Raw genomic sequence first — 72,089 nt, 5'->3', positions numbered from 1 at the left:
GCGTCTTGATTGAATAACTGAAATAACTCCACAAATAGAATAGGCAGCACCTCAACTCCAATGAGGTCATGCTCATCTTTAATTCTCGGCAACAGACTATCGGTCCCAGACTTCCTGCGGGTATCCATGTACCATTCATGCAATCTTCGCACCATCGTTGTTAGAGGAGGATGATCAGGTTTTCTGAGAGGCTTCCCGTGCTTGTATTTGAAGATCTCTACTACCTCTAATGTTTCAAACTCTACATCATTGCCCAGGTAATCACCAAGATTGGTATCGGGCAGTAGCCCCGGATGATTAGCGACGATATCGCTGGACACCTTAAGCAGGGGGCATGATTGCTTCTCCTGTTCGCCAAGCTGGGGAATTGTTTTCCCACTTTTTTGTTTTGCTTCTAATCTTGCAGCAATGGAAGTACTTCCTGACCGCCGCGCATCATCATATGTCCTTTGAATACATCAGTCATAGTTGGATTGTAGCGGAGGCGGTGGTGGTCGCTTCAGGGCATCCAGAGTGCGATTTGCTTTCACTGGATCTACTGTTTCCTTCGGAGGTGGAGGTTTCGTCTGTTCAAAATGGGCCTGCACTTTGGCTGCCATGATTTCATTGATTTCCCCCTCAGTCCTCTCATATGGTAACTTTGGAAGAGGCTTCGGGCTTGGACCAAATCCGTATTTCTTCCCGCCTCTTGTACTGCTAGCCGCCAGAGCGGCGGCATCTTTCTTATGTCGTTGCTGACGCGGCGGAGTCCGTTGGCACGTAGGAGGAGGCGGAGGAGAAGGCGGAGTGCCCTCACGCGCCGAAGGAGCTGGAGGAGGAGGTGAAGTGCCCTCACGCGCCGGAGGAGGCGGAGTGCCCTGACTCACTGTAGGAGGAGGAGGAGGAAGAGGCGGAGTACCATCACGCACCGGAGGAGCCAGAGGAGGAGGTGTCCGGTTTGGAAGCTTGATGTACTCCTTTGTCCATAGACAAGTATTCCTTAAGCATTTGCCAAATGACTCTCCCCTTCACCTATAGGGAAGTCAATCTCCAGCTCCTCAAATCCCTCCATTATTTCATCCACTATCACAACAGCATAGCCATATGGAATCGGACAACAATGAAAAGTTCCCTCAGCTCGAGGAGGTATAACAGAGCTGACGGCCGCCTTCAAGGTTAGGTTCTGGCATTACGTCATTAGCTCGCAATGTTCAGCCTCCGTGATACTATCCATGGGGTAGCGAGGAGCCGTGAAATCAGGCTAAACGAGTGATACGTCTCCAACGTATCTATAATTTTTTATTGTTCCATGATATTATATTACCTATTTTGGATGTTTATGGGCTTTACTATACACTTTTATATCATTTTTGGGACTAACGTACTAACCAGAGGCCCAACCCGAATTGTTGTTTTTTTGCCTATTTCAGTGTTTTACAGAAAAGGAATATCAAACGGGGTCCAAACGGAATGAAACCTTCGGGAGCAATCTTTTTGGAACAAATGGAATCCAGGAAACTTGGAGTGGACGGCAAGCAGGAAACGAGGCGACCATGAGGGTGCCTGGCGTGCCCCAAGGGGGGCGCACCCCCCTGCCTAGTGGCCCCCTCGTGGCTCCACCGACCTACTTCTTCCTCCTATATATCTACGTATCCCGAGAACATCTAGGAGCACCACGAAAAACTATTTCAACCGCCGCAACCTTCTGTATCCACGAGATCCCATCTTGGAGCCTTCACCGGCGCTCCGCCGGAGGGGGAATCAACCATGGAGGGCCTCTCCATCATCACCAAGGCCTCTCCGATGAGTTGTGAGTAGTTTACCACAGACCTTCGGGTCCATAATTATTAGCTAGATGGCTTCTTCTCTCTCTTTGAATCTCAATACAAAGTTCTCCTCGATCTTCTTGGAGATCTATTCGATGTAACTCTTTTTGTGGTGTGTTTGTCGAGATCCGATGAATTGTGGGTTTATGATCAAGTTTATCTATGAGAAATATTCGAATCTCCTCTGAATTCTTTTATGTATGATTGGTTATCTTTGCAAGTCTCTTCGAATTATTAGTTTGGTTTGGCCTACTAGATTGATCTTTCTTGCAATGGGAGAAGTGCTTAGCTTTGGGTTCAATCTTGCGGTGTCCTTTCCCAATGACAGCAGGGACAGCAAGGCACGTATTGTATTGTTGCCATCGAGGATAAAAAGATGGGGTTTATATCATATTGCTTGAGTTTATCCCTCCACATCATGTCATCTTGCTTAATGCGTTACTCTATTCTTATGAACTTAACTCTAGATGCAGGCAGGAGTCGGTCGATGTGTGGAGTAATAGTAGTAGATGCAGAATTGTTCCGATCTACTTGTTGCGTACATGATGCCTATACACATGATCATGCCTAGATATTCTCATAACTATGCACTTTTCTATCAATTGCTCGACAGTAATTTGTTCACCCACCGTAATATTTATGCTATCTTGAGAGAAGCCACTAGTGAAACCTATGGCCCCGGGGTCTATTCTTTATCATATAAGTTTCCAATCTACTTTATTTTGCAATCTTTACTTTTCAATCTATATCATAAAAATACCAAAAATATTTATCTTATCATATTATCTCTATCAGATCTCACTTTCACAAGTGGTCGTGAAGGAATGGACAACCCCTTTATCGCGTTGGTTGCGAGGTTCTTGTTTGTTTGTGTAGGCACGTGGGACTTGTGAGGAGTCTCCTACTGGATTGATACCTTGGTTCTCAAAAACTGAGGGAAATACTGACGCTACTTTGTTGCATCACCCTTTCCTCTTTAAGGGAAAAACCAACGCATGCTCAAGAGGTAGCAAGAAGGATTTTTGGCGCTGTTTCCGGGGAGATCTTCACTCAAGTCAAGACATACCAAGTATCCATCACAAACTCATCTCCCTCGCATTACATTATTTGCCATTTGCCTCTCATTTTCCTCTCCCCCACTTCACCCTTGCCGTTTTATTCGCCCTCTCTTTTTCGTTTGCCTTTTTTTGTTTCTCTCTCGTGTGCTTGTGTGTTGGATTGCTTGTCACGATGGCTCAAGATAATACTAAATTGTGTGATTTTTCCAATACCAATAATAATTATTTCCTTAGCACTTTGATTGCTCCTCTTAATGATGTTGAATCTTGTGAAATCAATGCTGCTTTGTTGAATCTTGTTATGAAAGATCAATTCTCCGGCCTTCCTAGTGAAGATGCCGCTACTCATCTAAACAACTTTGTTGATTTGTGCGATATGGAAAAGAAGAAAGACATGGATAATGATATTGTTAAATTGAAGTTATTTCAGTTTTCACTTAGAGATCGTGCTAAAACTTGGTTTTTGTCTTTGCCTAAAAATAGTATTGATTCATGGAATAAGTGTAAAGATGCTTTTATCTCTAAGTATTTTCCTCCCGCTAAGATCATCTCTCTTAGAAATGATATTATGAATTTTAAGCAACTTGAGCATGAGCATGTTGCACAATCTTGGGAGAGGATGAAATTAATGATACGTAATTGTCCTACACATGGTTTGAATTTATGGATGATCATACAAAAAAATTATGCCGAGTTGAATTTTGCTTCTAGAAATCTTTTAGATTCGGCCGCGGGGGGCACTTTTATGGAAATCACTTTAGGAGAAGCTACTAAACTCCTAGATAATATTATGGTTAATTATTCTCAATGGCACACTGAAAGACCTACTAGTAAAAAGGTTCATGCTATAGAAGAAATTAATGTTTTGAGTGGAAAGATGGATGAATTTATGAAATTGTTTGCTACTAAAAGTGCCCCTATTGATCCTAATGATATGACTTTGTCTACTTTGATTGAGAATAATAATGAATCTATGGATGTGAATTTTGTTGGTAGGAATAATTTTGGTAACAACGCATATAGAGAAAATTTCTAATAATTATGGTAATTCCTACAACAACTCTTATGGAAATTTTAATAAGATGCCCTCCGATTTTGAGATTAGTGTTAAAGAATTTATGAGTTCTCAAAAGAATTTCAATGCTTTGCTTGAAGAAAAATTGCTTAAAGTTGATGAATTGGCTAGGAACGTGGATAGAATTTCTCTTGATGTTGATTCTTTGAAACATATATCTATTCCACCTAAGCATGATATCAATGAGTCTCTCAAAGCCATGAGAATTTTCATTGATGAGTGCAAAGAAAGAACCGCTAGAATGCGTGCTAAGAAAGATTGCTTTGTAAGAGCGTGTTCTTCTAATTTTCATGATAATAATGATGAAGATATAAAAGTTATTGATGTCTATCCTATTAAATCCTTGTTTTGCAATATGAATCTTAATAATGATGGGACTAGAGATGAGTCAACTTTAGTTAAAAAGCGTCCCAATGATTTGGAGTATTTTGATCTTGATGCTAAAATTGGTAAAAGTGGGATTGGAGAGATTAAAACTTTGCATAGCAATGAACTTACTACTTTGGATTTCAAGGAATTTAATTATTATAATTGTTCTTTAATAGATTTTATTTCCTTGTTGCAATCTGTGTTGAATTCTCCTCATGCTTATAGCCAAAATAAAGCTTTTACTAAACATATCATTGATGCTTTGATGCAATTTTATGAAGAAAAACTCGAATTAGAAGTTTCTATCCCTAGAAAACTTTATGATGAGTGGGAACCTACTATAAAAATTAAAATAAAAGAACATGAATGCTATTCTTTGTGTGATTTGGGTGCTAGTGTTTCTACGATTCCAAAAACTTTATGTGATGTGCTAGGTTTCCGTGAATTTGATGACTGCTCTTTAAACTTGCACCTTGCTGATTCCACCATTAAGAAACATATGGAAGGATAAATGATGTTCTTATTGTTGCAAATAGGAATTATGTGTCCGTAGATTTTATTGTTCTTGATATAGATTGCAATCTTTCATGTCCTATTATTCTTGGTAGACCTTTCCTTAGAACGATTGGTGCAATTATTGATATGAAGGAAGGAAATATTAGATTCCAATTTCCATTAAGGAAAGGCATGGAACACTTTCCTAGAAAGAAAATTAAATTACCTTATGAATATATTATGAGAGCCACTTATGAATTGAATGCCAAAGATGGCAATACTTAGATCTATCCTCGCTTTTATGCCTAGCTAGGGGCGTTAAACGATAGCGCTTGTTGGGAGGCAACCCAATTTTATTTTTGTTCCTTGCTTTTTGATCTTGTTTAGTAATAAATAATTCATCTAGCCTCTGGTTAGATGTGGTTTTATGTTTTAATTAGTGTATGTGCCAAGTAGAACCTATAGGATCATCTTGGGTGAAAGTTAATTTGATTCTGCTGAAAAACAGAAACTTTTGCACTCACGAGAAAAAATCTAATAAATCACAGAAACGTGCTTTTGAGTTGATTATTTTGGCAGTAGATCAATAGACAAATTACCTAGGACTTCCTATTTTTGTAGGATTTTTCGGGTTCCAGAAGTATTCGGAAGTTACAGATTGCTACAGATTGTTCTGGTTTTGACAGATTCTGTTTTTCGTGTGTTGTTTGCTTATTTTGATGCATCTATGGCTAGTATCGGGGGGGTATGAACCATAGAGAAGTTGTAATACAGTAGTTTTAACACCAATATAAATAAATAATGATCTCATTACAGTACCTTAAGTGGTGGTTTTTCTTTCTTGCACTAACGGAGCTCATGAGATTTCCTGTTGAGTTTTGTGTTGTGAAGTTTTCAAGTTTTGGGTAAAGATTTGATGGGCTATGGAATAAGGAGTTGCAAGAACCTAAGCTTGGGGATGCCCATGGCACCCCAAGATAACTCAAGGATAACCAAAGGCCTAAGCTTGGGGATGCCCCGGAAGGCATCCCTTCTTTCGTCTTCGTGTACCGGTAACTTTACTTGGAGCTATATTTTTATTTACCACATGATATGTGTTTTGCTTGGAGCGTCTTGTATGATATGAGTGTTTGATTTTTAGTTTACCACAATCATCCTTTCTGTACACACCTTTTGGGAGAGACACACATGATTCGGAATTTATTAGAATACTCTATGTGCTTCACTTATATCTTTTGAGCTATGCAGTTTTGCTATAGTACTTCACTTATATCTTTTTAGAGCACGGTGGTGGTTTTATTTTGTAGAAATTATTGATCTCTCATGCTTCACTTATATTATTTTTGAGAGTCTTTTAGAACAGCATGGTATTTTCTATGGTTATAAAATTGGTCCTAGAATGGTGGGCATCCAAGTTGGGTATAATAAAAACTATCATAGGAAGTGAATTTGATGCTATGATCAACTTGATGTTTGATAATTGTTTTGAGATATAAAGGTGGTAATATTAGAGTCATCCTGATTGGGTAATTATGAAATTGAAGAATACTTGTGTTGAAGTTGGCAAGTCCCATAGCATGCACGTATGGTAAAAGTTGTGTAACAAATTTATTACATGGGGTGCTCTTTTGATTGCCTTCCTTATGTGTGGAGGTCGGGGACGCGCGATGGTTAACTCCTACCAACCTCCCTCCTAGGAGCATGCGTAGTAGTACTTTGCTTCGAGGTATAATAAAACTTTTGCAATAAGTATATGAGTTCTTTATGACTAATGTGAGTCCATGGACTATACGCACTCTTACCCTTCCATCATTGCTAGCCTCTTCAGTACCGTGCATTGCCCTTTCTCACCTTGAGAGTTGGTGCAAACTTCGCCGATGCATCCAAACCCCGTGATATGATATGCTCTATCACACATAAACCTCCTTATATCTTCCTCAAAACAGCCACCATACCTACCTATTATGGCATTTCCATAGTCATTCCGGGATATATTGCCATGCAACTTTCCACTGTTTCGTTTATCATGACACATATCGTCATTGTCATATTGCCTTGCATGATCATGTGGTTGACATCGTATTTGTGGCAAAGCCACCATGCATAATTTTTCATACATGTCACTCTTGAGTCATTTCCCATCTGGTACACCGCCGGAGGCATTCATATAGAGTCATATCTTGTTCTAGTTTCGAGTTGTAATTCATGAGTTGTAAATAAAAAGAAGTGTGATGATCATCATTATTAGAATATTGTCCCCAATAAAAAAGGCCAAATAAAAAAATGAAAGGCCAATAATAATAAAAGGCAAAATAAAAAAAGAAAGGCCCAAAAAAAGGGGGACAATGTTACTATCCTTTTCCACGCTTGTGCTTCAAAGTAGTACCATATTCTTCATATAGAGAGTCTCTTATGTTGTCACTTTCATATACTAGTGGGAATTTTTCATTATAGAACTTGGCTTGTATATTCCAACGATGGGCTTCCTCAAAATGCCCTAGGTCTTCGTGAGCAAGCACGTTGGATGCACACCCACTTAGTTTCTTTTGTTGAGCTTTCATACATTTATAGCTCTAGTGCATTCGTTGCATGGCAATCCCTACTCCTCATGTTGACATCAATTGTTGGGCATCTCCATAGCCCGTTGATTAGCCTCGTCAATGTGAGACTTTCTCCTTTTTTATCTTCTCCACACAACCTCCATCATCATATTCTATTCCACCCACAGTGCTATATCCATGTCTCACACTCATGTATTGCATGAGAGTTGAAAAAGGCTGAAGCACATTAAAAAGTATGAACCAATTGCTTGGCTGAAACCGGGGTTGTTCTTGATGGGAGTGTGATGAAAATGAAGCATAGCCCAACTATATGATTTTGTAGGGATAAACTTTATTTAGCCGTGTTATTTTGAGAAGACATGATTACTTAGTTAGTATGCTTGAACTATTACTATTTCTTATGTCAACATGAACTTTTATTTTGAATCATTTGGATCTGAACATTCATGCCACAATAAAGAAAATTACATTAAGGAATATGCTAGGTAGCATTCCACATCAAAAATTCTGTTTTTATCATTTACCTACTCCAGTACGAGTAGGAATTAAGCTTGGGGATGCTTGATACGTCTCCAACATATCTATAATTTTTTATTGTTCCATGCTATTATATTACCTATTTTGGATGTTTATGGGCTTTACTATACACTTCTATATCATTTTTGGGACTAATCTACTAACCGGAGGCCCGGCCCGAATTACTATTTTTTTCTATTTTAGTGTTTCGCAGAAAAGGAATATCAAACGGAGTCCAAACGGAATGAAACCTTCGGGAGCGATCTTTTTGAAACAAACGGAATCCAGGAAACTTTGAGTGGACGTCAAGCAGCAAACGAGGCGGCCACGAGGGTGCCCGGCGCACCCCAGGGGGGCGCCCCCCTGCCTCGTGGCCCCTCGTGGCTCCACCGACCTACTTATTCCTCCTATATATATCTACGTATCCCGAGAACATCCAGGAGCACCACGAAAAACTATTTCCACCGCCGCAACCTTCTGTATCCGCGAGATCCCATCTTGGAGCCTTTGTCGGCGCTCCGCCGAAGGGGGAATCAACCACGGAGGGCCTCTCCATCATCACCAAGGCCTCTCCGATGAGTTGTGAGTAGTTTACCACAATCCTTCGGGTCCATAGTTATTAGCTAGATGGCTTCTTCTCTCTCTTTGAATCTCAATACAAAGTTCTCCTCGATCTTCTTGGAGATCTATTCGATGTAACTCTTTTTACGGTGTGTTTGTCGAGATCCGATGAATTGTGGGTTTATGATCAAGTTTATCTATGAGAAATATTTGAATCTCCTCTGAATTCTTTTATGTATGATTGGTTATCTTTGCATGTCTCTTCGAATTATCAGTTTGGTTTGGCCTACTAGATTGATCTTTCTTGCAATGGGAGAAGTGCTTAGCTTTGGGTTCAATCTTGCGGTGTCCTTTCCCAATGACAGCAGGGCAGCAAGGCACGTATTGTATCGTTGCCATCGAGGATAAAAATATGGGGTTTATATCATATTGCTTGAGTTTATCCCTGTACATCATGTCATCTTGCTTAATGCGTTACTCTGTTCTTATGAACTTAATACTCTAGATGCAGGCAGGAGTCGGACGATGTGTGGAGTAATAGTAGTAGATGCAGAATCGTTTCGATCTACTTGTTGCGTACGTGATGCCTATATACATGATCATGCCTATATATTCTCATAACTATGCACTTTGCTATCAATTGCTCGACAGTAATTTGTTCACCCACCGTAATATTTATGCTATCTTGAGAGAAGCCACTAGTGAAACCTATGGCCCCCGGGTCTATTCTTTATCATATAAGTTTCCAATCTACTTTATTTTGCAATCTTTACTTTTCAATCTATATCATAAAAATACCAAAAATATTTATCTTATCATGTTATCTCTATCAGATCTCACTTTCGCAAGTGGCCGTGAAGGGATTGACAACCCCTTTATAGCGTTGGTTGCGAGGTTCTTGTTTGTTTGTGTAGGCGCGTGGGACTTGTGAGGAGTCTCCTACTGGATTGATACCTTGGTTCTCAAAAACTGAGGGAAATACTTATGCTACTTTGCTGCATCACCCTTTCCTCTTCAAGGGAAAAACCAATGCATGCTCAAGAGGTAGCAACGAGCTAAATGGAAGCCACACTGCTTCTCCGCTAAGATGGTGGGGTAGCTTCTGGGGCAGCATCGAAGCAAGGATCTTCGTGCTGTTAAGATGGTTGGCTGGTAGCTCGCTGGCTCTCAAGTTCCTCTAGTTTTGCTAATCTTGCACTAAGACTGTGCATTTCGGTTGCTTCCACTTTCCTCTTTCTCTCTCGGTTTCTATAACCACCACTGTCAGGAAACTCATGCACCTACGAAACGGAGCCTGATGTCCCTAGTGTTCATCCAGGGTGCTCAGGATTCTCGAGGGCCTCTGTCAGCTCGTCCTTCTCTTTGTCGGGAATGAACATCCCTTCCTGCACTGCCTTGATTGATGCCTGAAGATTCCAGATGGGTATGCAAGTTGCTCGTCCGTCCAAACACACTCCCCTGTTTCTGGGTCCAAAGTTCCCCCAACCCCGAAGAACCAAGTGCTTGAACGATCTGGCCAGTGCAATGTCGCTGGTTGGACCCCTTTAGCAAGCAGGTCTTGCTCAGCTTTGTCCCACAATGATCGGGCTTTGTAATAGCCACCCGACCCCGTGTGATGGTGATACTTCTTCTTTGTAGCATTTAGCTTGTTTGTAAGTGACATTTCTTACCCTTCTCCAATTTCTTGTAGACCACAAATGCGGGCCAGTGATCTCTTATCTTCTCATATCAACCGATGAATTCTGGAGTCTCCTCTTTCTCGACAAACTATGTGTTCAACTCTTTCTTCTAGTTCCTGAATAGTTCTGCCATTTTCTTAAGAGCAAACGCCTTGACCTTTCGCTCCCAGGCTGAAATTCGTCATCAGCGAGCTCCAAAGATCATCTTTCAGTCTATCCTGGACATAAGAAACTTCATGGTCCTTATTCTTATTCCATTGCCGGATGCTGATCAGGACGCTGTCCCTAACAACAACTCCGCACTAATGTACAAATGTGTCCTTGGTCCGCTTGGGAGCAATCGGTTGGCCATTGTTCGCGACTTCTGTGATCGTGAACCTTTCATCCTGGCGCAACCTTTTCTTCGGGCCTCGTCTTCTTACGGAAGTTTGGCTCGATCCAGAGGGCTAAAAGAAGAAAGAAGCGTTAATATATGTACGTACCAAAACAATTAATGCATCAAGTCAGCACATGCTTAATTAATATATATATATATATACCTCGCCGGACTTTGCAACAGCTCCCGCCTCCGTTCAGTCACTGGAGCCGTCATCATGATCTCCTTCCTCCGCCATTCTTTCACCGGAGCCCTCATGATCTCCTTCCTCCTCCATTGTTGGATTACCGGAGGCATAATCATCTCCCTGACCATTGGTGTCGTTGAGAAACGACAAGGGATCACCTCTGGAGAGGATTATATCCCCCAACAACTGTTCTTGTTCTTAGTCTCTTTCCATAGTTTCTGCAAATATTACAACATGGCAATATACAAACATTAGAGATGGATTAGTGGCAAACATAGACCTAGCTAATCGCAATAAGGAATCATATGCATATATGAGCAATGGATTAGTTACAGACTGCCTCTCTCATGCATGTCCGACGACCCCCCTCATGTCAAAGTTATTGGGGTTATACTTCCAATAGAGGACACTTTGCAAAAAATAAACGCTGTGCAGAAGATCAAACTATCCATGGATTCTACCCCATTGACCTATGCCGGCAACAATAGATTTTTTTGGTTGAACTTTTTTTAGGTAACATTGGACACTAAGAAGTTTCGCTCCTGAGTTTCTAAATGAAAATTCATTAGGAGGGTTCTTTCCTGCATGGGTTTCATCTTACAAGATTGTTATTTTCAGGTGACTAGACAATTGCATGTGCATTGCAATGGGAGGATAAATATTCTATTATGTTAGCTCGTGATTTAGCTGCCCATATTAGTGTGATTGTGTAAAAAATAGAAGTTTATTTGGTAAACTTATTTCATAAACATTATCGACTTACTAAAGAAAACAAAATTGTGTTTGTCAAGTCAACAAGAGGTGAGCCCGTCGATGCGGTTTTTAGGTAAAAGCCGATGAAAAAAAAAAGAATCAAAGACGGGAGAAAAAATCATAAAAAAGGTGAGAAGATGGGGGAAACATACGTATGGTTGACGAAGGATGAGCGAGCAAAAGAACATTGCTTTCCTTAAGTAGGAGAAATGATTGTAGGTTTTTCCTATCGTCTCAGGAAATTTCTACATGTCTACCTAAATATGCTACATCTAGTGGTACAAATAACGATATTACAGCAATGCAATGTATATCATAAACTATGTATACCTTGTTGTTCTATATTATAGCTCCAATTTTTATTGTTCTTGGCTTGTAGTGTATCCCATTCATGAAAACATATATCCGCTTTTATAAATCTCGTTGAAATGTTTTTTTTTAGAAAAAGGAGAAGTACCTCCGGCCTCTCACGACGACACCGAGATCTTCGACTTAGCTCCCACAGGTCATCCACCCGGGGCGGAAGATAACGAAAGGGAGACAAAGTCCAAACTAAATCAACACACAATAACATGTTGTTGTATGTGTTGTATGAATTATGTCATATGTCCTATTCCTTCCGTTCCTAAATATAAGTCTTTTTAGGGGTTTTTAATGGATTACAACATACGGATGTATATAGACATATTTTAGAGTGTAGATTCACTCATTTTGCTCTGTATGTAGTTCCTTGTTGAAATCTCTAAAAAGACTTATTTTTGGGAACGGAGGGAGTATTTTGTATGTCATTTTTAACTAGGTGTCATGCGTGATCTTCGTCCCATGCCTATGCACATTGCATGAAGGGAGGAGAAATGGGGATTGCCGCGAGGACAAATGACGCTCACCCTCTGATTTGCGTGGACATACGTGGGAGATGCCTTTGCGACACACCCTTGGAGATGCCTTTAACTAGACAACCGGAATAATTGCAGGATGTCCATGGATCACGTGGTAAGCTAGCAGGGCTGCCGGGGTACGCAAATCCTTCCATCAATCTACATCAACCTAGAACTAGACCGACCAAACGGTCGCCGGTGTTCACACACCACAACGACGGCCGGAAGTTGTGTACATCGTCGCAGGTTCGCAACACATGAAGTATATACGTACAGTGCTAGTCCGGTCCGGCGTTCTTCCAGGTCCGCCCGGCGCGTACCTATCTGCGTGGTTACGGTCGCCGTCGCCGTCGCGTCCGGTGTCCTTCCATGCTCCGGTCGCCGTCGCAAGAGGCGACAGCAGCTGGTGCGTCATGGGCTGCATTCTCAAGGCCCACTTTGGTCTGTCCATTGGAACCCAACAAGAGTGCATGGCCCACAAGCTGATGGGCCTGCTCATTTTTTATTTTTTAGTCGCTGATGGGCCTGGTTAATTTACACCATTCTGTTCAGTTTTGGAAACGGCGGGTGCGCATGGTGGCGACAAAATAGGCGAGCTAGGATAGGGCCCACCTGTCGGCGCCGCTATTTGCCGGCAGTTCCCCCTTCTGTCCAAGGCGGTTCAGTTACGCTCTGCTCTCCGTGTAGGCTGTAGGCTGCAAGCCAGCGCGCGACAGCAACCGACCGCCCCACGCTCCAGTACGCGCGCGCCGTCCATGGCGGTGAGCTTCCACCCGGCATTTCCATTGGCAACCGCGCCGCCGCTGCCCCACCACCTCGACGCCACCGCCGACCCGGAGGTCGCCGACGCGCTCCTCGGCTTCCTCTGCGACCCGATCGACCCCGCCATGGACGCCGGCATCGACGGCTTCCTCGACCTCAGCCCCGTCGACCCCAACGATGGCGCTGACGTCGACGACCTGCAGCCGTGCGCCAAGAGGCCGCGAGCCGGCTGCGGCGGCGACGACGACGGCCACGCGTGGCTCGACTTCGAGGGCGTCGACGGCCACCCATGGAGGCCGGAGTTCGCGACCGAGTTCGTCCTGCCACTGCCCCCGCCCCCGCCGCAGATGCCTCACGCGGGGTTCGTGCGCGGAGCGGACGCGAGAAGAGCCGAGGGCAACGCGCGCGTGGGACAGACCGCGCCTAGCGCGCCGGCGAGGGAGCGCCGGAGGCGGATCAGCGAGAAGACGGCGGAGCTGTCGCGCCTGGTCCCCGGCGGCCACAGGCTGAACACCGCCGAGATGCTGCAGGAGGCCGGCCGCCACGTGAAGCTCCTCCAGGCCCAGGTCGGCGTGCTCGCGCTCATGGGCACCCTCGAGGTAACGATGAGCAGCAACCGCCACAACGTTCCTCTGTTCTTTGTGCGTTTAACTGGTTTAATTCCGGCAGGAGAAGATCGTACCGCCCGTGGCGCGAGAGCGAATGCACGCGCTGCTCACCTGCGGCGGCGTGCAAGAGCGGCTGGCGACGGAGGGCAAGTGCTTGGTGCCGAGGAAACTGGTGGAGGCCATGGCCGAGGACAAGGCCGTCAGGTCCAACAAACCGCTGATCAGAGACCTCACCAGGTTCAGCGAGTCGCTGCCGGAGCAGGAGCGGCCAGACGCGGAGTCTCCGACAACGGCAGCAACGCGCGCGCATGCGCATCCGTGACCGTGCCCGTCTCGACCATGCACGCACGGTGGGTCGTTGTCAGTTTTTGAAGACAACAATCGTCGTGCATGCGCCGCCGCCGTTGTCCCTTCTCTCTCTCTCTCTCTTTTTTTTTTGGAGAAGCCGCTGTCCCTGTTGATAAGATGCATGGATGCGTATGCATAGGTAATCAGTAGGTTAATTAGGTGTAGGCATCACGGTTAAGTTTGGTCTGTTTGGTTGAAGCTAAATGTAGTAACGCCGCATGACACCGTTCGAACACCGCTGGATTTTGTAAGCGCGTGTATGGGACGATGGATCACATCATATGAATATATGATTATTGATAGATTTGGTGACTTTTTTTTTTTTTGAAGTTCAGACCGTCCTCTATTTATTCATGGTAGGCAGGAATCTCTGCCGATATAATCTCCGATACAATCAGGTGACTGCTCATGTAGCCAAACCATTTGCAGTCCTTCTAACCCAACTTTAGCTAAGCTATGGGCTGCACCATTTGCAGTCCTTCTAACCCAACTCACCTTCCATCGTCGTCTAGACTCCAGCAACATTTTAACTTCCTCGATCAGCGGCCCCAGCGTAGACAAGTCTCTTTCTTTGCTCTGGAGCTTCGTCGCAATTTCTTTACAATCCGTCTCAATGTGAAGCTCGGTGGCATTCAGTTCATCAGCCAGCAGTGCTGCACGCCGGCAAGCCTGAAGCTCCATCTTTGCCGGGTCTACAGTCTGATGGTAAGAGTGGCAGGCTCCCCCTAAATAAGCCCTTCGTCGTTTCTAAAGACCACTCCCACTCTTCCTCTATCTCCATTTTTTGAAGCTGCCCCATCAATGTTCACTTTTATCCATCCCGGATCCGGCGCCTCCCACTTCTGAATTGGGTTCAGCTTTGCACTTTTACTCTTGCGGCCGTGAATATTCTGCCATTCTTCCATAACCTTTACCACAGACCGCGCTATATCGGCCGCTTCTTCTATCCTCTTGCCATCCCTCACATTATTCCTCGCAAGCCATAGCCCATATACCTCCTGAACCATGACCGCCTTTTCGTCATCAAAAGCTTCGGCAAACCAAGTCAGCAGCCATCTTGCCAGCGCACTCTGGGAGCTAGCGGACACCGGTGGGATCGCCACCGGAACTCCCAATTCCGAGTGCATGACATTCCAGAATTTCGCCGAGTGATAGCACCCCCAGAACCTGTGGTAATTTGTTTCCTCACGACCACAAGCGACGCAAAATACCCCAGGTTTAATTCTCCTCCTATGAAGCTCCGAACCTACTGCCAAGCCATTCCGAATCAGACGCCATGTGTGTGTTTTAACCTTGCCCGGAGCTACTGTATCCCACAAGCTTAACCAGGACTTGTGATCTGCCACCGATGATGACGATTCCGGCCGTCCGGACTTGAGTCTTTTTTGTGTCATACGTAGGTGGTAAGCGGACCTGACAGTGAACGCACCGTTTTTTGTGTAATTCCATGCCAAGAAGTCTTCCATGCCCGGCCCTCCTACTGTGATGTGCAGTATTTCCTTTGCTTCATCCGGAGGGAACATCCGTTGAACTTTGCTTACATCCCATGAGCGGCCCTGATGGTCCAGCAAATCACAAATTATGTTTATACCATGTACGTAGTCCTGGCCCAGTGGCTTCAGGCTACCTTTCCTTGAGACCCAGTTGTCATGATGTATCCTAATTCTTGACCCATCACCGATCCTCCATATAAGTCCATCTAACGTCAGATTTCGGCCATGGAGAATACTTCTGAAAGTGAAAGATCCTCCTCCCGGACAGGTAGCATTCAGAATTGAGCCATCTCTGAAATATCTAGCTTTTAGTACCCTCGCACACAGCGATGATGGAACCTGCAAAATACGCCACGCCTGCTTTGCTAGCAGAGCTTGGTTGAATGCTTCCGGATCACAAAACCCAAGACCTCCTTCATGCTTCCTAGTGCACATCTTGTCCCATGCAATACAGTGTACCTTCCTTTCACCATTCACTGCACCCCACCAGAAGTTTGAAGAGATCGATGACAGGTTCCCGCACATTTTCTTTGTGAGTTGAAAGTAGCTCATGGTGAATGTTGGTGTGGATTGGAGACCGGATTTAACTAGTAGCTCCCTCGCTATCTTGGATAGGCCCTGTCCCTTCCATCCTGAAACTTTCCCTCTAGCACTCTCTTCGACATATTTGAAAGTTCCGTCTTTGGATCTTCCCACGACCGTGGGGAGTCCCAAGTACCTCTCACTCAGGGCCTCTGTCTATATGCCCACAGCTTGCTTCAGAATTGCTTTATCCTCCTCCTTACTACCCTTACCAAAAAAGTGTTGGAAATATGAGCAATTTACCGAATGATTTTATTAATAGAAATACTAGATAAAGCATGACTAGTATAGCAGTGATAAAACAAGCCATGCTATTTGAAAAAGAGAAGGTAAATAATATCTGCATATATGAGCTAGAACCGATCATCTCGAGCAGACGGTAGATCAAGATGCATATATGAAGTAGAGCCTAACATGTGTAGAGCAAACACTAGAAGAAGGAACTGTTGCAGGACTTCTAACAGGAAAGATAAGAACACGTACTGGACAACAGCCGGAGCAGAGGCACTGGACTTGGGGTCGGTGTCCTCCATGTCGTAGAGGAGGTTGTCGACGTCGGGGAAGTAGTCGTCGTCGAGGAAGTAGTCGTCGGAGTCCGGGGCGTCCATGACGAAGAAGTCAGTAGTCGCGCAGAGCGCTCCCCAAAAAACTTATCACCCTTCTCCCGTACATGACTCAAAAGGTGCAGTTCCGGAGGCCTACTGTCCTGATCTGCGGTGCACGCCACAAGCCGGGATGAGGAAGAACGTAACAGCAGTGCAGTGCTCAGGAACTTGTGGCGAGAGGAGGAAGAGATTCTGGTGCGTCTCTCTGAGAGGAGCGACCTCCCTTTTATAGGCGCAAGAGAAGGAGGCGAGAGGCTGCGCCGGGAGCTGAAGGGAACGCGGGAGATGAAACGAACAGGCAGCAGCCGAAGAGGCGCGCCGTTTGGATTCAGTGTCCGCTACAGAAAAATGTTTCAGCTTCCGAGTGACCTTCCGTATACCCGTAGTCCATGGCAAAAATTTATACATCGGCCGGCTCATTCCCGCAACCCGCAACCCGCGGCGCGTCATGACGAGGCATGGCGTGGCGAGGCGGGCGGCGGAGGAGGAGCGCGCGTGGGTGTCCCTCTTGTTCTCATGCTCATACAAGTGGGGAAGGAGCCTCCCCTATAAAGAGGTCCAACTCCCTCTAAACTAGTAATGTGGGACTAAGCTTTAGTTCCACCTCTTGCCTTGCACGAATGGGCTGCGTGGGCCTCTAGGATTTATTAGGAATTTCTGAAACTGCTATTGGGCTAGGCCCAAATAGACAAAAATTCCAGCAATCCCCCACCAGATCCCAGAGGCACACAAAATTTGCCTTTGGTTCCAAAACACTGTTTTATATACCGGTACTGCAGTGGAGACTGTTAAGTTGAACTTCCACCTAGAACCCTATGCTACACTAGTAAGCAACTTGAACAGTGGACTGGGCCTTGAACTGCAAGTTTTCTGTGAATCTAGCTTCACATAAAGCCTTGACCGATACGTGGCTACCGTGGGTCTTCCCCGCGGGTGGAGCTTATGCGTCATACTCCGAGACCTTTCATGAGTTTACTAGAGAGAACCCTACTCTCATAGATTGCGACGTTTAACAATCAGACTCATATAGGTGCGTTCTTCAAAAGATGTTCTGCAGGACAACATCTCTGCTTCAAAGAGCCACTTAGAACACATTAAGATATACATCAACCTGCCATGCAGATTAGGAGAGTATTGCATCTTCATGGAGTGGTATTTTTAACAGTAAGGATACTCTCCTCCCAGTTGACCAACAGCTTGTCTTCCACATCTAATTCACGGGATCTCCGATCACAAAGAATAGGTTACCACTATGAACAACTCATATTGTGGGTCTCATACCCATCTCCCTCGATGCATTATCTATCACATTACATGATAGACCCTTAGTAAAAGGATTTGCCAGATTTTTAGACATTTGGATATAATCTAATGCAATAACTCCAGAGTTTTTTATTTTTCTGACAGACTTTAACCTTCTCTGAACGTGTCTTGATGACTTCATGTTATCCTTTGAGCTGCTCACTTTAGTGATCACAGTTTGATTGTCACGGTTCATAAGGATGCCCGATACAGGTTTCTCAACTACCGGCAAGTCATTCAAGAGCCGACGAAGCCAATCTGCTTCGACCGTGGCTGTATCTAGTGATGTGAGTTCTGCTTCCATTGTTGACCTCGTTAAGATGGTCTGCTTGCAAGACTTCCAAGAAACAACGCCACCTCCATGAGTGAATACATATCCTCTCGTGGCCTTTATCTCATCAGCATCTGAGATCCAGTTTGAGTCACTATACCCTTCAAGCACCTTTGGGTGCCCGGTGTAGTGAATTCCATAATTTGCAGTGCCTTTCAAATAACGCAAAACTCTCTCTAGAGCTTTCCAATGCACATCTCCTGGTTTTGAGACAAACCGACTCAGTTTGCTAACAGCAAAAGAGATGTCAGGTCTTGTAGCACTGGCTAAGTACATAAGCGAGCCAATGATCTGTGAATATTTCAATTGGTCTCTAGCAATTCTCCGATTCTTTTGAAGCAACACACTAGCATCATATGGTGTTGGAGATGGCTTGCAGTCACTGTAGCCAAAGCGACTCAAGATCTTTTCCACATAGTGGGATTGAAGCAATGTAATCCCAGCATCATCGTTTCTCAACAACTTGATGTTCAGAATGACATCAGCCACTCCTAAATCCTTCATCTCAAAACAGTGAGATAGGAAATCCTTGACCTCCTTAATAACATTCAGATTTGTTTCGAAAATCAGTATGTCATCAACATACAAGCAAAGCATAACTCCCTCGCCCCCACCATGGCGATAGTACACACATTTGTCAGCTTCGTTCACAACAAAGCATGCAACTGTTAAAGTTCTTTCGAACTTCTCATGCCACTGTTTGGGTGCTTGCTTGAGTCCATACAAAGACTTCAGCAACTTGCACACTTTCCCTTCCTGACCATCTATTACAAACCCATCTGGTTGTTCCATATAAATTTCCTCATCCAACTCTCCATTTAGGAAAGCAGTCTTAACATCCATTTGATGAACGAGAAGACCATGTGAGGCATCTAGTGAAAGTAGAACTCGAATAGTGGTCAGTCGAGCCACATGTGAGTAAGTATCAAAGAAATCTCCACCTTCCTTTTAGGTATAACCCTTATCCACGAGCCGAGCATTGTACTTTTCGATAGTACCATCAGGCCTAAGCTTCTTCTTGAATACCCATTTGCATCCTATAGGTTTGCACCCATAAGGACGATCAGTTATCTCCCAGGTTTCATTCGCCAAGATGGAATCCATCTCGCTACGAACCACTTCCTTCCAGTAGTCAGCATCTTCAGATGCATAGGCCTCTGAAATAGAACTGGGAGAGTCATCTATGAGATACACAAGAAAATCATCACCAAAGGACTTTGCAGTCCTTTGTCTCTTGCTCCTAATAGGAACTTCATTGTTCTCCTCCACAGGACTTTCAAAGTGTTCCATCGAAATGGCGGGTTCGGTAATTGTAACTGGTTCCTGATTCGATGAACCAGGCATCTCCTGATTAGATGAGGTAGCCATATCCTTCATGGGAAAGATATCTTCAAAGAAAGTCGCATCATTCGACTCCATGATCGTACTGACATGCATGTCAGGTACCTCAGATTTTACAACCAAGAATCTATAGCCAATGCTATGAAAAGCAGATCCCAGGAAAACACAATCCACAGTCTTTGGTCCAAGTTTCCGCTTCTTTGGAAATGGAACATTGACTTTCGCAAAACAACCCCATGTTTGCAGATAAGAGAGTTTTAACCTTTTCTTCTCCCATTCCTCGAATGGAGTTATCTCTTTGTTCTTTGTGGGAACTCGATTTAGGACATGACATGCTGTCAATATCGCCTCCCCCCACCATGCCTTGGAGAGACCCGATGTGTCTAACATGGCGTTAACCAAATCAGTTAGAGTACGGTTCTTTCTTTCGGCCACCCCATTTGACTGAGGTGAGTAGGGAGGCGTCCTCTCATGGATTATACCATATTCCGCACAAAAAGCATCAAATTCATTGGAAAAATACTCTCCACCACGGTCGGACCTAAGCCTCTTGATTTTCTGATCAAGTTGGTTTTCCACTTCAGCTTTATAGATCTTGAAAAAGTTCAAAGCCTCATCCTTAGATTTCAGAGGATACACACGGCAGTATCTAGTGGAGTCATCAATTAACGTCATGAAATATTTCTTTCCACCTTTTGTCAAAACACCATTCATTTCACATAGATCTGAATGTATAAGTTCTAGTGGTGCAAGGTTTCTCTTCTCTGCAGTCACGTGAGACTTACGAGGTTGCTTAGCTTGCACACACACTTGACACTTAGATCCCTTAACAGTGGTGAAACTAGCGATTAAGTTTAACTTTGCTAGTCGCGACATGCAACCAAAGTTAACATGACAGAGACGTGAATGCCACACATTTGATTCACTATTGTTGCAAATATGATTAACAACTTTATTGCAAACGTCTGATAAAGATAAACGAAACAGGCCTCCTGACTCATAGCCTTTACCAACAAAGGCTCCATACTTGGATATTACAAATTTATTAGACTCAAAGACAAGCTTATAGCCATCTCTACACAGAAGAGATCCGCTAACAAGAATTTTATTGACGGAGGGGACATAATGCACATTCTTCAGCCGCACGATCTTCCCCAAAGTAAACTTCAGATCGACCGTGCCAACACCACGAACAGAAGCACTTGAACCGTTGCCCATCAACACGGTTGAAGTCCCTGCAGTCTGATAAGACGAAAACATGGAAATATCACCGCATACATGCACATTAGCACCCATGTCAATCAACCAATCAGGAGAATGACATACTGAAAGAATAGTGGGAAATATACCATACCCAGCATCCTTCATGTCAATGTCTCCTATGACAACATTAGCGGTCTTGCCGCCTTTCCCAGGATGACGTTTGTCATAGCGATTAGGACAACTAGGAGCCCAATGATCAGGATCTCCACACACATGACAAGCACCTTTCTTCTTGTCACTCTTCTTCTTGAAGTTCGTGTGGTGTACAACCTTGTTCTTCCCATCAAACTTTGCTTTACCATCAAGCTTGCCCTTGTTCTTGAACTTGTGGGACTGGAAGTTTTTCTTCTGTACCAGATTGGCACTAGATCCTCCCTCAATACCTCGAGCACGTGTGTCCTTTGCTCTCGCCTTTTCTTCCACATCAAGATTACCAATGAGATCCGGGATGGGAAACTCCTGTCTCTTATGCTTCAGTAAGGTAGCAAAGTTCCTCCACAAAGGAGGAAGCTTAGTAATGATACCCCCGACAACAAACTTGTCCGGTAGGATACAATTGAAGTGCTCAAGTTCTCTAGCAAATGACTGTATCTCATGAGCTTGCTCAACCATAGAGCGCTCTTCAGTCATCCTGTAGTCATAGAATTGCTCCATGATGTACAGCTCAGTGCCAGCATCTGAGACCCCAAACTTGGCCTCGAGTGCACATATCTTTTCCATTATCAATTGACGCATAAGCATCAACTATGTTCTCACCAAGAACACTCAAGAGAGCAGCCTTAAACAAAGTATCCATTTTCTGAAAAGCTTGTGCCTGTTGAGCATCAAGTTCTCCTTCAGGTCTACCAAGAGTGGCGTCATAGCAACTCATGGTTTGAAACCATAAGACTGCTCTCACGCGCCACCTCTTATAGTGGATACCCTCAAACATAGGAGGTCTCATGGAAGCAGCAAAACCATTCAAGGTAAATTGCCTATAATAAGGTTTTTGGATTGTTGGAAATATGAGCAATTTACCGAATGATTTTATTAACAGAAATACTAGATAAAGCATGACTAGTATAGCAGTGACAAAACAAGCCATGCTATTTGAAAAAGAGAAGGTAAATAATATCTGCATATATGAGCTAGAACCGATCATCTCTAGAGCAGACAGTAGATCAAGATGCATATATGAAGTAGAGCCTAACATGTGTAGAGCAAACACTAGAAGAAGGAACTGTTGCAGGACTTCTAACAGGAAAGATAAGAACACGTACTGGACAGCAGCCGGAGTAGAGGCACCGGACTTGGGGTCGGTGTCCTCCATGTCGTAGAGGAGGTTGTCGACGTTGGGGAAGTAGTCGTCGGAGTCCGGGGTGTCCATGACGAAGAAGTCAGTAGTCACGCGGAGCGCTCCCCAAAAACCTTATCACCCTTCTCCCGTACAGGACTCAAAAGGTGTGGTTCTGGAGGCCTACTATCCCGACCTGTGGTGCACGCCGCAAGCCGGGATGAGGAAGAACGTAACAGCAGCGTAGTGCTCAGGAACTTGTTGCGAGAGGAGGAAGAGATTCTGGTGCGTCTCTCTGAGAGGAGCGACCTCCCTTTTATAGGCGCAAGAGAAGGAGGCGAGAGGCTGCGCCGGGAGCTGAAGGGGACGCGGGAGACGAAACGAACAGGCAGCAACCGAAGAGGCGCGCCGTTTGGATTCAGTGTCCGCTACAGAAAAATGTTTCAGCTTCTGAGTGACCTTTCATATACCCGTAGTGCGTGGCAAAAATTTAGACATCGGCTCGGCTCATTCCCGCAACCCGCAACCCACGGCGCGTCGTGACGAGGCGTGTCGTGACGAGGCGGGCGGCGGAGGAGGAGCGCGCGTGGATGTCCCTCTTGTTCTCATGCTCATCCAAGTGGGGAAGGAGCCTCCCTTATAAAGAGGTCCAACTCCCTCTAAACTAGCAATGTGGGACTAAACTTTAGTTCCACCTCTTGCCTTGCACAAATGGGCTGCGTGGGCCTCTAGGATTTATTAGGAAATTCTAAAACTGCTATTGGTCTAGGCCCAAATAGACAAAAATTCCAGCAATCCCCCACCAGATCCCAGAGGCACACAAAATTTGCCTTTGGTTCCAAAACACTGTTTTGTATACCGGTACTGCAGTGGAGACTGTTAAGTTGAACTTCCACCTAGAACCCTATGCTACACTAGTAAGCAACTTGAACAGTGGACTGGGCCTTGAACTGCAAGTTTTCTGCGAATCTAGCTTCACATAAAGCCTTGACCGATACGTGGCTACCGTGGGTCTTCCCCGCGGGTGGAGCTTATGTGTCATACTCCGAGACCTTTCATGAGTTTACTAGAGAGAACCCTACTCTCATAGATTGCGACGTTTAACTATCAGACTCATATAGGTGCGTTCTTCAAAAGATGTTCTGCAGGACAACATCTCTGCTTCAAAGAGCCACTTAGAACACATTAAGATATACATCAACCTGCCATGCAGATGAGTATTGCATCTTCATGGAGTGGTATTTTTAACAGTAAGGATACTCTCCTCCCAGTTGACCAACAACTTGTCTTCCACATCTAATTCACGGGATCTCCGATCACAAAGAATAGGTTACCGCTGTGAACAACTCATATTTTGGGTCTCATACCCATCTCCCTCGATGCATTATCTATCACATTACGTCATAGACCCTTAGTAAAAGGATCTGCCAGATTTTTAGACGTTTGGATATAATCCAATGCAATAACTCCAGAGTTTTTCATTTTTCTGACAGACTTTAACCTTCTCTGAATGTGTCTTGATGACTTCATGTTATCCTTTGAGCTGCTCACTTTAGTGATCACAGTTTGATTGTCACAGTTCATAAGGATACCCAGTACAGGTTTCTCAACTACCGGCAAGTCATTCAAGAGCCGACGAAGCCAATCTGCTTCGACCGTAGCTGTATCTAGTGTTGTGAGTTCTGCTTCCATTGTTGACCTCGTTAAGATGGTCTGCTTGCAAGACTTCCAAGAAATAGCCCCACCTCCATGAGTGAATACATATCCGCTCGTGGCCTTTATCTCATCAGCATCTGAGATCCAGTTTGAGTCACTATACCCTTCAAGCACCTTTCGGTGCCTGGTGTAGTGAATTCCATAATTTGCAGTGCCTTTCAAATAACGCAAAACTCTCTCTAGAGCTTTCCAATGCACATCTCCTGGTTTTGAGACAAACCGGCTCAGTTTGCTAACAGCAAAAGAGATGTCAGGTCTTGTAGCACTGGCTAAGTACATAAGCGAGCCAATGATCTGTGAATATTTCAATTGGTCTCTAGCAATTCTCCGATTCTTTCGAAGCAACACACTAGCATCATATGGTGTTGGAGATGGCTTGCAGTCACTGTAGCCAAAGCGACTCAAGATCTTTTCCACATAGTGGGATTGAAGCAATGTAATCCCACCATCATTGTCTCTCAACAACTTGATGTTCAGAATGACATCAGCCACTCCTAAATCCTTCATCTCAAAACAGCGAGATATGAAATCCTTGACCTCCTTAATAACATTCAGATTTGTTCCGAAAATCAGTATGTCATCAACATACAAGCAAAGCATAACTCCCTCGCCCCGACCATGGCGATAGTACACACATTTGTCAGCTTTGTTCACAACAAAGCCTGCAGCTGTTAAAGTTTTTTCGAACTTCTCATGCCACTTTTTGGGTGCTTGCTTGAGTCCATACAAAAACTTCAGCAACTTGCACACTTTCCCTTCCTGACCATCTATTACAAACCCATCTGGTTGTTCCATATAAATTTCCTCATCCAACTCTCCATTTAGGAAAGCAGTCTTAACATCCATTTGATGAATGAGAAGACCATGTGAGGCAGCTAGTGAAAGTAGAACTCGAATAGTGGTCAGTCGAGCCACAGGTGAGTAAGTATCAAAGAAATCTTCACCTTCCTTTTAGGTATAACTATTAGCCATGAGCCGAGCCTTGTACTTTTCGATAGTACCATCAGGCCTAAGCTTCTTCTTGAATACCCATTTGCATCCTATAGGTTTGCACCGATAAGGACGATTAGTTATCTCCCAGGTTTCATTCGCCAAGATGGAATCCATCTCGCTACGAACCGCTTCCTTCCAGTAGTCAGAATCTTCAGATGCATAGGCCTCTGAAATAGAACTGGGAGAGTCATCTATGAGATACACAAGAAAATCATCACCAAAGGACTTTGCAGTCCTATGTCTCTTGCTCCTAATAGGAACTTCATTGTTCTCCTCCACAGGACTTTCAAAGTGTTCCATCGAAATGGCAGGTTCGGTAATTGTAACTGGTTCCTGATTCGATGAACCAGGCATCTCCTGATTAGATGAGGTAGCCATATCCTTCATGGGAAAGATATCTTCAAAGAAAGTCGCATCATTTGACTCCATGATCGTACCGACATGCATGTCAGGTACCTCAGATTTTACAACCAAGAATCTATAGCCAATTCTATGAAAAGCAGATCCCAGGAAAACACAATCCATAGTCTTTGGTCCAAGTTTCCGCTTCTTTGGAAATGGAACATTGACTTTCGCAAAACAACCCCATGTTTGCAGATAAGAGAGTTTTAACCTTTTCTTCTCCCATTCCTCGAATGGAGTTATCTCTTTGTTTTTTGTGGGAACTCGATTCAGGACATGACATGCTGTCAATATCGCCTCCCCCCACCATGCCTTGGAGAGACCCGATGTGTCTAACATGGTGTTAACCAAATCAGTTAGAGTACGGTTCTTTCTTTCGGCCACCCCATTTGACTGAGGTGAGTAGGGAGGCGTCCTCTCATGGATTATACCATGTTCCACACAAAAAGAATCAAATTCATTGGAAAAATACTCTCCACCACAGTTGGACCTAAGCCTCTTGATTTTCCGATCAAGTTGGTTTTCCACTTCAGCTTTATAGATCTTGAAAAAGTTCAAAGCCTCATCCTTAGATTTCAGAAGATACACACGACAGTATCTAGTGGAGTCGTCAATTAACGTCATGAAATATTTCTTTCCACCTTTTGTCAAAACACCATTCATTTCACATAGATCTGAATGTATAAGTTCTAGTGGTGCAAGATTTCTCTTCTCCGCAGTCACGTGAGACTTACGAGGTTACTTAGCTTGCACACACACTTGACACTTAGATCCCTTGACAGTGGTGAAACTAGGGATTAAGTTTAACTTCGCTAGTCGCGACATGCAACCAAAGATAACACGACAGAGATGTGAATGCCACACATTTGATTCACTATTGTTGCAAATATGATTAACAACTTTATTGCAAACGTCTGATAAAGATAAACGAAACAGGCCTCCTGACTCATAGCCTTTACCAACAAAGGTTCCATACTTGGATATTACAAATTTATTCGACTCAAAGACAAGCTTATAGCCATCTCTACACAGAAGAGATTCGCTAACAAGTTTTTTATTGACGGAGGGGACATAATGCACGTTCTTCAGCCGCACGATCTTCCCCGAAGTAAACTTCAGATCGACCGTGCCAACACCACGAACAGAAACACTTGAACCGTTGCCCATCAGCACGGTTGAAGTCCCTGCGGTCTGATAAGACGAAAACATGGAAATATCACCGCATACATGCACATTAGCACCCGTGTCAATCAATCAATCAGGAGAATGACATACTGAAAGAATAGTGGGAAATATACCATACCCAGCATCCTTCATGTCAATGTCTCCTACGACAACATTAGCGGTCTTGCCGCCTTTCCCAAGATGACGCTTGTCATAGCGATTAGGACAACTAGGAGCCCAATGATCAGGATCTCCACACACATGACAAGCACCTTTCTTCTTGTCACTCTTCTTCTTGAAGTTCGTGTGTTGTACAGCCTTGTTCTTCTCATCAAACTTTGCTTTACCGTCAAGCTTGCCCTTGTTCTTGAACTTGTGGGGCTGGAAGTTTTTCTTCTATACCAGATTGGCACTAGATCCTCCCTCAATACCTCGAGCACGTGTGTCCTTTGCTCTCGCCTTTTCTTCCACATCAAGAGTACCAATGAGATCCGGGACAGAAAACTCATGTCTCTTATGCTTCAGTAAGGTAGCAAAGTTCCTCCACAAAGGAGGAAGCTTAGTGATGATACTCCCGGCAACAAACTTGTCCGATAGGATACAATTGAAGTGCTCAAGTTCTCTAGCAAATGACTGTATCTCATGAGCTTGCTCAACCATGGAGCGCTTTTCAGTCATCCTGTAGTCATAGAATTGCTCCATCATGTACAGCTCAGTGCCAGCATCCGAGACCCCAAACTTGGCCTCGAGTGCATCCCACATATCTTTTCCATTATCAATTGACGCATAAGCATCAACTATGTTCTCACCAAGAACACTCACGAGAGCAGCCTTAAACAAAGTATCAAATTTCTGAAAAGCTTGTGCCTGTTGAGCATCAAGTTCTCCTTCAGGTCTACCAAGAGTGGCGTCATAGCAACTCATGGTTTTAAACCATAAGACTGCTCTCACGCGCCACCTCTTATAGTGGATACCCTCAAACATAGGAGGTCTCATGGAAGCAGCAAAACCATTCGAGGTAAATTGCCTATAATAAGGTTTTTGGATTGTTGGAAATATGAGCAATTTACCGAATGATTTTATTAACAGAAATACTAGATAAAGCATGACTAGTATAGCAATGATAAAACAAGCCATGCTATTTGAAAAAGAGAAGGTAAATAATATCTGCATATATGAGCTAGAACCGATCATCTGTAGAGCAGACAGTAGATCAAGATGCATATATGAAGTAGAGCCTAACATGTGTAGAGCAAACACTAGAAGAAGGAACTGTTGCAGGACTTCTAACAGGAAAGATAAGAACACGTACAGGACAGCAGCTGGAGCAGAGGCACTGGACTTGGGGTCGGTGTCCTCCATGTCGTAGAGGAGGTTGTCGACGTCGGGGAAGTAGTCGTCGGACTCCGGGGCGTCCGTGGCGAAGAAGTCAGTAGTCGCGCAGAGCGCTCCCCAAAAACCTTATCACCCTTCTCCCGTACAAGACTCAAAAGGTGCGGTTCCCGAGGCCTACTGTCCCGACCTGCGGTGCACGCCGCAAGCCGGGATGAGGAAGAACGTAACAGCAGTGCAGTGCTTAGGAACTTGTGTCGAGAGGAGGAAGAGATTCTGGTGCGTCTTTCTGAGAGGAGCGACCTCCCTTTTATAGGCGCAAGAGAAGGAGGCGAGTAGCTGCGCCGGGAGCTGAAGGGAACGCGGGAGACGAAACGAACAGGCAACAGCCGAAGAGGCGCGCCGTTTGGATTCAGTGTCCGCTACAGAAAAATGACATCGGCTCGTTCCCGCAACCCGCGGCGCGGCGCGGCGGGGTGGGAGGAGCGCGCGTGGATGTCCCTCTTGTTCTCATGCTCATACAAGTGGGGAAGGAGCCTCCCTTATAAAGAGGTCCAACTTCCTCTAAACTAGCAATGTGGGACTAAACTTTAGTTTCACCTCTTGCCTTGCACGAATGGGCTGCGTGGGCCTCTAAGATTTATTAGGAATTTCTGAAACTGCTATTGGGCTAGGCCCAAATAGACAAATATTCTAGCAAAAAGATGGAAGACTTTTGCAAATTAACCTTTTGTCCTGATGCCACCTCATAGTCATGTAAGATCGTGCGGAGTGCTTCAAAGTTAGAAAGGGACCCAGAAGATCGTGGTGACTTTTTAGTTCAAATATATTCTGCGATGTCTTTCTCGCCGTAGCCACCAGAACCAGTTTAGATAGAGGAGAGACCAGCGATCGGACTTCTCTTTACCTCCGGCGGCGCCAGGAGGCAGGGGCACCCGAGCCCTTGTTCCATGTGTATTTAGTAGTACACTTCTTTTAGCAAGGGGTTTGATTGTCCATGACATTGGCTCGGGCTTCATCGAGTAAGTTTCCTCTAAATCTTCATTCGAAGCTTTGGTTCTCCCAACATTTGTTGGAGTGTCCTTAGGATCTGTGCAGGGTCATTCGCATCTTTGTGTTGAGGTACTAGTGGCCGCATGCTTCTTCCTTGTTGATAGGTGGCTATGATAGGATCTTAACATGTTTATGGTTGGGACAGTGGTCATGGATGGTCTTCTTCTTCGTGCTCTTTGCGTTGTTGTTGTTGAGGGTAGTTAGTGGAGTCAGTAGTGGAAGTTCGAACATTGCGACTGCTATCAAGTAATTGTGCGTGATAAAGTCGCTCCTCCTCCTTCAAGAAAGAAAGCTAGGGTTTCTGCCTCTCGCCGGCGCCGCCGCAGGTCCGCCTCGTCTCCGGTGGCCCTAGGGCCATGGGGGCGCGGTGGATCCTGCCAAGGGCCGGCGGGAGGACTTTGTTTTCAGTCGTTTTTTTCTGTCTTGTTAGGGTTTGTGTCATGCTCAGGAAGGCGAGACGGCGGCGGCTCCCTGAAGATGGAATAAAGGTCTCCCCGCCTAGCCCCCGTTCCGGCGGTGCATCTAGCATCGTTGGTGGGCATGTGGAGGTGTGTCTCCGGCGAATATATCTTTGGTGGATTTGCTCGGATCTCGTCGTTGTTCGTCTACATTCGCGTGTCTTCAGGTTGAATCCTTCCAACCTACGTTATTCTTCATCGGCGGCGGTTGCTGTTCTGGTGCGCTGGTCCTATGGGGCCTTAGCACGACGACTTTCCGACTGTCTACTACAACAAGTTGTGCCCGACTCCGGCGATGGAGGGATGATGACGGCGGCGCCTTCGGCTCGCTTCAGTGCTTGTAGTCGTCGCTAGGTGGTCTACGGATCTGGATGTAATTTTTATTTCTGGTGTTCGTTGTACTGCCATGATTGAAGATGAATAGATTGAAAGTTTTTCGTAAAAAAAATAGTGGAAGTTCGACACTTAGGACCGAGTTGACGTCCCATCATCCGTTTTTGCGGCATCTGCGGGGATTTGGCATCCTTTTCTCCCCATGCGTGTCTCTCTAATGCATCAGGTCATTCTTTTGTGTTTCTTGCTCCTCCCCCGTCGTCGTGGTGTCCCCTTCGTCGTTGTCGTGGAGTTGGCGGAAGTTGTGTTTCGGAAGTGGTTCTACATTGAGATTTATGATCATCTAGTGTGACGGTTTCTTCTCTGACCCTCTAGGGCATTGGTCCATCTCCATCTGGATATTAGCATCGCAACCACTACCATCCGATTTGACCTACTACAACCGTTAGATCCCGATTTCCTCTCGTTCTTCCCTTCGCACGGGATCTGGAAAAAAAAGTCCCCAACCGGCCGGCGCGTTCCTTCCCTCGTCTCCTACGCTTGCCGGCGACCCGAGCCGCTCGTCGCTGCCTCCGCTCATCGTCGTCATCGGCCACTGTGTTTCCCAGCAAGAAAAATCCCAACAAAAATAAAACACCATTGGTTTGCCGGTAGCAGCAAAAAACCATGCGGGTTCCAACGAAAATTATACCCCGATGCAGCTGTAATGGTGCCCCTCCCAGTTCGATTGCCGCGACATCTCGTTTTCTAGCAAAATTGACCTCGCCCGTCGCAACAACTGACGTTGTTGGTTCCAGCAAACTACTCACCGCTTCCAGCAAATTGCATCATAGATTCCAGCAAAAAATTGTGTCTTCCTAGTTCCAGCAAATTGGATCACAGGTTCCAGCAAATTGAATCACTGGTTCCAGCAAAGAAAATCACCGGTTGTAGCATCGCACCGCGTGTCACCGCGGTGAACGGGCGCACCACCGATTGCATCCCAAAAAACCTGTCGCCTGGTTCCAGCAAAAACTGTCACCGGTTGTAGCAAAAATCGATACGGGATGTAGCAAAACAAGATAGAAAGTTGCAAATCTCCAGCAAAAACGATCGCCATTTCCAGCAAAAAAATCCGACGGTGGTAGCAAAACAAAACACCAGTTGTAGCATCGCGCCGTTTGGGCGCAAAAAATGCATCTCCTGCCGGGTCCAGCGCCCTTCACGAAGCCGGCAGCAGCACCGATGTTCGCCGGTCCCAGCACCGGAACCTCGAGGGGTTCAAACGCCGGCAACCAACAGTCCCAGCAACCGCCGGGCGTAGAATCTTTCATGGGTTTGCTGCGGCAGCCACCTCTTCCCTTGGTACCATGGCTGTGAGAAGAGGTAGGTGAGGATATGTGTAGCGTGAGGAGGAAAAAGGAAAAAGGTAGGAGATAAGGGAGAAGCAAGTGGGTGGACGAGAGCAGCCCAGGATGCGGCCTGGTCGAGCGATAGGATAAGGCTGGAGAAGCTTCGCGAGGGGATAAGCATTCATGTAGGCTGTTCGATCGGGTTTCATCTGATGGCCCGCGCGCGTCCGGCTGAAAGATCGGCCGGCGCGCCGGATGTAAACGTTTACCATGATACAATGCCACGTTGGCTCTTGCAATGGAAAATCAAGCGGACATAGCGATGGGATTTTTTCTTTTGAGATAACGGTGGGAAAATTAACTTTGTTTTTGGCGATCGATGGGAAAATTAACTAAGACAGGCCCAGATACACAGTATACAATGGGCCGGGTTACAGCAAGGCCCGAACAACTCCCGACGCCGTCGCTAGTCGCAGGAGGGAGGGAACGCAACCTAATCCAACTCGCAGACGTGGCGGTGCCTCCCCCGTTCGATGCGAGCTAGGGTTTACGATTCCTGCGCCCACAACCCCGATATATAGTGCAGTCCTCCAGCCACCCATGGTCCTCCGTCGTCTTCCGCGGCCGCCCGGTTCTCGCCCTCCGTTCCTGCTCTGCGTAGATCTTTTAGCTTTTTTTTTCTATCTCTATGCTGGTGTCATCTTCTTGGCAATTCGATTCGTTTCGTTTGTCTGATGTATCCCTCGTCAGATTTGATCTTGCTGCTGTGTTGAGTTTCGTTTCCTCGTTCTGGATGTAGATGGAAGTGAGGATCCTTTCCCCAGCTGATCGACAATGATTATACTGTGCGCAAATGTAATCCTTTATCAGAGGATTCCAAGCCAGAAATCTGATCCATCTCGTCGTACCATCTCAGCGCTTCTTTTGTTTTTTCTTGTATTTTTTCTGTTGTGTTTAGTCGTGAAAATAAATTGAATGGAAGTGAGGATCCTTTCCCCAAATGATCGACTATGATTATACTGTGCGCAACTGTAATCCCATCGGGATTCCAAGCCAGAAATCTGATCCATGGTTTTTATATTGTATTCTTGTTTTTTGGTTTTGTTTATTGTTATTATTGTTCGAAATTTGGATGGGTATGAGGATCCTTTCCCCAAATGATCGACTTTGATTATACTATGCGCAAATGTAATCCCATCAGGATTCCAAGCCAGAAATCTGATCCATCCACTTTCTTATAATTATTTTCTGCAAACTAAAATTTTCTCTTAGTGGAATTGAGGTTCCTTTCCCCAAATGATCGAGTATGATTATACTATATGTCCTCATGTGTTTCTTCGGTACAGTAGATTTCTCGATCTCATGCTTTGATCTACAGAATGATTCATCGACAATAAAAATTACTTAAAATTGACTAAATACAAAAACTGCAACGTGTTTTGGAGGCTCTTTTGTTTTCCGTACTTGGTATGGGTTGCTTTCTTCTGGATCGAAAATCTCAGGGGTGCACCTCAAATCTGTATGAAATGATGGATTGATGGAATCTATTTTACTTCAAGTGGGTGTGCTAAATTAATTTATTTGGGTTTGCATCCATTCAGGTCTATTTTACTTAAAGTCGGTTTGCTAAATCCATTCAGGTTTAGATACAGGAATTGTACGCACAATGATTCTGCACTCAAATTTTATGCGCAGTAGTTGTTTTAAGTTTGACCATGTACACTATTTTAACTCTACAATATCAAATACATGTACATGTAATTATATTTCCATGAATAAATTTTGCAACAGACGGATTATCTTAGTGTATTCTGGTGATATCAATTCGGACGCTAGATATTGGTTCATGTCGTTACATGCACTGAAGCATTTTCTTTCATTCTTTTCATTTGTGATGTGATGATAATTCACATAGGTTTTTGGTAGTGGTTGCATATGTCATTGTGAGCTTTCAAACCAAAAACTCTTTCCACCGAGCAGTGCTTCCAAATTTCATATTTTTTGTTGTTGATTTTGCCTCTGTTTTTCTCTAATGCTTTGGACTAGGATGTACCGTATAACACTGTAAACAGCAGCTGCTACTATGTCGCTGTGCTGCGATTCAGTCAATAGACAGAGCTTACTTAACTGTGATGATGATAGAACTAAGGCTTGTTTCTCAAAACATTCCCTGATGCTGCCTTAAGAGCTTTCACCCTGCCAGGCTGAGATAATGCTCCTTCCTTGATGTCTGACCCATGCTTATCTTCCTAGTTTTTATCCTTTTTGGTGCCTTCTTTCTGCACACAAGATGACATTTTGACCAACTTCTTGAGTACAATGTCTAAGCCGTGTTTAGCACAATGATAGTTTCCCTATCCAAATTGATCTGTTTTTTTGTTGATTATTTTTTCCTTTCTTTCGTTTGTGTGAATAGAATTCGACATTGTTGGCTGGTGATGATTCAGGTCTGGAAGGATCTTAGCAGATTTCAGTGAGGCGGATTTGTCCGCCATTGATTGATTCTCACAGACTGAATTCCTAAAGGTTTCCTCTGTTTTTGTGATGCGATGATGATTCATATAGATTTTTGGCAGTGGTGGCATCTGTCACCGTGAGCCTCCAAACCAAAAAACGACTTCTCTTTCCACTGAGCATTGCTTGAAGTTGTCAATTCTTTCCTTTTTGTACTACATCTTGTCCCTGCGAAGAGCACTAGACCAGGAAGTGCCGTATGACACTGTAAACAGCAGCTGCTTCTATGCTTCTGCAAGTGTCCATCTCTGTATCATAACCTTTGTGGTTTGTTCTGGGATGTAATTCCATTTGCACCGGCTTGATTCAGCTGTGTGTGTGATTTGAAACGGGTCTCTGAGGGACTAAGCAATGATGCGTGTTCTCTTGCAACCTTTCTTTTTTCCTGTTTTCTTTGGCCCGATGCCACGTCTCAGGTAGCCACAAGCCTTGACTGGAGATCCTACATTGTGCCAACAAAGATTTTCACATTTGATAGGAACCTGTGGCTGTGATTCAGTCGGTACACAGAGCCGATTTTTGTGATTACACCATTGCCTCACTGTAATATTTGTTGTAGTTACTGGGAAATCAATGGTGATGATGATATAACTAAGGCATGTTTCTCAAAACATTCGCAGATGCCGCCTAAGAGCTTTCGCCCTGCCAGGTTTGAGAGCTAATGCTGCTAATTCCTTCCCTAGTTTATTTTGTTGTTTTTGTTGCATCTGATCTTTCTTGCCTTTGATATATTTCACTCACTGGAATGTAGGGTGCACAAACTGGTTGACAAATGTTTGGCCTTACCTTTGGAATGTTAATTCGGTATAATAGTTATGTTATGATGGTCTATCATTTACTGTGGTATACTACCTTAAAATGTAAGCTGAATTTTAGATTCTTTTGATGTTAAACATTATTAATCTTAAATAGGGTGGCAAATCATCTGAAATATTGTTTGTTTTGTTGTCTCTGTTTCCATTGTTCTTTCTTTGTTAGTTGTCAATTCGGATCTTGGATGGAAATCCATGGAAGCAGGTGATGACACCAAGACAGGGACATCAGAACCATGTAATGGTTATGATAGACCAAGTCTATAATGGGAATCTCTCTGATGTTTTCTGTTTTCCAACCATTTCGAATTTTAGGTATTTTCTTCTGTCTGCTTTGATTGTCACTACCACTGAGGCAGCTTTTCTTAGTTGATCATTTTGTTTGGGATTTTGTTGGTGCTATCGGTTTGGTTTAGTAAGTTGGTTGGAGCAAACTGCCGGTGATGGTGTTAAATATACTTTGCAGCTTTTTGCTTTGAAATAAACCTACAATCTGAGGCATTTGCATTCAATCCACTGTTGCCATTGTATGAAGTTAGCATAGATAGATCCACATTTCTTTATTTTTGTTTTTATCTATATGAATTCAGAAATCCACTGTTTTGATTTGTTTGCACAGGACCTGAATCGATTGTAGCGCCAAAAACTGACCAAGCAGCCCACGGATTTGAGGATACAGGGTGAATCCATTCATTATGAGATGAGACCTTCGATGGCCCCATGTCAGTCTTCAGGCAAAATTACCCCCTAATTAGCACAATCTTCTTAGCTTTACGGACCTACATGTAATGTTGAACTATGTCAACTGTACCTGCATTGGATTTGTGCCTCTGGGATTTTTTCAATAGTCAGCGGAGCTGTAGAAGATGCTAGTTAACTGAACTGGTCTGGCTTGGAATTGTAGAAATCCAGATTGTGTTATGAAATTCATGGCCCACAAAGGCAGTTCAAAACAAAAAATGAAGCCTGCTCTCCTTGTTGTTTACATTTTTTACAAGTGGTTGATGATAACGCCATAGCCAATCTGAATTTGGTGGCCGCGCAGGTGGGATCTTCGGGTGAGCATCTCTAGCATATCCTATGAACCGGGGATAATAACCGTAGGTTTAGTGGATGTGTGTGATTTTTTCGCCCTGAATAGACCCCTTGAAATTGGTCGGGTTGTATTTTTTTTGCGGGATATCTATAGGATCTTTCCCTTGTTTGTGCTAGATCTCCTTTCCTTGTTGGGAGGGACGTTTCATCACCAACCGCCACGCCTCGCCTGCTCCCAACGTCGACAGGCGGGAGACATAGTAGTAAAGTGAATCAGTTGTTCTCATTGATGATGGGATTACACACATATATATATCACCCCTGAAGGGTGAAGGGTACATATATATATATCACCCCTGAAGGGTGAAGGGTGCGTACATGAGGCAACCGCCTCGGTTAATTAAATCCTAACACTCCATCTAATCCATACTTGTTGGTGTAAGTATTATTTTGAAAAAGCTCCTCCAAAAACTCTATGGAAAAAATATGAGGAGTTAGGTGTTTGATATGTTACTAAAACTCCTTCAAACCTAGTGGGAAAATAAGGAGAAAATGATACAACATATAATGGTTATTGTCTCTTTTAACTCAATACGAGAAAACCCATAGAGTTTTTAGAGGATAATAAATATCTCGTATATACTTTTCAAAAACCCTGGTGGGGAAAACTGAAAGTATGACATATGATCTCATGTTGATATTACCTCATTAAAAAACCTTTATGAGAACCAAGTAAACTCATGAAGGAAAAAAAGAGTATAATATGATGCATTGAACAGGAACAATTCAGAAAAAAAGAGTATAATATGATGCATTGAACAGGAACAATTCAGAAAGATACTCCCTCTGATCCCTGCAAAATTCGAAGCCGTCACCTATCAATTCCATGAACACATTTCTGGAACATAGAAGTTGGTAGATACCCGATGAACAAATCAATCGCATGATTTGACTTCAAGATATGCAATATAGTGATATTGCTTATTATGTAACCTATTTGCATCCGGGCACACAAGAAACATTATCATTGAGATAATGGTTGGTGGATGTAGCCATGAGGTATGTTTCGAAGACTCTTCATGAGGGGCTACCACACCTAGTAGGAACACTAAGCTTGTTTACGATCTGACATAGTGGGGATCTGATGGATGTATCCAATGATATTGGTGTTCACATTTCTATGAAACTGAAAAACCAGGACAAGATGTTTGATGCCTTGGAGATATCGAAAGATATTCTTGAGTACCAACTAATTGTGTTTGGTGGATCCAATGAGATTATAGAACCTTAAGTCCCAATATCTCATTTCCATCATCTCTTGGTCTAAATAGTTCTTTCTCCACGTCTAGAGAATGAATTACCATGAGAGTTATGGATGGATAAGATTTGTCCATAATGTTTTCCAATATATTTTGGATATAGACAACATAGTATACCATAATGTATGAATGAAGGTGCTCAAGTTATAGTAATGAACGGTATTTTGGTTCATCCAAATCCTTCATTTTGAACTCTGTCATTTAGATGATTACATGTGTTTTCATTGCAAACACACAAACATGAATAATCATCATTATAGGAGTAATCTTTGTGCTTAAGGATCTCACTACATCGGTACTACCATATGTACCGACAACAATAAGTCTTGTGGTGACTTACTGATTTTACACAATGTATGTTGCATTTTTTATTTTGATTCAGAATTGAGATTCCATCGGAAATCAATCATATATGTCTGAATCTAGTGATCCACATGGATATGTGATCACTACATCTATCAACTACAGAGATAGATGATTTTGTACTGCCAATGATAAAGTTATCAGAAAGAGATTCCACCTCTGGAGAATAGTTGGGTATCTGCGTGAACCCTTGTGCTACAATACTTGCTCCCTGTTTCACCACCTTGTTGTTCTCAATCCTGTTTCCAGAAGAAAACTGGTGTAGGTATTGCTTATGAATACCTTCCCATTATTGAGCAAGATTATTTCTACCTAGATTATACCCTTTGCTTGAGTTCAGTCCGAGTGTTATTCACACTTTGCCATGGCCATGGTCTTTGGATCTGAATCATTTGAAAGGTTTTTGCAATCTAGTTGAGAAATGTATGTCGACAATTGTAGACTTCCGGTTATATGATTCTCCAGAATCTATATATCAATATATAGTAGATGGAAATATCGTTACCCATGGTGACTGCTCGCGATTTCCCAATGCGGCTGAGTCGGGTATTCCGATGTCCCGGTCATTGTGTGCACTATGACCTGAGTTGGTGGAGGTTTCCCGTCCACTAGGTGTATACCACCAATTAGGTGTTTGTCAACTTGAAGTTGACTTGCATTTACTGATTCACAGGCATTGATATCCTTGCTTGCGAGAAGCTGAATCCTGATATACTCCTGCCATACATCTTCCCTTGTTGCTTTGAACAGGGAGTGGAGTGGATTTTGCTGCTACCTCCACTCTTTCAGGCGTACTTTTGCAAGATTGTAGGATTGTGTGACACCTTTATAGTCAGTAAATGAATCTGGCAGGTTATTTGCAATGTGTTGCAAATCTTCTGAACGCATGGTTCAAATCTTTGAGTACGTGGATTTGAGGCAGAAATGTGTTGAACATTCCACTAATTTCCTGGCATTCTTTATGGTACTTGAAATCTCCTCCTAATGGTTGGAAATGTTCCTCATTGAATCAGCATACTGGACTTGAATAACTCCCTATGCGAGGGGCTTGAGGTATTGACAGAAATACCATTATTTCTCACATAGATCCCAACTATATGTTGAGGGGCCAATGATGTATGCCAGGTGGTGATATCGGTATGCAACCGAATTATCGCAGATATGAAGTACTTGGTAGATATCCACATATCAAAGATAGAGGGTAATAATATTATGCAGTTCTGTCATGAGCGTGTAAAACTACATGACTCCAACGTAAAGTTGGTAAATTGCAATTCGAAAATAAATATAATGTAATGAGCTTAACTCTTTGGATAGGATTCTATCAAACCATTTGGAGTCTAGACATTAGGACAAATTGCTAAACTTCAATCCAAGGGCCAAAGAGAAGGCACTCAAGGAGAATGCTGCAATGTTATCCATTCGATTTGCTTGAAATCGATGTCAGGATAATGAGCCAATGGTTTCGTGTGAATAAAGCTCACACTTAAGACCATCATGTAGATATGTCTTTTAGAACCATGGAATACCTGAATAGTCTAGTCAATGGACGGGAAGAGTCACTTACCTCAACTTGATGCATTCAAGGAGTCTGAGTGGTTCGGCGTAGACTTTAAGGTGTACGAGCCTTAAAATTAGCTTGCCTATGTCACTTGTAGTGCACATAAAATCCAAATGTTGTTAGAATTTAGCATCATAACAATCATAAACTATTGGAATTACTGATAGTTTTGGTTTCAACCCAATGTCTCGATGACCAAGGCGAGTATGCCAAGTTTGTCATGTACAAGACACTCTGAAAAACTATCTCGTACGCAACCTGTGCTACGGGTTGAGTTGTATGTGTACTACAATCCTGATGATACACAGAAAATGTGCTTGCCATATCTGTTGCATATGGTAAAGAGAAGTTATTTCTCTTTGTTGTCATCATAAGTTTTGCTATGAAAACTATTTTGACGGATACCTCCATAGTTTAGTAGGGTACGAGTTAAACCTGGGAAGCAATAAAGCATCCCGACATTACTTGAGTACCCACAGGGATAGTAAATATGACTCGAGTTGAGCCAACAAATACCTTATTGCGTCTAGCGATTTTAAAATATCTCCTTTCTCTCAATGAGAGTGGAAACATTGGACTTCTCTGAGTATAGAGTTTGTGGTGCATATATCCACAAGGCACATATCATTTTTCATCGGATTAACTCTCGTAGAAATCTATATATAGACATGAAGATTCTCAATATGAAAATCACTGTCAGATATATAGAATGCATACAAATGTATTTGTATCAAAGTGCTGATACAATATATTGTGATATACAATATATGATGACAACAATACTTATGTTGCAACATTGTAAATGGACATAAATTATATTGATCACTCAGGAGATTGAGAGGCTTTTCATAGTCTCCAAACATGCGGTTGAGGCATATTCAACCATCACACTCTCCGTGCCCATAGGGTTCCGTCACAGCTGGTGATGTCGGATTGAAGGTTGAAGTAAGATTCAAACCTTTGCCCTTGAGGTTCATTGTATCCCAGGAATTGCTGATACAGAATAAGCAGATGCTGAGATCTGAATCTAATGCCTTATGATATATAAGACACTATTGCACATATTATCCCATGAGACACAAGAGCGATCATGATGTCCATGGCCCAGATAGGGTAGTGGTGGCCATTGAGGGCGAATGCCTCAAACTCCATAGCCATATGTTACCTCTGTGAGTAAACCAAAGATAATTAATTTACAACCAGTAAATTAAAGATCATCATGGTTGATGTTGTAACCAACTTAGCAAAATCAATGGGTATTTCAAGAAGTTATCTTGAAACCATTAGTGTGAATCTCAAATTGCTAAATATGACACCTTGAAGATAATCTCCAAAATGGAGTAGATCTCGCAGCACTAGAGAGTATAATCTGATGAAATTAGTAGGTACTCACTCGTAATGCATTATGTCATGACTTAGTAAAATGTGTGGGAGAGCACTTTGTAAAGCAATTATAATGTCAAAATGACAAACTATAGGCTTTAGCAGTAGTCATCGATAATCTGCGAAGGCAGTAGATCTATATGACTACCTTGTGATCCCAATACATCAATTTGAAGAAATTCCTTTGAATTTTGCATTCTTATTTGCAAGAAATTAAAAATCTCAATTGCAAATAGATGTATTAATCTCAACATGTAGCGAACATGAAGATACATACATTCTGGAATACATCGTACTCAACAGAAATACACCACTATTATAATGAATAGTAATGATGTTGCAAACTTGATGTTCAAGTGAAAAACTTGAATTGTATATATCTCAAATTAAATGAGATGATACTGTATCAAGTTGCAAGATAATTCAGCAGGGTGAATTAATATTTTGCGAGAGAAAATTAAACTCAATCGCTATGAGATTGTTTTGCGAGAGAAGAAAATCTCAATCGCAAGTTAGTACTGTTTTGCACTAAAAATTTGCATTGTACAGACAACCTGCCCACTAATCTGCAATTTAAGGAGACTTAAATGTAAAATACATTTCAGTCGAGGATTACCCTGCATACTGAACTAAGTCGGAAGACTTAACAACAAATTACAGAGTCCAATCCGTAAATAGGCAGAATAAGGAGGACTGAAATGCAGAATGGTGAAAAGATGAGGTTTTCTCACCGTCCAGTTGCCGATTACGAGTAAATCGTAACCGCCTCTGCCTCTCGGGCTCGCCGGCCACGAGCGCGGGGCGGTTGGAGCGGCCACGGGCACGGCCGGGCGGCGGCCAGTCGAGGCCTGGCGCGGGGAGGCAGCCGCATGCTGGAGACGGGAGGCCACGGTGCCCTGGCATGACGGCGGGCCGGGTTGGGCAGAGCGAAGGGAGCGCGGCCATGGCCTGGTGCCGTGGCACGGCGCGGGACACGGCCGGGCGGACGGGCGCGGGGCGCAGCCACTGGCGCGCGGGCGGGCGCCACGGCCACAACGTTCTGTTCGCACACGAACACGTCACCGTGTACCCTCGACACCGGGGGTGATGCACCGCAGCTCATGTTGAAGGAGACCCGTCCGGAAGCCCGATACGCAAGCAATTCGGCGGATGCTTTTGAGGACCCGAAACCCCACACGCCCGGGAGGGACCCCGTCAGGGCGCGCGGCGGCTATGGGCTGCCCTAGGTCGACCTGATCGCCCTAGGGCATCGTGGATCGTCGCCCTGCAATGAAGAAGCGCGAACGAAGAACGAGGAAGAAGAAGAACAAGGGAGAAGGAAAAGTAAAGGTAAAAAGTGTAGATATATTTGTTCGATTGTGTGTTGTTCTTCAATCGGCCGTCACCTCTTACATATATATGAGGCGGCTAGACTTTCCGTACAAGAAAAGGACACAAATCCCGTTCAAAATATCAAAAGATAACCTAACTCGGACTACGAGGGCCGGAACTTCCGGTCAGCCCGGAAATTCCGGCCTAAAATTACATCAAGTTGCCCTCTTGCACAGCTCCTGCAGGTCGCATATGGCTTCGGACCGCGATGGTCCCAAAAGCAAAGTTGTAGATCTTGCAATGGAGAAAAATTCCTTAGTTGATCACTTTTTAATCCGAGGTCATCTCGATGTCTAAATTGACCCCACAAATCTGCAAATAATGTTAAAATCTCAGTTTTGGGGGCGCACCGCGTGCAAACTTTCGGTTAAGTTTTGCGCGGAACTTCCGGGGCAGACTTATGCAACACACTGTTTTGGCTCTAACGTTTACATACGAACTCCGATTTAGACGTTTCTTATATCAAAATCGATCGTTTCGACGAGACGAAGACAATCCGTGTAGATCAATTTTCCATTTGAGATCGTCTTCGGGGCTTAATCGGCCAAACTGTACTCTAAATATATGTCCTTAGTACTTTGAGCATAGTTTCGGCCTTCGAGATGAAATCGGATGGCGATGACCTAAACATAAAAGATGTTTATATCAACAATACATAACTCTTTCATGTAGAACACTTCTCCATTTAAGGCCATCTTAACTAAATTCTTGATTGTGCCAAAAACTGATGTCAACACATGCCCCCCTGTTTTTTGGCAAAGCTTGTGTGCCGAAAAATAACTTCCGCATAGCTTGTTCTAAGGACGATGTCAACACTCCATCGGTCATTTTGCATGTTCTCAGGACGATAAGTATATATCGGACATTGCTTGTTTGAACCTCTTGATGCAAACTTGGGTGAAAACTTCTCAACTTCTATAACAATCCGGTGATAAGGTTCCATAGATTAAAACCATCGTCCGAACCATATTGTTCACCCTTTCGCTAGGATTTTGAGATAATCAAGAATGAACTTCCTCCAATCCTTACTTCTCCTGCATACAAGTTTCATTAGTGGCCAAAGCGGTGGGCTTCGATTCAGCCTTACCTATGTTGACAAGACCTAGCATTGGCTATTGATAGAAATGCAATACATCATGATTAACATAGTAGCCGGATGCTTGCTGTGCCAACTCTTTCGAATTGTCATGTCTAGATACATGAGCAATGCTAAAATTATCCAAATTAGAAATTATATCTAGACATTTATCAAGATAAACATTAAGTGATTCGTCAAAACATTGAAAAACTTTGGATATTTGTTGCACTACTAACGAATCAACAAAAGCCTCAATATGTTTAGCACATATGGCAAAAGTTCCAAACCGAATAACATTGCATATTCGGCTTTGATTATTATGCAATAAATATTTTAAGAGGCATGAGGCTTCACGGAACAACACTATATGGAGATATATAAACAACACCAACACTGTGACCATAGTTATAAATTCAACTATCAAAACATAATCTCCATAGTAGTTGTCTCGCTCTCCAATCGAACTAAGGACGATGTTAGAATACTACACCGGCCATGCATTGACATACTCTTAGGACGATAGGTAAATATCGGCCATTACCATGTAAACTTCGTACAAAGCACATATAGCCGAAACAAACAAACGAAATGTCAAATCAAGTATTTCGACCCTTTGGATCAGCAACAAACTTGTAGCTAACCAAATGTATAGTGACTTGGTAATACCCTTTCATGATATAAGAAATTATATTGCATCCATGTATTAAAATAAGCCCATTGAGGGTTATCAATCATACCTGATGACGAATCCCATGGCATAGACGTTAATGGCATAGTTGAAAAATATGGATAATGTGTAGACTGAAGATGTTGAAACCTTCGGCTTGGTCCTTCATAGTTTTCACTCTTTTCCTTCTTCACCTTTGCCGCACTTCTTGTAATGGAAGTTCGCACATAATTATTATTTTGAGTACTTCCTTTGGGAACCCATGCCATGTTCCTTTCTTCAAGTTCTTATGCACTAAGCTTTTGTAACTCTTTCTTTTGCCAATACGATAAGCCGAGTGAGTACCTCGACTGTGATTTTGTTTCAACCAATGGCAACTCTTTTTGGGCCTGGTGCACCCTCAACTTCTTTTCTTCAGATTTGGCACTATGATTTTTATCAATTGATTGCTTCACTTCTTTGCCTTTTGTCGCCAATGTCAACACTTTAATTGGCTCTTTCTTATTTCAGATCAAATCTGAAGTAGCACACTTACGACCATCTCTTTTCACGCAGTAAACTTGCTTTACCACCTCTTTCTTCTTCCTTGAGCTCTGGACCGATTCCTTATGATTGAAACGGTCTTTGACACGTGATTGCTCAAATGTTGATCTTCTCGGAGCTGCATAGTATTGGTGAGATGGTCTAAAATAAGATGGAGAATGTGCCCTTGTATCATACCTGTCCCATGATGAATATGGATCTATATGAGCATAGGGAGGCATCCACGACATTGGCAATGGCCCAAAATAAGGATATGAATATGTTGCATTAAAATTCTCATTTTTCCAATACCGATCCTCATATTTGCACCTTGGGGGTGATCTTAATTTCTTTGCATCATTTGGCCGATAAGATTCTTCTCTTCACTCTTCTTTTAATATTTATCCAATAGTTCAGCGAAGGTGATCTTTGATCTGTAGGACCTTGAGAAGAAGTAAGTAAGTCTAGAGGGGGGGGGGATTAGACTACTTGACCAATTAAAAACTATGCCTTTTCCCAATTTTAGTCTTTGACAGATTTTAGCAATCTTAGCATAATTCAAGCAATCTTCACGCAATTCAAGCAAGCATGCAAAGAGTATATGAGCAGCGGAAAGTAAAGCATGCAACTTGCAAGAATGTAAAGCGAAGGATTTGGGGATTTCAAACGCAATTTGGACACGGTGATTTTTGAGCCGTGGTTCCGATAGGTGGTGCTATCATACATCCACGTTGATGGAGACTTCAACCCATGAAGGGTAACGGTTGCGCGAGTCCACGGAGGGCTCCACCCAAGAAGGGTCCATGAAGAAGCAACCTTGTCTATCCCATCATGGCCGTCGCCCACGAAGGACTTGCCTCACTAGCGGTATATATTCATGAAGTAGGCGATCTCCTTGCCCTTACAAACTCCTTGGTTGAACTCCACAATCTTGTTGGAGGCTCCCAAGTGACACCTAGCCAATCTAGGAGACACCACTCTCCAAGAAGTAACAAATGGTGTGTTGATGATGAACTCCTTGCTCTTGTGCTTCAAATGATAGTCTCCCCAACACTCAACTCTCTCTCTCACAGGATTTGGATCTGGTGGAAAGAAGATTTGAGTGAAAAGCAACTTGGGGAAGGCTAGATATCAAGATTCATATGGTAGGAATGGAATATCTTGGCCTCAACACATGAGTAGGTAGTTCTCTCTCAGAAATGGTAAGTTGGAAGTGTATGTTTGTTCTGATGGCTCTCTCCACGAATGAAGAGGAGGTGGAGGGGTATATATAGCCTCCACATAAAATCTAACCGTTACACACAATTTACCAATCTCGGTGGGACCGAATCAACAAACTCGGTCAGACCGATTTAGTAAATAATGTGAACGTTAGGTTTCTCGGTGGGACCGATATGCAACTCGGTAGGACCGATATGGTTAGGGTTAGGGCATAATGTAATCTTGATGAGACCGATTACACAAACTCGATGAGACCGATTTTGGTAATAAGCTAACCAGAGAGTTGGTCAGGCAAACTCGGTGGGACTGATTACTCAAACTCGGTGAGACCGATTTGGGTAATAAGTTAACCAGAGAGTTTGCATTGTAATCTCGGTAGTACCGATTGCTCAAACTCGGGACCAATTTTGATAATGGACATACACAGAGAGATTACAATCCCATCTCGGTGAGACCGAGATCCCTGTCGGTGAGACCGATTTGCCTAGGGTTTGTGGCAGTGGCTATGACATCTGAACTCGGTGGCGCCGGATAGAAAGAATCGCTGGGGCCGAGTTAGACTTTTGGTTTGGGGCATATGTGGATATGAGAAAGTAGTTGAGGGTTTTTGGAGCATATCACTAAGCACTTGAAGCAAGAAACTCATTAAGCAACACCTCATCCCTTCTTGATAGTATTGGCTTTTCCTATGGACTCAATGTGATCTTGGATCACTAAAACATAAAATGAAGTCTTGAGTTTGAAGCTTGAGCCAATACTTTGTCCTTAGCATCTTGAAGGGGTTCCACATCCTTTAGTCCATGCCACTTCATTGTTGAACTTATCTGAAACATACTAGATAAAAATGTTAGTCCAACAAAAGATATGTTGACATTAATTATCAAAACCACCCAGGGAGCACTTGTGCTTTCATGATCTCTTACACTTGCGCTTATTTCGGCCTTTGTTTTCTTTTGGTTTGCTTTCGTCAATCATTTGATTTGCTTGCTGCCCCCCAGTCCTTGGCGTCTCCATTGTAGCTTCGATGGAATTCTTGACCTCAAGATTATGTTCGTTATGCTCTTCAATAACTTCTTTACTTGGAAGCTTGATCCCATCACCTGCAGCTTTTACATTCTCTTTAAATGGATCGGCTTGAAGCAGCCGATGCAAAAACTTTTTGCCATCGGGACCAATCGGAATAGACTGGTCATCTCTTGGTGTTTCAACAAACTTCAATCGTCCTTTTTCAATGGCCGATTTAACTATTTGACAAAATATGTTATAATCCTCAAAATTATGCTTGGACGAATTATGCAACTTACAATACATTCGTCCTTGAATTGATGGCTTAACATGGTGATCAAGAATTCTAATGTAATTATTTTTCAGCAACAAATCAAATATTTGATCACACATGCTTGAATTGAAGGTATACTTCTTATTATTTAGCCAGTGTTGGTGTGAGAACGGCTTTGGAGGTAAGCAAACGAATGGTTCAGATTTGGAATTTCCTCATTCGGCTATGCAATGTGTTTTGAACTCTATATCCAATGTCTTTCTATAAGATATCATAATAGCATCGGTTTTCTCAAAATAATTTAACCTTGGCTTCAAATTTCTGAACAAAAATAGTTAGCGCATATATGTCTCAATGGAGACCAAATGCAAGCCAAGTAATAAATAAGCAAAGCTATCCAATTAGATATGAACTTTAGATAAAGAAATAGGGAAAGCCTTGACTGCAACAATAAGTCACTATCGGTCTTTATAAATGGCGCAATGGGTTGGCCGATATGCTCAATAACAATTTTATTGCTAACAAGTAAATTACCCTTCTTCATTGGTCTTTCAAAATTACTTATGAGAATATTTCTTATAGATGCATCAATAATGAAGTTGCGACCAAATCTGAAAATAGATAAATTACTCGCTATGCATACCTCTTCAAATATGTTGGGAGAGCGTGATGGTGGTGTGATTTGAAGAATATCTTGCCCCGCCTTTGGATAGCTCCCCAATGCCTTGTCATCATATTTTTCTTGATTTCGTGCATCATTAGTTTGAAGATATTTGTCCACCAAACTTTCTTCGGCTACTTGTTCTTGTTCTTGAAGCTTGTCAATTTCTATGGCACGAAACTCATAGGGCAGGAAGTATGTTCCATTCATTTTAGAAAAATCAAGCACGGTTGTTTTGCTATGCTTTCCATGCCCTTTCTCAATAATGCTTGCCTCTTTGGATTTGATGGACTCAGAATATATACTACTTGATTCGGCTTTTCCAATAACTAAATTTTCTTTGTTACCTGAATCAATAACTTTATTTTTTTTAATTTGCAAGGCTTCTCGCTCTTGTCTAATTTTAGCCCACATCTCAGCTTGGCGAGCTTTAAATTTTTTCATCTCAATTTCCATCCACTCCTCATGAGATTACCCCCCAATACTTTCAGACTTTTCCGGCAATGAGGTGCCGAAACTTTGCAATTGTTTACGGGGTGCACTGGATGGTACAACACTGGGCAACTGCATCATTTGCACAACTCTAGCTTTTACTGCAGCAAAATCACGAGGCTTCCCGCATTCTATTAGTTCCTTTCGAATGGAGTTGCACAAATCCCAAGAGAATGTAAGCTTGTTCTCGACTACCCAGTCTGGATATGGTTGCCCCCCAATGCTCTTAGACACTTTCGGCAATGAGATGTTGCCGAAATTCTGTAATTGTGTAGGGGGAACATGATATGCCACGGTAGTAGGATGAAGGCATTTGTGCTCCTGTAGAAGTTTCACTTATTCGGCCATGACCATTAAGGTGCGGAGCCGAATTATGGACATCAAAAGTCGCGTATGGTGCCATAAAACTAGTAGCATGAGGTGTAGCATATGATGTTTGAGGGTGATTGGCCGAATAACTAGTAGTAGCATGGCCAATTCCCCTATCCACCGGCATGTTTGGATTACCATGTTGCAAATTAGTTGCCGATGAATAAAAAGATGAAACACTATGTTGCATGCCATTAAAAGTTCCTACATGGGGTGTTTCAACTTGATTAACCGAACTCATCATGTTGTTCATCGGCATATAGTTTTGTGGGGTTGCCGATGCATGGGAGTTGGGATACATATGTTGCATGTTGCTAAAATTATATAAAGTTGAAGCATGAAGATTATGTTGCATCGGCTCTTGCACATAATTAGATGTATGATTGATAAAGCTAGGGCTAGCCGATACATTATGCTCATTAGATGATCTAGCAACAAGATATGCATTATTTGCATCTACATATGTGATTGGGTATTCATATTACCTTTGCAGATTGCAACCCCTAGATGACGATCTCTTCGTAGCAAGAACGGTCCGGAGACCGTTCAAAGCTTTGTCCCCAGCGGAGTCGGCAAAAAGTGTGTTCGCACACGAACACGTCACCGTGTACCCTCGACGCCGGGGGTGATGCACCGCAGCTCACGTCGAAGGAGACCCGTCCGGAAGCGCGATACGCAAGCAATTCCGTGGGTGCTTTTGAGGACCCAAAACCCCACACGCCCGGGAGGGACCCCGTCAGGGCGCGCGGCGGCTATGGGCTACCCTAGGTCGACCTGATCGCCCCTAGGGCCTCGTGGATCGTCGCCCTGCAATGAAGAAGAACGAACGAAGAACGAGGAAGAAGAAAAACAAGGTAGAAGGAAAAGTAAAGGTAAAAAGTATAGATAGATTTGTTCGATTGTGTGTTGTTCTTCAATCGGCCGTCACCTCTTACATATATATGAGGCGGCTGGACTTTCCGTACAAGAGAAGGACTCAAATCCCGTCCAAAACATCAAAAGATAACCTAACTCGGACTACGAGGGCCGGAACTTCCGGTCAGCCCGGAACTTCCGGCCTAAAATTACATCAAGTTGCCCTCTTGCACAGCTCCTGCAAGTCGCATATGGCTTCGGACCGCGATGGTCCCAAAAGAAAAATTGTAGATCTTGCAATGGAGAAAAATTCCTTAGTTGATCACTTTTTCATTCAAGGTCATCTTGATGTCGAAATTGGCCCCATAAATCTGCAAATAATGTTAAAATTTCAGTTTTCGGGGCGCACCGCGTGCAAACTTTCGGTTTAGCCCGGAACCTCCCCGGAAGTTTCGCCCGGAACTTCCGGGGCAGACTTATGCAGCACACTGTTTTGGCTCTAACTTTTGCATATGAACTTCGATTTAGATGTTTCTTATATCAAAATAGATTGTTTTGACGAGACGAAGACAATCCGTGTAGATCATTTTTCCATTTGAGGTCGTCTTCGGGGCTTAGTCGGCTAAACTGTACTCTGAATATAAGATCTTAATACTTTGAGCATAGTTTCGGCTTTCGGGATGAAATCGGATGGCGATGACCCAAACTTAAAAGATGTTCATGTCAACAATACGGAACTCTTTCATGTAGAACACTTCTCCATTTAAGGCCATCTTAAATAAGTTATTGACTGTGCCAAAAAACGGTGTCAACACGTTCACCGTCAAGCCGAGCCGGTAAAGGTCGCTGCGTGCTCCGTCTAAGTGGCTCCATCTACCAGTGCGGCCTGAGTGGCTGCACGACGGCGAGGTCGTTAGGAGAAGGCTGAGGGCCATAAGACAGCGGCGGGCGCCGGAGCGTGGCGCAGGTGGAGGAGTGGCGGGCGTCGGGGACGGCGGGCGCGATGGCCCTGCAGTGTTCGCGTCGACAACCACATCGCTGGCTTTGGCTTCAACAACCGCAGGGGTTGGAGATGGCAGCGCCGTGGCTTCGTTGTCGTCGTCGATTATGACAACCTCATCCGGCAGGCCGGTACTCAAGTCCCGGCGCGGCGGTCGATGGCGGCCATGGTACGGCGGCCGAGCGGACGGCCGCGTCCGAGGCGCGGGGGGCGGCTGGCGCGGCCAAACGGCGATGGCGCGATGCGCGGCGCGGCCACGACCGGCGACAAAGGGCGCGAGGCGCGGCCCTGCGGCAAGTTTTAAGGCCTGGTTCTCCACTGATTCTCCATACAGCCATGAATCCATCGATTCGGTTGGCTTTGGCGTTTGCACACAGACCACATCTCCATCTTGAAAGAATTAGGAAAAGAAGGTCGCATCGCCGATTGAAAAACCTGGTGTTGCGTGGTGGAGTGTCTTCACGAAGTGCGCCACTTTTGCCGCTGCCATCCGGCGTCCCGAGGGGAGGAACGGCAGCGTGGATGCGTGTGGAGGCGCAGGGACGAACACCAGATCCGGGCTCGCGTCGGCCGCTTGGTTCGAGGGGCCGAGGGCCACCGGTTCATCAACGCCGGAGGGCATCGCCCGCACGGACGTGCACCAGTCTCGCCGTTCTTCTTCTCTTCTTTACTTTCCGTTCCTTTTTGCTTGTTGCGTGGCCTAATGCTCTCGGCAGAGGCGTGCATGATAACGTGTTAGAATAGACAGAGAGAGACGGGAGACACACAAGTAAAGTGGATCAGTTGTTCTCATTGATAATGGGATTACACATATATAAAGCCCCTAAAGGGTGCGTCCGAAGGAACACGAGACAACCGCCTCAGTTAGGAAAAGTAGGAATTAATAGGATTAATTAAATCCTAACAGAATCAACCTGGAGAGGAGCCACGGCGAGCGACTGAGACGAAACAACACTTCCTTATGTGTGCTGCTCTCTCTGGTGTACTCTAGTGGCTATGAACTTGTGATGTGTGCCGATGGATTTGGTCAAATGTAAGTGGAAGCTCTCCTGGTACCGCTCCTCTAGCAAGATCCAATTGCAATCTATAGATGTGATGAATTAGTACGATGATGAATATATATTTCTTGTATTCGTATGGAAGCACTTGTCAATATTGGTTCTATGTTTTTTTGTGGTACCGTGAAGCCACCGGTGCGGAACAAATCCCTTAAACTCGTCATTTGCGAGACGAGTTTACATGATCTCTTCCGTCGGAGGCCTCGCGGTATCGCAATTTTTTTATAGGCGCCCTGTAAACGACTTTTTTTTAATAATCTGGTCGCTATTATTATGTAACCGGATCTGTTAAAATGTTGTCGATTGGTTATACAACCAATGGAATGTTGTTCCTAATGTAAAAAGATTCTGAAAAGAAATTATATCTGTGCTTTCTCATGCCCACATGAAAAATTTCAAGGGAAATGAAAAAGCAAATTCGGTGTTTCAAAAGTTGCATTCTAGTGTTTTTTGTCGTTTTTCATGAAAATTGCACACATATGTTGTCAATTGTGCATTCAATATTTTTTTCCCAGCATTTGTTTTCTTAAGTTCATTGCATGAATACCCCTTCGCTTCTTCCTCCTATGACCTCTTAGCTAAGGTTTCTCTGTCTCCCACCGGCTCCGCTGTCGGTCCGCCTCGTCTCCTATGGTCCTTGGATCATGGAGATGTGGTGGATCCCGACCCTTGCCGTCGGGAGGACTCCGTGTTTAGGTGTTTTTAGAGTTTTGTTAGGGTTTGTGCCATACTCAGGAAGAGGAGGCGCATGCGGCTTCTTAAGGATGGAATAAGGTCCTCCCCATCTAGCCCCCATCTCGGCGATGCTTCTAGCGTCGTCGGAGGGCATGTGGAGGTGTGCCCCCGGTGGATCTCGTGGGATCCGGTCGGCGTTTGTCTTCAGTGGATCTACTTGTATCCGGTCTTCGTTCGTATGTGTCTATGTGTCTGCAGGTTGGATTCTTCCGATCTAGACTTCTCTTCAACGACGGTGGTGGTTGTTCTTATGCGCTGGTTCTACGGAGTCTTAGCACGACGATTTCCTGATTGTCTACTACGACAATATTTGCCCGACTCCAATGAGGAAGGGGTAATGATAGCGGCGCGCCTTCGGCTTGCTCCAGTGCTTGTAGTCATTGCTAGGTGGACGGACCAGGATGTGATTTTTACCTTTGGTGTTTTTTGTACTACCTTGACAGTTGATGAATAGATCCGAAGTTTTCTCGCAAAAAAAAAGTTCATTGCACGAATCTTGTTGAAATACTTTTCTATTCGGTCAACATTTGACATTACTAGCGGTGTAGGAAAATATGACTCAAAATAACATGGGCTACTATTTCATCCTTATGTTGTGGACTTGTCAAGTTTTGCGGATTGTGAATTTTCATAGGGCATAGATAGGATTTATACTAGAGTACTTCTATACAAATTTGTTTTCTTTTTCATTTATCATTTTTTTTCAGTTTTCATAGGGGGAGTTGGTATTTTTTTCATGTTCGGTGGAAGATGTAATGCTAATGACCTTGCGAAAGATATACTTGCTAGCAATCTTTTATTTTGAATACGTACAAGAAAAACTACGGGTGTATGTGACTTTAGTTTCTTGGTAGACGGCCATGTGAGGCACATCAACACGAGTTTCGTCTGATATAATAATATGTACACATTCTTTTCTAGTAGGAAGATGTAATGCTAATAACCTCGCAAGGTCTGCATTAGGACAAGAAAAACTACAATGGATGCGAAATCATTTTCCAAAGCCCACCTCTATTGCAATTGTCGCCGTCAGAGGTACTTCATTCCCTTTGGCATCAATGATCCAAGAAATCTGGCAAATTATGGATTACTGATTCTTGATAGTTCATACAAGGAAAACACTTTGCAATAGAGGTAACCCGATCCGATTGTGTGTCTACCTTCATCCCTGATTCTTTGCCTTGCAGCGACATCCCCCTACATATCTGCCATTGCTTATGTTCTGAACTAGTAAGATGCCCGTGCTACGCTACGGAATCACAAAAGAATAAAAAAACACAAGAATGTTCCAAGACATTGATCAAATCGATGTCATATAGTTGCGGAATCAAAAAATATAGAAAACACAAGAATGTACCTAGACATTGATCAAATCGATGTCATATAGTTGATAGGTACACATTTAGCACAATCAAACATACGGTTTCCAATCAATAAAATCCTTCTTCTAAGCCAAACATTTAGATCATATACCGACTTCTCGTTGAACCTACCCAAAAAAAAGGAAAATTAGCAACATAAATATTTGCAAGTGATGTAGGTCGAATAGTAATCAAATAACTACAGGAGAACAACTGTGCAATATTTGACGAAATGCTAAACTGCAAGTGCCCACAAGCACACATATTTCTTAACTAAAATAAATCTACTCACAACCAGACTGCGCTGAACATGCTAAATTACAGAATATGTTCTAGCGGTTGTTGCCTTGCAACCACGAAATAGTAGTCAACATAAACAAAATGGTATCATTTTTAATAGGAATCTAAATCTGCCAAGACACCATATAATGCACAAAAATCTAATTCGGTCTCGTCATCTCTGGCTCCACTTCGAGCCCTTGCAGTTTGGGGCGTAAGACCTGCTGCTTTCTTGACCTTGTAGTTCTTCAGCTTCACACCTAAATCCAAGGGTTTCTCCTGGAAACTCCTAAGCTTATCGAATATCTTTTTGACCTGCCATGTAAATCATCGTTTTTCAAAAATTTCAGTGATTTGGTGAAAACAAAAAATCCAAGTGTAGTTTGAGCTGATACTAAGTATATGTGTGCATATGCCTGACGAAGTCATGCGATTTTATATAAAGGGAAATATAACAAACCTAGCTTGGAGAATTTCTGTCTAACCAACTCTTCTGAAACAAGCCGATCCACCACAGAATCAAGTACAGTGAAGTTCCATACGAAGCTGGAATAGGTAGCAAAAATTAGGAGACAACACGTAGGAGAGAAGACAATATATCAAGGGCAGGCATTATCCTCTGTTTCAATGTATCGTAATCCTAAAAGGCCAGCAGAGTTTGAAAATCATGCCTTTATGTATATTCACATCTTGATTTCCTAGTCTAATCAACACTAAACCAGAATGCCAAAGAATAAAAAGCTTCAGGCTATGCAACGAATACATTACAGTGGTAACTACTAACAAGCTACCTGGACCACCCAGGTGTTGTATTTTCTCCAAACTTAATCCCAAGTTACATATTGTTGGTATATATCAGTGTGCTATTCTAGTAAACCTTGACCATATATATCAACACCCATTGTTGAAAAAATAAGTGGAAAAGGACAAATATTATCCTGTGTCCAAATTCTGGTTAAAAGGCACCCGAGATACCAGGGTGAATATTAAACAAAGAAAAACATGCTTTTTTTTACCATCTATCAGTAAAATCAGATTATCCAATCAAACTTAACTGCCCCAAAGGAACTAATACTTTACATTTTTAACTACAACCAATTCACCATTATATGTTAATCTAAATAATGCAGCCTATTTGGCTGTCATTGTAAACTCAGTGGTTATATCTTATTTGTACAGAAGAATTGCTGGAATGAAAAGTAAGAAACAATCAATTCTTGTTCTATTTCCAAAACATCCCCAGATACTACGGCAAAAAAAGATCTGATTCTTCCTAGTGCATTGAGTTGAGCGTTTACAGGCAGCCAAGCAAAATTGCAAATACGCTCACACTACTCCCATCCTTGGTTAGGGTCTGGCGGCTAGAGATCTGACCAGAAGTTGTATATAAAAGAATGTAGACGGGAAGAGATTAGAGATGGAGAGGAAGTAGTCCAGCATAGCACATCCACCTCAACCATCACAACAGAACAAGCCGTGTAGCGCATCAGAGGAGAATAGCAGTAGGTGGTGGCGGCGCCGCCGTGGATGAGCAGCGCGCAGCCGACGGCTTACTTGCGGAGGATGGCGTTGGAAGAGGCGGGGACGGCACGGAGGAGACATCTATGAGGACGGGGTTGGACGGTAAGGCTGTTGAAAGAAACAGAGGAGGCAGCGAAGGTGTCAGGGCAAGGACGGCGTCGGCACTCGGCCGCGTACTTGCCAAGATCGACGCTGGGAAGATTGGGAAGGGGGCGGAGCCACGGAGGAGACGGCGAGGAGGTGGGGCGTCGTGGTGGTGGTCGGCGGTGGGGCATGAGTGTTGGGGTGGATAGCGCCGACACCAACAGTAGCGCGACACCTCTCCAGATCGTTCCACGGCCTTCCTTTTTTCTCTGAGATGGACAGATGAGGCAGGGGGGAGATGGGCTGAACAGGAGATACAAGGAGTCATCTACAAACAGAGGAGTGGCGGGCGGTTTTCTGCAAAATTGCCACAGATTACCCAGCTGGCAGGCACACCATCACCACCAACTCTAGCCGCCAGACCCTAACCAAGGATGGGAGTAGTGTGAGCGTATTTGCAATTTTGCTTGGCTGCCTGTAAACGCTCAACTCAATGCACTAGGAAGAATCAGATCTTTTTTTGCCGTAGTATCTGGGGATGTTTTGGGAATAGAACAAGAATTGATTGTTTCTTACTTTTCATTCCAACAATTCTTCTGTACAAATAAGATATAACCACTGAGTTTACAATGACAGCCAAATAGGTTGCATTATTTAGATTAACATATAATGGTGAATTGGTTGTAGTTAAAAATGTAAAGTATTAGTTCCTTTGGGGCAGTTAAGTTTGATTGGATAATCTGATTTTACTGATAGATGGTAAAAAAAAGCATGTTTTTCTTTGTTTAATATTCACCATGGTATCTCGGGTGCCTTTTAACCAGAATTTGGACACAGGATAATATTTGTCCTTTTCCACTTATTTTTTCAACAACGGGTGTTGATATATATGGTCAAGGTTTACTAGAATAGCACACTGATATATACCAACAATATGTAACTTGGGATTAAGTTTGGAGAAAATACAACACCTGGGTGGTCCAGGTAGCTTGTTAGTAGTTACCACTGTAATGTATTCGTTGCATAGCCTGAAGCTTTTTATTCTTTGGCATTCTGGTTTAGTGTTGATTAGACTAGGAAATCAAGATGTCAATATACATAAAGGCATGATTTTCAAACTCTGCTGGCCTTTTAGGATTACGATACATTGAAACAGAGGATAATGCCTGCCCTTGATATATTGTCTTCTCTCGTACGTGTTGTCTCCTAATTTTTGCTACCTATTCCAGCTTCGTATGGAACTTCACTGTACTTGATTCTGTGGTGGATCGGCTTGTTTTAGAAGAGTTGGTTAGACAGAAATTCTCCAAGCTAGGTTTGTTATATTTCCCTTTATATAAAATCGCATGACTTCGTCAGGCATATGCACATATATACTTAGTATCAGCTCAAACTACACTTGGATTTTTTGTTTTCACCAAATCACTGAAATTTTTGAAAAACGATGATTTACATGGCAGGTCAAAAAGATATTCGATAAGCTTAGGAGTTTCCAGGAGAAACCCTTGGATTTAGGTGTGAAGCTGAAGAACTACAAGGTCAAGAAAGCAGCAGGTCTTACGCCCCAAACTGCAAGGGCTCGAAGTGGAGCCAGAGATGACGAGACCGAATTAGATTTTTGTGCATTATATGGTGTCTTGGCAGATTTAGATTCCTATTAAAAATGATACCATTTTGTTTATGTTGACTACTATTTCGTGGTTGCAAGGCAACAACCGCTAGAACATATTCTGTAATTTAGCATGTTCAGCGCAGTCTGGTTGTGAGTAGATGTATTTTAGTTGAGGAATATGTGTGCTTGTGGCACTTGCAGTTTAGCATTTCGTCAAATATTGCTCAGTTGTTCTCCTGTAGTTATTTGATTACTATTCGACCTACATCACTTGCAAATATTTATGTTGCTAATTTTCCTTTTTTTTGGTAGGTTCGACGAGAAGTCGGTATATGATCTAAATGTTTGGCTTAGAAGAAGGATTTTATTGGTTGGAAACCGTATGTTTGATTGTGCTAAATGTGTACCTATCAACTATATGACATCGATTTGATCAATGTCTAGGTACATTCTTGTGTTTTCTATATTTTTTGATTCCGCAACTATATGACATCGATTTGATCAATGTCTTGGAACATTCTTCTGTTTTTATATTATTTTGTGATTCCGTAGCGTAGCACGGGCATCTTACTAGTAGTACAAAAATGTCTTTTGCTCGCTGCCACAGTCCATCGTGTTTCTCCAAACCAGCTTTAAAGGAGAACACACCACCCCATTCCACCATCTTCTACATTGTGTCTTTGCTAAATTTTCCTATCCAACCTACATTGTCAAACGGCCCGGGACTCTCTTTGGATGGTAATATCAATGGTAGAACCGTAGAAGAGCTACTATGGAGTCATTTGCACACTTTTTTGCACGTTAATTGCAAAAATTACATCATCATTGGCCCTCCCAGTAAAACTTAACTCCCCAAACCATCTCCTCAAACTGAACTCCCTAAAATTTGTGAGGTTTGCTTTGAAACAAAATTTAAAAAATTGAGGGGCCTTCCCACCTTCTTCTAGGTAGACTCGGGCTCAAATGGAAATATCACATGGTCAAATGGGAGGCCATGTGCAAATCTAAGGAGTTTGGTGGTTTGTGAATCACTAGCTCCAAGGTGATGGATAGGGCTCTCTTCCTTAAGTGGGTATGTAAAATTTCTTCCGACGAGCCAAGGCCTTTGGGCAATATGCTTCGAGCTTAATACCTGCGGGATTGTGACATTGCTTTGTTGATCTAGAGATTTAGGGCTCCCATTTTGTAAATGGGGCCCAAAATATATTAAACACTTCTTTAGATTGGGGGCTAAGCACATCAATTGATTTATGAATTACTGGCTGGACCTATGGGTTGGGGATGTCTAGGCGGCCCGCTCAAGGACAGTTTCCCGTCATTCTTCGACATCACTGCGTACCCCCAGGTGGATGAGGTAGCCTTGCTGGATGGGTGGAATACTCAATTAGGAGCTCCCTGGTCGTATCGGAGTCCCTAATCTCCTAGATAGATTTGGTAATTAATATCAACATGTCTCAAGGGACTAATTGACGAGGGAACTATCACCGTGTCCCGTGTCCTTGGGTTCCATAGGGACCACTACTATCGGGCCAATCCCAAAAGTTGGGAAGACCTAGGTATGCTATGGAGATTGGGTAGCAAAGCCAACAAGCGAGGAACCGGGGCCGAGACGGACTAGTGGAGAAAGCCCACCATGACATGTCCCGAGTAATGTAACTCCAACAGTCACATGCTTGAAACCTAAATGTGACACCCCAGATTTCGACCTAACCTGGTGATGCTACCACACTACTCTAAATTTCGGTAGCATTTCCTTTATTTCTAAGAAAAAACAGAATGTCTGCAACCTGAAAGTGCTAGTATTCGACTAGAGGGGGGTGAATATGCGATTTTATGAAAGTCTTCAAACAGGGGTGTTTCGAAGACAAACAATGGAAATGTATCCTATAAATATGCAACGGAAGGTAGACTACACTAGACAGGCCATAGTTAAGTAGTAATGCAGTGAAAGCACGAAGACTATGAGCAACTAGGTAGAAAGGATCGGGATGGAAGATAGTATGAAGCCAAACAAATAATAGTCTTCACACAGTGAAGTCAAACAGATTAGGCAAGCAAGCAAAGACTTCACGAAGACAAACTGTAAATAAGGTAGAGAGGTAGGATAGAACCAGTTGCTCGGAGAGGACAAGGGATTTGTTGGACCAGTTCCAGTTGCTGTGACAACTGTACATCTGGTTAGGGAGGCTGAGATTCAACTCAGAAGACTGTGTCTTCACCTTATTCCCCTTAAGCTAAGAACACTTAGTCCTCGCCCAATCACTCCGGTAAGTATTCAAGGGAGACTTCCAAACCTTCACATACTTCATTCACCGGCAATTCACAATGACTCTTGGATGCTCAGAACGCGACGCCTAACCGGCTGGAGGATTCACAGTCCTCAAGTGTAATAAGTTTTCAGATCACGCAGACAGAAAGACTTTAGTGATGCCTAACACTCTTTGGCTCTGGGTGTTTTGGGCTTTGTCCTCGCAAGAATTCTCTCTCAAAGGCTTCGGAGGTGGGTTGCTCTCAAACGACAAAAGCCGTGCACTAACTCTGAGCAGCCACCAATTTATGGTGTAGGGGGTGGGTTATTTATAGCTAGGAGGCAACCCGACCTGATTTGTCCAAAATGACCCTGGGTCACTAAGGAACTGACATGTGTCCAACGTCAGATTTCAAACACACGTGGCAGCTTAACTTGGGATACAAGCAAAGCTGACTCATCCATCTCTGGATAAGATTTGCTCTCATTGTCTTCGCTCGAAGACATAGGATTTGGTTGAGCATCACATCAGTCACTCTGACTTTGTTCACTGGGACCCCACTTAACAGTACGGTGGTTCCTATGACTCAACAAAGAAGAAAAGGAAACTGTGAAACAACTATGTCTTCGCACTCCATAGTCTTCACGAGATGTCTTCTCCGTCATAGTCTTCAATGTGAATGTCTTCACAGACCACCATTGTCTTCAATGTCTTCACACATTTTTAGGGGTCATCTCTGGTAGGTAAACCGAATCAATATGGGACTACTACCTGTCTTATCTTGCAATTCTCACAAACACATTAGTCCCTCAACCAGGTTTGTCGCCAATACTCCAAAACCAACTAGGGGTGGCACTAGATGCACTTACAATCTCCTCCTTTTTGGTGATTGATGACAAACTGGTTGAAGTTTTCAACGGGGATAAAAGTATGTGAAAGTTTTAGTGTTGTGAGTATTGTCTTCATACATAAGACGAGGCTCCCCCTGAAGATGTGCATATAGATGACTTGCGTTTGAATGCAAATGCACATGGCAGGTTTTGCTTTGTGGAGGCCATCATCAAAGTGTGAAGACAATCATTATGCATATAAGTAAGTAAAGAAGATAATGATATGCATAATGGAAAATGGACGTCTACAGAATGACTTCATGCGGGATTTATCATCGCATCACAGAATAGCATATAAAGTAGCAGACGACCATCAAGTTTAAGTGTTACAACTCAGAGAACCAAATGTATCAAAAGACGAGAGTTGTAAAACTTGGCAAAAATAATGCAGCCACCCATAAGGACCCGTTTGAAGACTATAAACTCATATGCTTCTCCCCTTTTGTTAGTAAGGACCAAAAAGGTTTGAAGACATAGAGCATCTACTCGTTCCCAGAAGGAGCAGATGGTGGAGCAAGGTCGTTGTTCGAGTTTGGTGGTGCAGAAGGGCCTGGTGCAGAGTCGATACGTAGTGCAGTCACAGTGGGTGAAGTGGCATCATCTTCTTCATCGACGACATTGGCAACAACAGTTGTAGTCGAAGATGAATACTCAAAGTCTTCAAGAGAGGGAGTACGACGCCAGCTTGCATTAGGTGGAGGCCTGGAGTCAAACTGGAAGCTTTCGGTGAAGCCATCTGCTTGAAGATCATCTTCAGAACATAGCAGAGTGAGGCTCTTCCAGGACCGCCTAGCATTCTCATGGGCAACAAAAGAGTTCTTGGTAGCTAGATTGCGAATGCGATTGACATCCACCAAGAGACTATGCATTTGATGCTTCAGCCAGTCATGGTGCTTGTCCTACTTCTGATGTAAGGCCACAAGCAGTTCACGATCATTGAGGACTTGAGAACGCTTTCGAGGCCTTTGAGCAACTATACTGGCAGTGGCTTCGGTATTAGCACGGAGAGGCAGACGCACATTGCCAGCAAGCAGATAGGCAGGAACAACGGCATTCAGAACATGAACTCCTTCGATGGGCTGCGTGAAGCTTTGATGATCAGCATTGTGAAGAGTAAGTGGCTCTTTGGCAAGCTCGGGGTAGATGGCTTCAACATATAGATCAACCTCAGGCAAGAAGACCAGATGGTTACGTGTAGAAGGCTGATAGTTGACAGTTGAATGAAGCTTGATTAGGCGCATCACCCATGGAGTATAAAACTTCAAGCCAAAAATATCAATCCCATATGCAGCAAGTTGTCTGATGAAGAAATCCTGGGAGTTGAACTTGATGCCATTAACAATATAGAAAACCAAAGTCTTCATGGCGCCTTCAAGTTTGGCTTCCGAAGAATGCCCCTTAATGGGCCAGAGAGTACGCCTCAAGATATGATAAACTATGCGGGGCAAGCACTCGAGGTCCTGGACAAAGAATTCCTTTGGATATTCTGCATCACAAGGCAATGGCTTCATCATGCTGAGCATCTGACTCATATTGGGTTCAGGCCGCTGAAAAATGCTCTGCAGTGCATCAGTGTGGAGCTGACAACCAGGCTCGTACAATTCACCTGGAGTGGGTAGGGAGGTAAGCTCAATGATGTCCCGAGCTTTGGCTTCATGGTGCACATCACCTGTCATCCACTCAAGGATCCATGTCTTCGGATCCCTGTTGTATCCACGAATGTGAAGAGTAGCATAGAACTGCAGCAGTAGCTCTTCATTCCAGTGCTCTTTGGTTGTGACGAATTCCAGAAGGCTAGCATCATGAAAGCAATCTAGAGCTTCTTCAAGACATGGGAGCCCAGCAATAGCTTCACAATCAAGCATGTGAGGGAAGATTCTCTTGGTTATAGAGAACACACGAGTAGTAGCTGCGCTGTTGATGGCTCCAGAAGCAATCTGAAGAGATCCTTGGCTTCGAGTAGGAATTCTTGTCACTGTCAAAGAAGGTGTTGTAGGCTCTGAAGCTATTGATACTGAAGGATCCTGGGGCTGTTGCAGCACCTGGAAGTCTTGGCAGTCTTGGCTTAGGCTTCTGTACTTGTGGTCGCTGTTGCACATGATAGTCATATTGGGGCCCTGTACCAGTGGGAGGAACCAGTATGGGCTAGCGAACAGTGACCAACTCCATATCACGGTTGTAAGCCGTCTCCATAGTGTGAAGCCTTGGCAGGGGCGGGCACAGGAATTGAACACTGTGTATTCAAATTTTGAAAACTTTTGTTTGGAAGCCTATAGCCTTCCTTTTTGCACGTATAACAATCATAGCAACATATTATACTAGTTCTAAACTATACAAAAGATATCGCAAAATATATTATATTCATAAAAATTGATCATAATTTCGTATTGTTCAACATATAAAAGTAAAAATAGTCCAACATATCATGGAAAAATCTAAGATATATAGAAGATAGAAATAGCAAACGATAAGAAATCTTACAAACTAGAGGATGACTTTGCGATCCCTGATGCTTTGAAAATGAGTGATGATGTCCTCGTCCTTGACTTGCAAGAAAAATTCCCTTTCAATGAAAGTGACCAAGCAATCATTCAAGTATTTTTGTCCCATCTTGCTTCTTAGCTTGTTTTTTTTTACATAGTTCATTGATGAGAAGAACCTCTTAACACAAGCTGTTGCAACTAGCACCAATTTGAGAAGTTTGTAAACAATCTCGTACCAAAGAGACCTCCCTTTTTTTGCAGCAGCTCTTTCCAATAAGGATCTCAAATCAGTAGTTTTACACCTGAAAAGTAAATTGCTCAAATTTTAGTGTACTAATAGTTATAGATCATGCTCACTGTAAAAAAATTACAATTTATAAATATTCTCACATTGCAAATTCAAATGACAAATTGCAAATTGTCATGTCTAAACAATTCATAATTGACTGCGAACAAGTCTGTAGTTTCACTATAATTAAGTAGGAAGACAACTGGTTGGTGGTCAAACTAACTTACTTTGTCTTGTACTTCTGAACTGCAGCCTGCTGGACAATATTAGAACAAAATCGAGCTCCTGCTGCCTGAATTCAGTTCGACAGTGATAGATAAATTCAGTTACAACACTTTGTATAGTGTTGTCTGAATTCAGTCCGACAGTGATAGATAAATTCAGTTGGAACATTTTGTATAGTTAAATTCGGGGTCAAAGGATTAGTACGTGTAATTTGCGATTATGCCTTCAATAGTTGATTTCGGGTTGTGGCTCCGAACTGAATCGATTCCTGCCCCTGATTCCTGCCTGCAATCCTGCTAACCCGCCACCTACAACAGTGTGCAAAGATCAGAAAGTTCAGAACCAAAAGGGGGCAATGGCTCAGGGATGGATTCGTCGCGCGCAGCCGCGGCCATGTGTACCTGCGATCAATCGCCAATCAGGCAACGACAGCTCTGGGCTCTGGCCGCCGTGCGGCGCCGATCAGGCGGTTGGCTACTCGGATCCCGTGTGGTGCATAGAGAACTAGAGAACAGGGGAAGGGCGGCGCTGCCGGTTCCTATCCTCTGATCGATCGATGGGATTGATGGATTATTTTTTCTAGTGCGTGCTGTAGCGATTTGGGCCATATGGGCCATGTCGTGGTGGTGAGGGGGAAATATACACGATGGGCTGCCTCTGTTTTTGGACTGAAATGCTTAACTGGCACGTTCTGGAGTGTCCGTTTCGTTTTTCCTTATATACAACACAGTATATACACTATATATACCTAATTTTTTGACAACAATAATGGGTATTCAAGTGAATACCCTTGAATTGAGGTGGGCCCGCCCCTGGGCCTTGGGGGTGGAACTGCGCCGTCATTGGGGAATGGCGTGATAGAAGCTTCAGGGTTCACATTGGTTTTAGGAACAACATTGGCTTCAGGCTCCACATGATCTTCAGCCAAGATAGGGTCATTGGCTTCAGCAGTGTTTGTGGCAGCCTGATTGTTCTCAACCTCCATATGGTCAATGACCGGAGGGTCTTGCACGATCACATTCTCCTCGAGAATGATTTGATCAGGGGCAGGGGTGTAGCAACTCTCTCTTCTCTTCTTTCTTCTTCATCGACTGGTGCAGCCGGAATGACTTCAACAGTTTTGGCTTCAGACTCAGGAACCGTCGCAGAAGGATTTTCTTCAGGGAACACTTGACGTGCCACTGAGCTGGATTGTTGTGAATCTTCTTATGGGATGGTGGACATGGAGACCGATGGCCCGAGGCCTTTGCGAAGCCGTTGGAACACGGGCGACGCCTTTGGTGATGGTGTGGTCTCCATGTAGTTGTCGTCATTCACCATTGGGCTGGTGACTGGCGCTGGTGGAGTACGGGGTGTTGCATCTCGAACAGGGGTTTCTCCTTGCGGGCGATCGGCCCATGAATCATCCTGCGCATGGCATCAATGGACGACCAATGCTGATGTATTTGCTGCTCATTGGAGCAGGCGATGATACCAACTAATGCTCTATCTGAGGAAGGACTTCATCATCAACGACATTGTCTTCATGACTAATGTCTTCAGCTGCGTTGGGGTCAATAGCTGGAACTTGCTCTTCTTCTAGAGCCTCTATGGAAGCAGGCTGGTGAAGTACAACGCGAAGTTCTTGGTTTGTGGCAACAGGGGGAGCAACAGAGATGGGTTCAACAGAGAGAGGCTGAGAGGCTGCAGCACGCTCTTTCTTTGAAGACTTAGTTTCCTTAGTCTCCAGCTTCTTCTTGGAAGGAGCATCGACAGATGCGTCCTTGTGCTTGCGCTTCTTGGCTTCAACTTCAGCATCTCTTGTCTTCTTTAGTTCAGAGGCTGCTGAGGGGACCTTAGGCTTCGAGCCTGTCATACTGGTAGGGAAGACCATGCGAGGTTCTTCCCGCCTTGGTGCAGTGTGGGTCTCAGCAGTCTTCTTTTTCTTGGCAGCCATCCTGGGGTCAATTCCAGGTCGACCAAGAGCTTTACGCTTCTCTGCTTCATTATGGGCTTGAACACATTTCTCAGCCAAATACTTCATGCGCTGCCTCGAGCCTTTGGCTTCGGTACGTTTCTTGTGGAACTCCTCCTTGAGGTCATGCAACATCTTCTTGAAGATTTGAACGTCAGCGACACTGAGCTTGTCCATGTGCTTCTTGAAATGAGCCTTCTCATAGTCAATTTTGTTCTTCAGCTTGACAATCTTCTGAGCAAGAGCCAATTCTCCAGCAATGGCTCCATGGAAGGTGACACTTATTTCCACTGGGAGTTGAAGATCATCAATACTAGTGTCCCGGTTGTCAAACCACTCATCGATGAAGTTGTTGAGAATATCAACATGAAAGAGCGGCAGATCATTTAAGATTTCGGCTTCTTGCTTGCTCTTGATTAGCATCTCCAGAGCATCATCACCAAGATCGTCATCACTAGACAGATCAATAGCTTCATCTTTATTGCGGAGTACTGCAAACGGAGTCAGGGGTTGCTTAGTGGCCTTCTTGGGCATTGGCTTTGTGGTCTTCTTTGACACACGAGATAAGTCTTCAGACTGCACACTGGATTCAGGAGGTGCAATCCTCAGAGGCTCCTTGATGAAGCTTTTGGTGAAGAAGACGGTTTTGAAGCTTTTGTCATTTTCTTCTTCTTTTCCTTTGGAGGTGCGGGAGCATCTTCAGAACCAGCTTCACCATCAGATTGATCCACAGCTGCTCTCTGAGCAGCAATGTGAGACAGAAGCCCATTAAAATTGCCAAAGGGGCCAATTCCGTTTTCATTGGCTTCATGTGTCCCATCAGATCTTGGAGAGGAGGGACCAGGGTTGAAGTTGAGGCCGAACAGCTTGTGGTTCTTGGCAGCTGAATCTTTTGCAAACAGATAGTTTTGCTTGAAAAGATTGTCTTCTCGACACCATAGCAGTGAAGATGGGTCGGCATTTTCAGGTTGCGGTCCTATGACCATGCAAGGATAGAATTCCTGCCCAATAACTTCAGCCTTTGTCTTCGGCACTAGGCCGCGATATAGAAGTATCCCCACGGTCTCTTGATGGCATTCTTTTTAGCATACTCAGGCGTGACAAATTTGTACATGAACCACTCCTCTGCCCAATATCTTCAGATCCATTGAATCCGGTTCTTGCGTTGGTTGTAGCTTTCATCAGGGTCTGACTTGTATTGTTCATACAAGGCAGGAGGTAGACCAAGAGCTGTGTTGCCTCGGTGTTGCCTGCCACCCTTTCGAGCAGACTTTTCTGAAGCCATAGTTTAAGTTGATTGGCTTCAGCATAGTGAATGGCTTCCATCTGATTGGCTTCAGACAGGAACTGGCTTCAGGAGATTCAATGTGATGCTCTAAGTATTCTGCAAATGAATGCATACTATGAGAACCAAGGGATTCTCCCATGGACATGTACCTGTGACAGCATTAGAGATGCGAGGGAAGGGGAAGAGGTCATATGCATTCTTAGAAGATTTTGAAGATAAATCAGTGTTGAAGACATTGACCTCATAGTGCGAAGACATTCACTTATTTGGAGAGAGTTTGTTCCAGATTTGTACGAATCCATGAATAAGTACAAGTGAGGAATCTAACTAGTTATGAAGCATAAGTGAATATACTAAGCATGGTATGAGATGCAGAAGAGGACAAATCCAGATTTGTAAGTTTAGAAACCACTTTTGGTAAAAGTGGCTGGATTTGACAGATCTAAAACGACAGTAAAAAGGGAGATTTATTTACCCTTGACGAACTGCTAGACGGATGGGAAGAGAAGCAGAGCAGTTCGACCTTCCACGCCCTAACTTGGCGGCGGAAGACACCTACGGCGGCGGCGGACAGGACGAGGTCCACGGCCGGCGTGAGGACGGCGACGAAGAGGTTGCGACAGCTAAGCGCTTCTTCTCTGACGACGACGTGAGCTAGCAGAGGCTCTAGGGTTTGTCGGAGGTGGCGAGGTGGAAGAGCAGATAATGACCGCATGTGTTAGAATTTATAAGGAAGAGGAGGGCGGTGCAGCATAATTACGCAGGTGCCCCTGGCGGTTCACATCTGAAGGCCACGTGGCATGCATGCAACTCATTAGAGTTGTTCCATGTTCCCACGCACGCCTGGATTGTCGGGTGGTCGTTCCGACTTCTTCGGTTTTCAAGCAATAAGGAAGCAGCATTAAAATACATTTAAATGTTTGTCAGATTGTCCTCTGCTGACAAGGACTCAGAGAAGACAATCGACAAGTTTCAATAGAATGCATATGATTTAGACAGATAGAGTTGAGGTAGAAGCATGGAATAACTTAGGGTCCGATCACATTCACTTAGATCAAAAGATTCAAGAGTGAAGACATAGCTATAAGTGAATGCTGTATAGCACAGAACACAAAGACATATATATATATATATATATATATATATATATATATATATATATATATAGGGATTGACTATTCGTCACCCTGGGTGAGGAATTCTTATTCCTCACCCCAGCCACCCCACGGCTGAACCTTCAAAACATAAGAAATGAAGCACCTGAGGTAAGATTACAACAGGGAGGAAGGAAACGTACTATGGAGCTGCCATAAGAAACAAGGCGTGTGAGGTAATTTTTCCTCACGCATGTAAACTAAGTTACTGCGCATGCAATGTTCGGACACTAGAACCACTGCCGAAAGAAACAATAAGTTTGTGAGGTAAACTTACCTCACGGACTAAACTACCTCTATTTGCACGAGCTGCATGCATCGCAAGACCCTTCTTATCTCATCTGATCGTTTTCTTTAAAATGATCTTCTTTTCTGCTTCGAGAAAAACAACGAAGGTAGTGAACTAGTGATGCATACTATCTCTCCTTTTTGCCTATATTTTTATCTACACTTGTTCATTAGGCGCCATGGATTTGATGTCGTAAAATCTCATTTGGAATTATACCATTTATGGAATTGCATCCTCGATTATTCAAAAGTTTCTTCCTGGAATAGCGACTGAATTTCCAACGATATCCTCACATTGACTTCTTTAATATGGGGAGTAGTGTTATCTTGAAGGGCCTAACACCGAACTATATTGAAATAGAGGGAATAATTTATAGATTATCACAAAGAAACATGGAGCGACTATTTATAGGGTCAGCCCTTGAGAAAATAGAACTGGAACTGTACTGATCATGACCTCTAATACACTCCGAGCGGGGAGAAATCAACAAAAACATGATTCAGAAAGAAGACAACCCAGGCTAGCGAGTCCATGGAACATCTGCTGGTGGGATGCCCATTTTCGCGACAGGTGTAGCATGACTCCTTCAGCTGGTGCTACCCCAGGCTCCCGCGCCCGCACACAGTGACCAATTTCTGGACTGGTGGCACGCTACCACGTTGGCCGTTCCGCGGCGCATCGTAAAGGCATCTCCTCGCTCACTCTCCTGATCGCCTGGTCCATATGAAAGCATCGCAACTCCTGCATCTTTGACGGCACCGCACCCTCTCCGACCAAGCTTCTCCAGGACGTCCAAGAGGAGGCTCACTCATGGGCCAAGGCAGGGGTCAAAGGGACTAGCCATCATCACACCGTAGGCGCCGTAGGCTAGGTTGGGGCTGAGCTCACCCAATATCCAACATGCTCGCGCTAGGTTTTGCACCATCTGATGTGTACGCATCGCTCTAATGCCCACTACCTAACTCTCATGTACAACAACTTTTCTCCCTATCAATGAATGATACGCAAGCTTTGCGTATTCGCGAAAAAAAAGACAACCCGCCTGCATCTCTCCCGGATTGAAACTCCTGAATGATAGCCTCGAACACCCTCTCAGCATAACTCTGTGCTGTCAAAGATCCTTGTGTTTCTACAAAGTTGTTAAATGTATTAATATCAGCCTACTGTTATCAGGGTACTTATAGATGAGCTACCTACAGTGTAAAAACTGATTAGTAGGAAGCAAGCATGCAACTATTCTGGCATCTATACACACTCCACAGTATAGGTGAATGCAGCTACTTCTAATTTTGTTTTCTAAGTAGGCAGTTAGGTGCGCAAAAGAATGCATCACAAATCATTTATCAAAAATATGTTCTATTTCAGATACCTTTACAGAAACTCAAATCATGAATGTTATGAACGAAAATAACAGCACGTGATCCAAAAAACAGCAGAATGATGCCCAATGCTGAAATTTGTTATAAACAATATGTTCTCTGGCATGTACCACATGTTGTAGTAGTGTAGATGGTAGAAAATGAGCAGATAGCGAAATTCAGTTTCTTTCAAAACAATTTTGGTTTCAGACCAACAATTCAATTTTTTTTGCAGAAGAATTGATCTAAAAACACAAAGGGTGCTAGGAGCTTGGTGAATAAGGGTTGCTATATCTAAATGTGGTGAATAAAACGAACCATGTGGTAAGATAGGAGCTTAGTGAATCATTACTGTTGAAATAAAGGAGCTACAAAATTCTCAGATATAGGTCGAAATGTTACTGTACAAAGATTACATTTGATCGAACTAAATATAAATGTTCTCCCATTAGGTGGATCGATGATATTTACTTAAATCAGAATTATCCTAGAGGATTCATCCAAAAACTAGAAGAACTAATTCAATCTACATGGAAGCCTGACTACTTTGCTCGAGACTGCAGTATAGAAAATTCAGTCTACATACTCTCCTAGAACTAATGATTACATGTACTACTTTCCAGAATAGAGTTTACGTATGTATGATAACCAATCAAGGTTCTGGAGATGTTGGACATCTGGTCGTAGCCTGACTACTTTGCTCTCTACGACCTATTGAACAACACCAGATGGAAGAGTTTGCCTCCAGAAGTCACACGTTGCAACTCAAGTAGGAACAAAACAGTATTCCTTGAACAAACTAGAGGAAACAATTTGGAAGCAAAATCAAATTCATATACTTGGTAATTTTGGTGTATGCAAGAGAACAATCAAGACATACAAAGACATAATTAATGCAGTCCGTTGTACCCCTGATATGACACAAGTAAAGATCCCACTGTCACATATACTCTAGAGGATAACACCTTATCAGTCAAAACATTATTACTTGATATTGAGATTCTTATAGTGAAGTTAGTTTTCTACATTTATACATGATTTAGAATAGCAATCATCTCATAAGGAGTCCCAAGGTTATATGATTTAGAGTAGTGATTGTTTCCTAAAAAAGCAATCTGGGGTTGTGGTGACAATAAGGCATGTAATAGATACTTGCATAGAATTTTTCTGCCCTATAGTGGGACAATTCCCTTGTACAATCTGCATACCTACCATAGTTCCAAAAGTGTTGGATTACAGTTACAGAGAACAACAAATTTCAATATTATGGTCACTTGCCTCAACTTACTCAGCATATCCTTCAGACTTCACAAACTTTACGGAGCCCATCAGAAAAACCTCTTCGAAAGCTAGAGTATGTCTCAACACGGACCTTCACAACCTCCATAGGGCAGAGGGCATCGTCGGTGATAACCTCGGCCGAAGCAGATCAACAAGTTAGATCAAAGACTTGTAATTGCTTCATACTCAAGTACAACAATACCCGAGTAATATTTCTGACAGAACTCACAGACACAAAATTTGCACCTGCCTTGACCAATATATCCAATCAAAGTAGGCACACAACCTCTGAAGAAACCTTTTTCCCCTTGCACTTTCAAGAGAACTCCAAATCCAGAAGAGATGCTCTTGTACTTGGCTGGATCAATCTAATAAAATAAGAAAAATGATATTACATTACTAACTGGTTTCTCACCAATGATAAAACATAGCAGACTGATACCATATCTCGTTGAAATGTAAGGAACTACACAATTTCTCCGAGTCTACGGACAAGCAGCTTTGCAGTATTCCGTCCAACATAATAGAAATTTCGTAGCAATGACCAAACACAATGTAAGGAGCATTAAGACCAGATCACATCACGTACAAAAATCATGAGATAACTAGGCATGAATGAACAAAACCCCACCATAACATTGTTTCTCTAATAGGGGGGTACCAAGTAAATGAATATCTGCGGTTCAGATCAGATCATTTTTAACTCTTCTCACAACTTGTGTATGGTTTTTGGAGCATGATTTCTCTATCTAAACTGTGATACCTTAAAATAGAAAATAATTTTTCATCTAGGAATTTTCACGAACACCTTGTGGGCACAAAGCCACAAATGGATCGGATCTCCATTAGCGAAGAGCACAACGAGAAATGCTTTGAGGAAAAAAAACTTAAAAGAGGTTGGGAGAGATTTCAAGCCATAATTTGAACAATAAAAAATACGAGACTAGCAAGAGGAGTTGAAGTCCAAGTACGCCTATACAGTCAAAGTAGTTCACAGGCAAACACAAGAGTGAAATCGGCATCGGGGGGCAGCGAAGACCTGGAGATGTGTGGCCGGGTGGAAGTGCAGGGGACCTAACACGGTAGTGCTCTCACTGGCCGACAAAGGCGCGTGATGAAAGGTACAGATGCGGGGAGCCGAAACACGGTGGTGCTCTCACGGTCTCACCGGCCGCCATCCTACTCGTCGAGGCATCGGCAACATGCCACTGAGCCTAGACGCCGACCACCAACCCATCGCGCACACCCACGGACCACCGCCCTCTTGCGCCCACCGGCTGCTCGGCATGCCGTCGCCCGTTGGCTAGCTGTCGCCCGCCAGTGCTACCCTTCGAAACTGCTGGTCGCCGCCTGATTAGAATATATAGGACGTGGGCGTGGCTACCTCCTAATCCCCAGGACCAAAAAGCGGTTTGGGTGTCGACATTGTGCCGGTGCGGTCGGACCAATGTTGTAAAACGTAAAAATACAAGACCGTGTTGTAATCTTACCGCAAGGGACGGTGGGTTTCTTTTTTGATTGATGGAACCGTGGCTCGTCTGACCGGGGTGAAGAATTACTTATTCTTCATCTGGGTCTTAAATAGACGTTCTATATATATATATATATATATATATATATATATATATATATATATATATATATATATATATATAATCCAAATCAACATTGTAAAGATAAATCATGAAGACAAATCAATGTTGAAGATAATCCAAATGCGAAGACTTTGCAATTTTAACGCCAAGAGAAACACTTCAATAAAAATTTGGTGGTGGCGTTACCCACCGTATAGGAAGTATTAGATCCAGACACGGCGCACAATTATCATGGCGCTCCGAAGTCAAATTTCATATTAACGTATTCACACTGAGAGGGTAAGTCTTCATTAATTGAAGATAAATGTTACTTCGTGTGTTGCACATCTAAGTCGTTAACATGCATAAGCGTTAGGATGTGTGTCCATTCATAGGACACTCGAGGATTCTAAGATATTTAGCTCACACCGCAACTTGCAGAACCTCTTCTCATCCAAAGGCTTAGTGAAGATATCTGCCAATTGCTCTTCAGTGTTGACGTGAATGATATCAATGTCTTCCTTGTTGACATGATCTCTGAGAAAGTGATGACTGATCTCAACGTGCTTTGTCTTCGAGTGCGGAACTGGATTCTTGGAAAGCTTGATGGCGCTTTCATTGTCACAGAATAGTGGCACATTCTTCGTGTTGATGCCATAGTCCTTGAGAGTTTGCTTCATCCATAGAAGCTGAGCACAGCATGATCCAGCAGCAATGTATTCAAATTCAGCAGTGGAGAGTGACACACAGTTCTGCTTCTTTGAAGACCAACAGACAAGTGATTGACCGATAAAGTGACATGTTCCTGAAGTGGACTTGCGATCAACCTTTTCACCAGCATAATCAGCATTAGAATAACCAATCAGATCAAATGTTGAGCCCTATGGATACCATAATCCT

The 72,089-nt window shown here is 43.5% G+C and overlaps 2 long non-coding RNA genes, 8 other non-coding genes and 2 pseudogenes across 10 annotated transcripts; 11 read left to right on the top strand and 1 right to left on the bottom strand.

Annotated features, from left to right (window-relative positions):
- The first annotated feature begins 31,539 nt into the window (after nucleotides 1-31,539).
- On the top strand, nucleotides 31,540-35,293 carry LOC119291857. The gene is made up of 3 exons (XR_005142686.1): nucleotides 31,540-34,166; nucleotides 34,269-34,377; nucleotides 34,496-35,293. It is a non-coding gene; the product is annotated as an uncharacterized LOC119291857 (long non-coding RNA).
- On the top strand, nucleotides 31,803-31,901 carry LOC119296477. Its single transcript, XR_005145243.1, has one exon. It is a non-coding gene; the product is annotated as a small nucleolar RNA Z103 (small nucleolar RNA).
- Nucleotides 31,979-32,073, top strand: LOC119296478. The gene has a single exon (XR_005145244.1). It is a non-coding gene; the product is annotated as a small nucleolar RNA Z103 (small nucleolar RNA).
- On the top strand, nucleotides 32,136-32,230 carry LOC119296482. The gene has a single exon (XR_005145248.1). It is a non-coding gene; the product is annotated as a small nucleolar RNA Z103 (small nucleolar RNA).
- LOC119296487 lies at nucleotides 32,275-32,379 on the top strand (annotated as a pseudogene).
- On the top strand, nucleotides 33,547-33,641 carry LOC119296556. Its single transcript, XR_005145288.1, has one exon. It is a non-coding gene; the product is annotated as a small nucleolar RNA Z152/R70/R12 (small nucleolar RNA).
- LOC119296551 lies at nucleotides 33,682-33,862 on the top strand. The gene has a single exon (XR_005145283.1). It is a non-coding gene; the product is annotated as a small nucleolar RNA Z112 (small nucleolar RNA).
- On the top strand, nucleotides 33,914-34,050 carry LOC119296592 (annotated as a pseudogene).
- LOC119296629 lies at nucleotides 34,089-34,212 on the top strand. The gene has a single exon (XR_005145350.1). It is a non-coding gene; the product is annotated as a small nucleolar RNA SNORD14 (small nucleolar RNA).
- Nucleotides 34,528-34,617, top strand: LOC119296558. The gene has a single exon (XR_005145290.1). It is a non-coding gene; the product is annotated as a small nucleolar RNA R44/J54/Z268 family (small nucleolar RNA).
- Nucleotides 34,761-34,834, top strand: LOC119296554. The gene has a single exon (XR_005145286.1). It is a non-coding gene; the product is annotated as a small nucleolar RNA Z267 (small nucleolar RNA).
- A 26,512-nt stretch (nucleotides 35,294-61,805) lies between the features above and the next one.
- On the bottom strand, nucleotides 61,806-62,826 carry LOC119294070. The gene is made up of 3 exons (XR_005143320.1): nucleotides 62,693-62,826; nucleotides 62,294-62,599; nucleotides 61,806-62,079 (listed from the first exon to the last, which is right to left on the bottom strand). It is a non-coding gene; the product is annotated as an uncharacterized LOC119294070 (long non-coding RNA).
- Nucleotides 62,827-72,089: the final 9,263 nt, after the last annotated feature.

Source organism: Triticum dicoccoides, chromosome 4B (assembly GCF_002162155.2).
Source record: "Triticum dicoccoides isolate Atlit2015 ecotype Zavitan chromosome 4B, WEW_v2.0, whole genome shotgun sequence".
NCBI lineage: Eukaryota > Viridiplantae > Streptophyta > Magnoliopsida > Poales > Poaceae > Triticum > Triticum dicoccoides.
This window is presented reverse-complemented; position numbering and strand designations above follow the sequence as displayed.